The sequence below is a fragment of the Carlito syrichta genome, unplaced genomic scaffold, assembly GCF_000164805.1.
Source record: "Carlito syrichta isolate Samal-C Ts95f unplaced genomic scaffold, Tarsius_syrichta-2.0.1 Scaffold255152, whole genome shotgun sequence".
NCBI lineage: Eukaryota > Metazoa > Chordata > Mammalia > Primates > Tarsiidae > Carlito > Carlito syrichta.
In genome coordinates, this window is record NW_007199248.1 from 98,140 (window position 1) to 170,228 (window position 72,089).

The following is a 72,089-nucleotide window of genomic DNA, read 5'->3' on the forward strand; positions in this document are numbered from 1 at the left end:
ATCATGAAAAACAGTTATTGGGAAAATGTCATGTACTCACAGCTCACTCTACATGCTGCTTCTAATCTTATTTGTACAAGTACAGGCAAAAATCTACTAACAACAGAGATAGTCTCTTTCCCTTTGTTACAATTTAGTATTGATCGCTGTGCAGAGAGGTTGACATGAATCCCAGAATGAGTTTAATTACAAGTATACACAAAAAAGTAATTGGCAGAATAAGTATGGGGTTAGTTAGCATATTTCTTTTTACAGAACTGCAATATTCTACTTGAACAGCAGTAGTAATCAACAAAGAATAAATTTAATGTGTGTATATATATATATATACATATATATATATATATTAGTGTCTCCAGTTCAGTTGAAAATTCATTTCTCCTTTCTTTTAGCCATTTCCTACAGAAGCATTTCCATGTTATCTTTATTATCTTGGCATACATGTTGCCATTGACTCAATAAATGCCAAACTAGAAAATTAAAGAAAGAGAGAAAAAGAGTGGGTAGTGTGGTGTCCCCATTTAATAACATAAGGAATTGATTCTAGCATGATATGAAGTATACTATAACTATATTTGTCAACATTTTTGCACTTTTTGGCACCCTTCAATTAGCCCTAAAAGTTTAGCTTTGTGATGTCTTCTCTACTGGTGGTTTTTGTATTGTAGATAGAATAAGTCTCAAAAATAAAAATCTGATACTTCATCACATAATATGCTTCTTTCTTCATCAGTCGATTATGTTTCCACTGTCTCACTTTGTTCTGAGGACACAAATTGGTTTCTCAGGTCATGCTGTTATTAATATGATTTTTTAAAAATAATTGAATTTAACACCAAGGTCAGTTGAGAAAACAGGCAAAATGAAAATGATAATTCTTGGTGTGAAAACCTCAGAGTGAAATAGAACATAATGGTGTTCTTTGCTTACTTCAAAATGTCTACAATATATTGAACTTATTAATGGTATAATATAACAGAAGTGGGACTTGCCGAGGCATTTCTGTTCATGAGGTGTGAATGGTTCATTAGAAAGTGTGCTAGGAAGCCAAGAAATACTTCATTGGTTTTATATAGTTTGGGTTTCTTTTAAATGCAGTATTTTCTTCCCAATTCAGAATTATTTGTTTCTAATAAATCAATGTGATATTTATTTGCTATAAAATTAAAATAAGCTTCTATCTATCGATTATCAAGTTTCCCTCCATCTACCATCTGGGTCTCCTATAACTTTATGTGAAAAGCCTTTTTGTCTATGAGTTTTTTGTTTTTGTTTGTTTGTTTGTTTTGTTTTTGAGTTGGAGTCTCACTCTGCTGCACAGACTGGAGTGCAGTGGCTGCTCTCGGCCACTGCAGCCTCGACCTGCTGGGCTCGGGCGATCCTTCCGCCTCAGCCTTCCAAGTAGCTGGAACTACAGGCACGCGCTACCACACCTGGCTAATTTTTTCATTTATTGTAGAGATGAGGTCTCACCAAGTTACCCAGGTGGGTCTCAAACCCTCGGGCTCAGGCAATCCACTCACCTCAGCCTCCCAAGGCGCGGGATTACAGGCTGAGCCACCAAGCCCGGCTTGTCTATGAGTTTAATCAGTTTAAAATCAACTAATTTGGAGTAAATAAAAGTGATTATAATCTCTACTTTGTAATACTAATGTAATTTGAATAATCCTATAAAGATGAAGACTAATCTTTTAATTAGTTGTTAATTATCAGTTTTAATCATTGTGCTGGAAGCATAGTAGGTACTTACTAAATACTAGGGATTAGCAACTGGTAAAAATGTTAAACAGAGAGATTGCTTGATATTTCTCACCCATGCTAATATAATTATATAAAATAGAAAGTCAATAACATTTTCTAGATATTTTTGCTTACATATATACTCATTTTATGTGTTTCTTTTGAAAATTTTCTGTAGAGAAGTTTAACAAATACAATGATATAATATTTTTGGTAAAAAAATAAAAGTAATTATTCGTTTTAAAATCCCCAAATTCACCATTTTGGTTAATGCATATGGGTATGATTGTCACACTGATTCAAAGAACTATAATAGTAGAAGTGTTGCATTTTAAGAGTCAGGTGCAATGACATTAAAGGAATTGAATCACATCTACCTGTGTGACTCAAATCACTGAGATGAGATTCTTCCTTAGCATTAATGCTATCGTGCAGCACAATTAAAGTGCGGAGACACTGTCTATTAAAAATAGAAAGAATTTTTAACAAGGAGTTTTCCTTGAAGCCAACTAGCATTCACAGAACAGAGGAAAATGTAAAGAAGTTTGTTTCTTTACATCTTGAAAACGTAAATTACAGAGTGGTGATTTTACTGCACATCTGCATTAGACTTTCTGTGAACACAGAGTGTATGCTTAGTTTAAAAGAGTATATTCAATAGTGTAATTCAATTTCACATAGAAAAACTGAAATAAATTTTCTAAAATTTAAATCTTCAGGAGTAGACATGGCAAAATATTCTTAGCTAGTAGAGTTACAAAGGTTTAAAAGTGTAGTTCAAGAGAATATAAATATAAAACAACTTTCTGATTTATCAACGAAATTTTGAAGCATAAATAAATAGCAAATAATTTAGTATTATAAATCACAACACTAGTATATTTACAGCTCAACAGGACTTTCATTAATCAAAGACAACCTGCAATATTAGCTATTTGGAATCTTTTTAATAACAAACTGAAGCAATTCTTTTGAAGCCAAAAAGTAAAATAACACTTGTGACTTTTTCTATTAAACAAGTAGAAAATATTGTTTTTATGTAAATGAAACAGATATATGATGTCTATAAATCTTACATGAAATGCTTTTATTAATAACCGAAAAGCCACAAAGAGAAAAATAAAGATATTCTCTTAAAACATTTGAAGATAAAGATTTCACATGATCTTTATGGGAATGGAAAATTTAGATGGTATTGTAAACCTACTAAACTAGGGCTTAAACTGCAAACAATCTCAAATATCTAAAGAAAGGCAAGGCATTTTTAGAAATTGAGACTTTTTTTACATTGCAATTTTATTTACATGAGTATAATTTTTTTAATAGGTCAGTATTTGCATTCTTTCTAAAGTGCAAAGACCAAAAATTTATGAGTAATTATTTTCCTGAATGTCCACAGACATTTTATGAGAGAAAAATGTCCTCATGACTTATAGAAACAACATCACAATTTTTGAGAAAGATTAATTTTACTGCCCTAAAAATTATCATGTTTGACTAACAGTACTTATATAGCCATGAATTATGAGAATAATATGAACTTTATGTAAAAATTCTCAGTGTAAGTTTCATAAATACACTTTTGCATTTTGACTGAGCTATTTTTTAGTATTAGTTACAGTTTTATCTTTAAGAAATAGTGACTTTGTATCTAAAAAATAATATACCATGATCAAGTGATTTATCCCAGGAACACAAGACTGGTTCAACAAACATAAATCAATAAACATGATATCACATAAAGAGAATTAAAAACAAAACCATTTGATCATCTCCATAGATACAAAAAAAGCATTTGATAGAATTCAGCATCACTTCATGAAAAAATTCTCAACAAACTTTGAGTAGAAGAAAGATACCTCAACATAATAAAGACCATATACAAAACACCCATAGCCAACATCATACTTAATTGGCAAAAGTCAAAAGCATTCCCTCTAAGAACTGAAACAAGACAATGATGCCCACTTTCACCACTCTTATTTAACAGAATACTGGAAGTTTTTGCCAGAGTCATTGAGCAAGAGAAAAAAATAAAAGGCATCCAAATTATAAAATGAGAAGCCAAATTATCCCTATTAACTGATGATGTGATCTTGTATATAGAAAACTCTAAAGCCTTCACCCCAAACTCTTCAATTTAATAAATGAATTCAGTAAACTTTCAGGAAACAAATTAATGTACAGAAATCAGTAGTGTTATTATATTCTAGTAATGATCTAGCCAAGGACTAAATTGAGAAAGCAATCCCATTTGCAACTGCAATAAATAAATAAATAGCTAGATAAAACTAGGCCTATATTTAACAAAGAAGGTGAAAGATTTCTATAAGAAGAGCTATAAACCACTCCTGAAAGTAATCATAGAGGACACAAACAAATAAAAGAACATTCCATGCTCATGGATTGGAAGAATCAATATCTTTAAAATAACCATACTGTCCAAAGCTATCTACAGATTCAAAGCAATTCTTATCAAATTACCAATGTCATTTTTTACATTAGAAAAAACAGTTCTAAAATTCATTTGGACCCAAAAAAGAACCCTAAGAGCCAAAACAATCTAATCAAAATGAACAAAACTGTAGGCATTACATTATCTTATTTAAAATTACACTACAAGGTAGTAACCAAAAAGTTATAATCAAAACAGCTTGGTACTTGTACAAAAATAGACTCATAGATCAATGAAATAGTATTAAGAAAATAAAAAGCCAGAGACAAGGCCATATATTTACCACTAACTGTTCTTTGCCAGACTTAACAAAAATGTACATTAGGGAAATGACATCCTGTTGATTAAATGGTACTGGGACAATTGGCTAGTCATGTGCAGAAGAATGTATATTCTGGACTTATACTTCTCACCATATAAAAAAAAATGAACTGAAGGTGAATTAAAGACCTAAATGTAAAACTTGAAACTATAGAAATTCTAGAAGAAAACCTAGGAAAAACTCATCTAAATATTGACCTGGGCAAATAATTTATGATTTTATCAATAATTTATGACTAAAGCAAATGCACCAAAACCAAAAATAGACAAGTGGGACTTAATTAAACTAAAAAGCTTCTGCACAGTAAAATAAATAATCCACAGAGTAGAGAAAATCTACTGAACGGGGAAAAATATTTGCAAACTATGCATCCAATAAAGGAATATTATCTAGAATCTACAAGGAACTCAAGTAAATCAACAAGAAAAAAAAACTTCATGAAAAAAATGGACAAACAACATAAACAGGTGTTTTTCAAAAGAAAAATACACACATATTTTTTCTAGTTGCAGGAGTGAGTGAAATGGTTAACGCTTTTAACATACATATGAATCTTTTAGCATACTATATATTTTATCTGAATAACATGTGCTGAGTTCTTAATGCAGTTAGAAAAGGAATGAACTCAGCTGACATCTTCCTTTCTTATCAGCCTTAGTAAAAGAGGGAGACACTCTGTGGGAAGAAAAATGAATGAACTGTCTTGTCTTGGATTTGCTTCATGGAATAAAGTACAATGATCTATTTATTTTCTCTTAGTATGCACAGTGTTATTGGGGATACTCAAAAATTTGTGAATGTTATATGGTCACTTTCTTTTTAATGAATTTCTACCTCTCTCCTTCCATTCCAATATTTCCTTTTAAGAGAGAGGAGTAAAAGTTTTTCATCTTGTGTTCACTTGACACGCCTCAAATTTGGGAGTCTAATATGGTTCATTAAAACTAGTATGAACATATTGGGAAAATAGTAAGTTAAATATGTAAAGGTAAGTTTTCCCTATGAGATTAATTTTCACTGTTTATCTGAATCTTTAGACACAGTTATATCAATGGAACTGTTGCTTTTGACTTCATTTCTTATCTTAGACAATCTGACTTTTCTGTGTAATCTATGGAAGTTTCATTTTGCAGAATCTCTAACGTAATGAAGAGATTGATTCCTTTATTCAATCAAAGACATTTTGGGGAAATTAAGCAAAAGTATGTGTTGATCAGAGGACAAGAAAAATATTAATATTAGTATTTGAAGGCAATATCATTATTAGCAAAACATTTATTTGGCACAATCTCACTTCAGATGAAGAAAACCCTAGCTAAATGTGTCTTTTTTGAGGGTCTTCTAGTATTGGGAAACAAGATGGAATTTCTGATGACTTTCACAGACAGCTTACTTCTTTTGAATGGAGCAGATATTATAAAGCTTTTTAATAGAAATTAAAAACTTCAATTTTAAAAAAGCTTATTGTTTAATATGTATAAAATAGTAACTACACAATTTGAAAATGATACTATTGGAATTGTTTAATATTTGATAATAAGGAACATGTTAATAATTTTTAGAGTCTTTGAAGGCTGAGTTCAGATAAACTATATTTGATCATCTTGTTTTTAAAGTCTATTCTCCTAAGTGAATGGGAAAATACATATATATGTGTGTGTGTGTGTGTGTGTATGTGTTCACACACACACACACACACACACACACACACGCACACACACACACATATATAAAACAACCCCAACATGGGAGAAGTATATATTATATATATATAAAATGCATTTATTGATGCTGCCATATATGACATATATGATGCACTTATATGCATATATGTTGTGTATATATAAGATACATTAATTTGTCATTTATATATTAAACGAATGGAAGGTTTCTGTCTGGGAATAATTTGAGTCAAGAGTCAAAGTAACTCAATACATAAAGTGAAAAACGTATCTTGAAACACGACAGAAAAATAACTACAGGAAGATAGTGGTAATTTAGCTAACATTTTTGTCTTTAAAAGGATTTTCATCTATTTCTTAATCCAGTGAGGAAATGGTGCCCATTTGGGCCTACCTGATAGACAAAATTATTGGTGAATGCATTTGGGATTATTGATTATGCAAAGGCTTAGTGAGAGTTGTTAAAAGGAGACTAAATCAGGGAGATTGAGTTGTATTCTCTCCCAGGTGCTTCTGCCTTTTCTCCCCTAACCATCCTCTCTTCTTGTAGAATCTTCAAGGTAGCTGGTATGCCCCTGATTCAAGAATGTTGCTGAAAAGACATTTATAATAACGTGTGATAATGAGGCAAGGGAAGCATCACATAAGGCTTATTTATCAATTCGGTAATGCACACTTACACTGACATGGGAAAAAAGACTGGAATGTGTGGTTAGTGCCAAACGACAGAATGATGAGACTGTGTGGTGAAGAGTTTAGCTTAATTCTTATGGTATCAGTGAGAATAACAATAACAGAACTTTCAAGGCTCCTTTCTTATACTTCTCCCATATTGAGGTTGTTTTCATCCCTATCCTTGAGAGATTGTGCAATTATTTTGGGCTTTAATTCTCTTTTTCCTTTGTTCCTTCCCCTTCTGTGTTTTTCATGTGTTTCAAGCCCACTGTACACATCGCTGGCCTTAGCTCTGGGGTATCTAATTTAGCAAAATTTGTGCCAGATCTTTTTATTGGTATTTATTAACTTGATAAATTTTCAACACTGACAGCATATATAAAATGCAAGTCATGGGTCAGAGAAGGCGATTTCCTTCTCAGAAATCAGATGATGTGAGACAGCTAGCTCATGCACCTGCAAAAAATGTTTAGGAAGTCTTAAGAGTGAGAAGACATTCAAATAATTAGTGTGGAAAAGCAAGTCTGTTTCGTTTACAAAGGCATATAAGTAGAAAGATTTGTGGAGCTGAAATAAGGCAAGATAATAAACCATGCTTTAAACATGTCAAGTATTATATAAACTCTTATCATGGCTTCTAATACTAAGAAATGCAGATGTCATTAAAAGTTTGTCAAATAGCCATTGCAAGATTTAGAGAAGCCCAACTGGGGACCAGACTCTCATCTTACATAAGCCTGTAGGGATTTTGTCAAATACTTTTAAAGGAACAAGTATTTTATCATGAACGTGAATTTGCCTGCTGGCTAATTCAGACACAATGGACATTTTTTATGCTTGATTTTGGTGTGTGTGAAGTTCTGCAAAGTAGTTGGATAAAATTCCACATTGTCTGGTAAGTAATGGGTCTGGGTTGGATCAAATCTTGTCAGGTTCAGATTAGAGTTGACCCTATCTTTAGGGTCACATTTTCCAATCCTTACACCACTTTACAAGCTTCAGTGTGCATGAAATTATAAAACATGGAGCATGAGAAAATATCTCCCAGGTTGTTTTTGTGGCAAGAGAGCTTAGAGGAATAAAGTGATTTTCAGCCCTTTGAGTTTTATTACTTTCTGAAGAAAGAAAATTTGGTTAGGGTCAGTTTTCAAGTTTAACAGTTCATCAGCCCATAATTGCACTCATTATTACTGTAGCCAGCTTTATATTGGAGTTTGATTAATAACGATATGCACTTCAGTAATGCTTTCCATTAAGTGGCACTAATTACACTGTAACTGCTGTTCAACAACCAAGCAAGTGTAACTACAATGTCATTTTTATGGAGCCAGATTTGCTCATAAGGGTACTTTGATAATGCTAATGTGGAATGAAGTAACTAAAAGTGTGGTGACAAAGTTGCTATTGCTTTAAATCCTATAGACATAAAACCATAACATTCTGAGGTTCTATTGGTAGGAGAAACTTTTGATAGGGACCCAGTGAAAGTCTGGGGATTGTCATTAGCATTATTTATTTGCTTAGAATTATTTTGAGTACTAGGAAGCTGGGTTGTTAAAATAAAGCATGGAATTTTGACCAGGTGCAGTGGCACAGGCCTGTAGTCCCAGCACTCTGGGAGGCAGAGGCAGGAGGGTAGCTTGAGGTCAGGAGTTCAAGAAGAGCCCAGAAAACAGAGTAAGACCCTGTTTCTACAATACATAAAATAATTAGTTAGGCATGGTGACATGTACCCATAGCCCAAGTTACTTGGAAGACTGAGACAGCAGGATCACTTGGGCCCAGGAGGTCAAGGCTGCAGTAGGCTATGATTGTACCGCTGCACTCCAGTCTGGGCCACAGAGCAAGACCCCTTCTCTAAAACAAACAAACAAACAAACAACAAACAAACATATTTAATCAATAGACTAACCTCACTCACTCAAATCTTCATGCTACTCATTTATTACTCTGATCCTGCACAAAGCACTATTCTCTCTGAAATTACTGCATATGTATAATGTTGCCTGCTCTTATATTTGTGACATTAGCATTAAATGTGATACTGTATATATAAAGTTGCCTAATTTAGTGACTAGTCCATAGTAACAGGTCTTTTTATCATGACTGTGAATCTGCCTGCTGGTACATTCAGACACGATATATATTTTAAAATGTTTGATTTTGGTGTGTGTGAAACTCTGCAAAGTAGTTGGATAAAATTTCACTCTTTCAATCCTTTATGAGGACATATTGTTTTCCGTTTTTCCATCATTCAGTAGTAAGGAATGAAACTTTGTTCTCTCAATAAAGTTTTTACTTGAATTAAGATTAAATAAAAATTCTTTAAAAATATTTACATATGTAGGGAGGAAACGTGTTAAGCTCTAATAGGAAAGAATAAAACTTAATCACCATTATATTGCGAAGTTGAAGAAAGTGCAAGAAGGAAGGGGAGGGACTAAGTTTGACTCACAGGGTGGGATGTTACAGAGAGGGAGTATCATCCACATGTTCATATGCAGGAGGCCTGGGGGCAAACTTAGCCAGATATCAAGGAAGAACAAATACTAGACATAATGAAACAACTTGGAGTAGAAAAATTGCACAAGACAGTGAACATTGATTACTTAAGAGTAGTTGGATTTTTTGGTATCACTTCTGGTTCTTCTGTTAGTCATTGGATTTTTCCCCTAAAATATATTGCTGAAGAAAAAAGCATTAGAACTAGTGTAGAATAAACTCCTGCACTACCCAGTGTAGGAATGAGGATTTTTTTTTAAAGAGGAACCACAGGGAATGGGCAGTGATCCAGTGCCTATAACAGCATGGTTTGTAGATAATGTATTTAATAGTGAGTGATGATAGACCTGTTGGATTAGAATTCTTAAAGGAAATCAGAAGTATTTGGTGGAGGGAAGGTCAGATGATCAAAGTAAGATCACAATATCTTCATGTTATTATTGCGTCTCCCCATTATTTCCTTCACTTAAACACCTCTATTAAATTTTTTCATCTGGTCAGAAATCACCTTATAAAAATTTGCTCAAACATATTTTGTGGGGCTTGGTGGGAAGGGTGGTATGCAGGAAGCCTGGGAGAAACCACTTAGATGTAATTGTTCCTCTGAAGTTCTGGGTTATGGGATATTATACAAATGAAAGAAAAGAAAAAAAGGAAATCTCAAATGATGTTCCTCTTTTAAATGATATGCCTTTTCATCTCAGTTTCTAATGATGTGAGTTATTTCTGGTGCCCAACTGCATCAAGTAATAATTTAGCAACAGGCTTTGTGGCACACCCAATTGAAAGAGTAAGATCTCTGGATTTAATGTCAAGGGGTGAGGACCTTGGGTGTAATGAAAAATCATAAAGGTGGTGAGCTTATTGACAGGGATGGGCTTTTTCTGAAATCCAGAATCACTGATTAATAGCTGGTGAGTACCAGTAATTAAACATTTGGCTCATATTTTCTTGGTTACAATAAACTGTCAACTTTGGCTTAAACTTGTTGCAGCGGTTTTTATATTTTCCTTCAAAGAAGAATTTTGTTGGCTCTAATTTATCTAAAAATATAGAACTGTGAGGAAATTATAGGTTCCCATGACATAGATCTATGATGGAAAATAGTTACACTGACAATGTGTGGAACTACCATACAAACCAGGAGGGAACACCCCAGAAAAAGAGAACCCAAGGCAATCTGGAGCCAATGTGAACTTGAATCTTTAACCTATCATGTGGAATATTAAATCAGCTTCTGTTTGTAGTTATCTGTAAGTATATTTCAATGATGATCTTGTATAGTATTGTAACTTTTCAAGAATCAATGACTTCAGTGTTCCGACTTATATAAGTATGTAGTCATCCAAATTTATGCAGTAATTATGAATTAAACCCTGTGAGTTGAACCAATGGAAGACAGGAGGCCTGTGGAGTAACCTATAGGATACAGGGGCTGACTGATATTTATTTTCCCTCGTCTAAGGGTAGAGCATACTGAGAAATAGTTGTTTATATAGCCTCTTGGAAATGGATCCCAATAAAATAAATCAACCAGTTACATTTGATACAATACAATGGTAGTAAAATAACATCCTTTTACTAGTAAGTCCTCTCTGCATTGCTTCTCATTTTTCTTTCTTCTCCCTGGGATTAAACTCTTCAATAAAAGTTCAAGGCTTCAAGCTCTGCTCTCTAGTGACCTTAGATAAGTCTCATGGGTCCATTGCGATAATAATTTATCTGCTGGTGGTATTTGCTGATGATAACTCATGCATATATTGGCATCACAGTTACTAAGGATTTAGTCTGCAGTAAAATAGGATAAGATCCAGATTGAAGGTGAGGAGCTGGGTTTTATAATGGCAGTTGCTCTTTAATGGTACAGAGTAAAGATAATTATAAGAATTGGGAAATGATGTGGGTATTCTTAAGAGTGTTGGAACCTTTGATAGAGAGGAATTATAGGCTAAAGAAAAACAAATGTTTTGATCCAACGCCTTTTATAGCAACTTGTAAGGAAACTCTTTTGTTCTGTGTCCAAAGAGAAGACTACATTGAACAGAGAACCTGAACAGGTCTCTTATGTCAATATCAGTTCTCTAATACAAAAATACAGAGGTTCTAAGGCTTTTGGTGAGATCATTTGATGGGGGAAAGTCTGAGATTCTTAAATCCCTAGATTCCCATAAACCCTTTGGGAAAAGACAGAATATATTCATAAGGGTCTGGTATACAGGTCAAAAGTATGGATTAAACTTCCCTGTTGCTTCCTTGCAGAAGCAAACTGCTTTCCTCTGGACACCAAGCAATAACCTCACCTGAAATAGATGCCTTGCAAGATGATGCTTGTTCTCAGTAGTATCCTCCCCCCACTCCTACCCCTCATTATCTTCGAGCCAATAAGTAGAGTCAAATCTCTCAGTATAGCAACAATGGAAAGTGCAGCCCTTTCTCAAGAAGAAAATAGCCTATTTGCTTAGGAAAGTTGAGGATCTGGCTCATATGTACCAGTAGGGTAGGGGGGAGCACATAAAGGAATGGAGATGAGCATGTTCACCAGTAGACTACAGAATGTAAAGCTAGATAATGGAGAATTTATTGACACTAGAACATTGGCCTATCGTTTGGGATTCAGCATTCTGATAAGAACTCCCAGATCTAGTGGCAATAACCTGTTGGTTTATCTCCCTAAATCAAGGGTATAATCATGCCCTCCAATGTAGTATAATTTGTTTTAAAAATCCAAAGTGGCCCCCTAAGCACTGTATCTGTTTCTTAGTGGTAGCGGTAGTGGTAGAGGAAGGGACAAAGTGAAACACCTTGTCTTTTGCTGTAGAGGGATTTCCCAACATGCCACCAGACACTGGATCCTAAAATTTTCTTTGATGTGGTAGGCCCCTGGACCTCTTTGAGGCTTATCTCTGCTTCACTGACACAGAAGTATTTTATTTGGGTATCCGGAGTTTTTCTACTTCCTTCTTGTCAGATCTAACTTGTATAATATAATATGATCAATATAATAGACCAACTGATGTTCAATATCAAGATAATCTTATCCCTATGACTGTATTTCAATAAAAAAATGAGAGATAAAATACCTCTGGGGCAATACATTGAATGTGAACTGCTATGCCTGCCATGTGAATGCAAATTGATTTTTAAAATTTTCTCTTGTTTGGGGCAAAGAAGAAAGCATTTGCCTCAAGATCAATAACCATATACCAAAAGATAGAGGTTGCAGGTTTGCTCTAGCAAGGACATATTTAGCAAGGCAGCTGTGATTGAGATGACCATGTGGTGAAGTTTATATTAGTGTACTGTCACTTGCCACATTCCATCTGTTTTCTCAGCTCCAGAGAGGTGAATGAGATGACGGGAAATGCTATTCCTGACTCTGATAGGGCAGGGGTCCCCAACCCCTGGGTCATAATCTGGTACTGGTCTGTGGCTTGTTAGGAACTAGTCCACACAGCAGCAGGTGAGTAGCAGGTAAGGGAGTGAATTTTTATCTGTATTTACAGCTGCTCCACATTGCTTGCATTACTGCCTGAGATCCACCTCATATCAGATCGGCAGTGGCATTAGATCTCATAGGAGCGTGAATACTATTGTGAAGTGCACATGTAAGGGATTTAGGTTGCACACTCCTTAATGAGAATCTAATTCCTGATGATCTGAGGCATTAGATTCTACTTCCTTCTTGTCAGATCTAACTTGCATGATATAATATAATCAATATAATAGACCAGCTGACATTCAATGTCGAGATAATCTTATCCCTATGACCAAATATTTCAATAAAATACCTCTGGGACAATATATTGAATGTGAACTGCCATGCCTGCCATGTGAATGTAGTGCTGGGTAGTGGCTACGAATACAGATTAACATGAGCATTGAGGTTTGACTGCACAGAGACCATATTAAACCAATTGCTTGTAGACTCATATCAAAACCCTATCAGTGAGTGGCAAGTGAGTTGATGTACTCCAATTGTACAGCTGCATCTGGTAGCAGGCTTTAAGTCAGAATCTGACACACATTTTGGTCTGCATGTGGCCTGCCCATTATTTTATTTACCACTTTCATCTGTCTTTTTTTAAAAAAAATGATGAGTTGTATAATTATTTCATTATTTATTAAAGTGTAAGAATAACAGAGATAAAGTATACAATAAATGTTATTTGCTTGAATTATCCCAAAAGCATCTCCCTCCACTAGCCCCCAACAGGTCCATGGAAAAATTATCTTCCATTAAATGGGTTCATGATGACAAAAAGGTTGGGGACAGCTGCAATAGATGTTAGATAGCGGCACTAATCTCTGTAATACTTTTCCTCTTGAGATGCTCTATTGCTTCCAATTTACTAATTTGATCAAGGCAAAGTGAATGCAGTGGACAGTTTCAGAAACTCCTGCTTGGCCCTTCCAATGTAACTCTTGCTGCACTGATCAGAGAAGCAATGTGAGAATTTTGCCAGCTACAGATATATTTACCCTGATTATATACTCAAGGGACCAGGTAAATAACCACAGCATGGAACTACTATAAATAACCACAAAGTGGAACCTCTATAAATAGTCACTGAGTGGAACCTTTCTATCTATGTAGGGTCAGACTACATTTATGACCCTACCTCCATAAACTTTAACCAGAGGAAATTGATGGCATTTTGTCCTCTAATATTGGTGTCATCTCAAATCATGTATCTCCTTCTCAAAATTCTGGTTATTCTAATCAACCCTGTACATACCTTGGGTAGGGGATTGGGATGGGAACTGGTACATCTGTGGGATGTGTGGCCTTAGAAAGAAGTAACTGCTGTGAATTTATGATAACAGGTGGAAAGACACGAGAGTTAGGTACAGAAGAATTGTAATTATTAATTTTATGTGTCTATATGACTGGGCCACAGAGTGCCCAGACATTTAGCCAAACATTACTCTCCATTATGTGTCTATAATGGTGTTTCTGGATTTGAATCAGTATACTGAAAGCAGATTGCAATCTCTAATGTGGGTGCACCCCATCCCATATGGGAAAGGCCTGAATACAACAAAAAGGCTGACCCTTCTATAAGTGAGAGAAAACTTCCTTCTGCCTGACTGCCTTCAGATGGATATTAGTTTCTCCCTGCTTCTGGACTCAAACTGAAATAGGCTATTCCTGGGTCTCAAGCCTGTAGACTTTCAGACTGGAACTATGTATGTCCCGGTTCTCAGGCCTTCTGAAACAGACTGGAACTACACTGTCAGCTCTCCTTGGTGTCCAGATTTCTGACTGCAGATCTTGGACTTATCAGCCTCTATAATCACATGAGTTAATTTCTTATACTAAATAGCATACGCACATCTTACTAGTTCTGTTTCTCTAGAGAATCCTGACCAACAGAATATGTTGGGTAGAGAGAAAAATAGGGGAATTTTCATTTTACAGTGTTTATATCATTAGTGAAGTATGAAGTGAAGTTCATCAGTTGAGAATGAAGATGAGGTAGATATTAGTGTAATGGGGCAAGCTTGTTGCTTGAATTTAACAGAATGGTTGAGGTGTTCTAACTGCTCCTTGAGAGCCAGAGTTTACTGCATCTGAGCTGTCAGGGTTGTCCTGAAAACCCAGGGAAGATGACTGACTGATTATACTTAATCGACTCCTACATGGATTTTATAATTTAAAACATAATTTAATATTTGTTATTTCATTCAATCTTTCCAACAATATTTTAAAAGCCAATTCAATAATTATTTCCATTTTTTTCAAAAGAGAAAAAGAATGATTAGACAACTTCAGTTCAAGTCAACAATATTGGTCGTGTGCTTTGATTGAGGTTCTCTCCTAACTGTTGACTTGGCTCTAACCCACGAAAATGGCACATTGTGACCTAGGCACTGGACCAAGTTCTGACCCTGAACTCTGTGTTCTTGCTGTTATGTCACTTTCTGCTATGTTGGAAAAGTACGTCATCACTGTTGCAGTTGCTCAAGCCATCTATTGCATATTGCCATTCTTGGTTTCTCTCTTTCCCTTGCTCCCACGTTTAGTCCATCATCAAGTCTGGCTGACTCCAATAAAAATATATACTCAGACCATTTACTTCTCTCTCTATTTTCATATATTTTTAGTCCAAGCCACCTCAACCTATGACCTGAGTTTCTACAGTAATCTGCTACCTAATCATTCCTACTTCTATTCCCACTCAATCAATTCATTCTTCACTCTGCAGTTAAAAATACAAATTATTTCATAACATTCCTCTGCAGAAAATTCACCATGCTGTCCCATCACATGGAAAGTGCATTTCAAATGCCTTGCCCTGACTTTCATGATTGGCTAGCTCATGCCCTTTTCTGATATCCACTTGCCCAGGACCCATCGGCAACACTGCTCCTTCTGTCTTGCTCCATACTAACTCTTGCCTTAGGTTCCGCTACTTCTTTCTGGCTGTTGCATGACTTCTTCTAGTCATGCAAATATCAACTTAAATGTCTTCACCTTAATATGGGTTTTCCTGACCACTCAATATAAAATAGCCATCCAGGCACCTACTATCAATCTTTACTGAATCTTTACGGAGAAAGTATCAAAATACTAATTAAGGCTTGACTGGAGAAGAATGTGGCCAGAGTTGAGACAGATAAATGCTAGGGCAGGACTGTTCAGTGGAGCACAGATTTTAAAAAAAGTCTATAGCAGGTAGTTTGTTAGAAAAAAAATGCATACTGTCTCCAGAGACCTTTGGATAACATCTAGGTTGAAAAAGGAAAGACTGAAAAAAATGTGAGCCTTAGGGAGAACAGAAGAGAAATATATGTGGATTTTATGAGTGTTGCTAACAGGATAAACATTTTCAACATGAATTTCAGTGTTCAAGACAATCTTTGTGATCAAAAATGACTTGTGATTTTGCACTTATTTAATAACTTTATTACTTGAAAAACTTTGCTATCTGAATACTACATTGACCAGAAAGATAATTTGATATAAACTGAATACTACTAATAAGCTATTTTTAAGCTGATTTTTAGTTTTCTCCAAATATTGGTTGAACCATTTTATACTACTCAGACCAATATTAGTCTCTTGGACTAACTTAATTACAATGTAGTATAACTGTAACAATAGTCAATTATTCATGAATCAATGGAAACATCTGGAAACTTGACCTCTTTTTTATATTAAATGGACTTGAAACATTTGCTGTATTTCACTATTAGTGCCAATTCAGTTATTACATGCTCTGCCAATGTTTTATGTTACTGGACTGATTTCCTTCTGACTCATAAGGTCAGTTGGCTGTGAAGGGATTGAGTTTTCTAGGTACTGCCTCCTGCATCTATCTCTTGACTGATACAGAGCCCTGCTACTTGATGCTTACACATAGTAGAAAGCATGTTACTCTAGCAATGCATAGCATCATTGCTATGACTGGATAACATAACATCATAACATCGAAGAGAAGAAACTACCTTATTTTCCTGGGTCACTCTTAAATCCATATTCTTTAGTACTTCTAATCATTTCCTTTTTTGATGCATGCATGCATAAGCATAAATGTACACACATGTTTAATTAAATTTTTCTCATTTGTATCTAAAAAATAAAATTACCTTACTCACAGGTAGACTTTATTTCAGTAGGCTAAAAAACAATGCTTCTGTTTTATGAAAAATAAAAATATATTTCCAGTGTATTTTACATAGAAAGTAAAGATGGAAACTATGTATGTTCAAGGACTGATGACACATGGACTGAAATACATGCAAACATATATATATTTGCATAGGTGAATATGTAAGTCTATCTCTGACAAAACAGAGAACATATAACTAGATAGATGTATCCTACTTAGGTAGATAATCTCAAATTGCAGACAAGTTATTTGTATTTGGCTTAGTTGCTTTTCTGCCAATAGACTTTCATCCTAATTCATTTTGCTTAGGCTTATTTTCATTCATGGAATATTTATTGTGCATTTTCAATGTATCACACACGATACTAGACAGTGGAGATCAAAATGATGGATAAGAGATAGTCTCTGGCTCTAATGGGTTTATGTTTTCTCACATGGTCTGAACAGAGGGTAGCATAACACCGGAGTGAAATGTTTAAATATTTTAAATAAATAAAAACTTACATGAGAGATAAGAGTAACAGTTCTGAAATGAAAAACAAACAAACAACCAAAGCAAAATGCTGGTTTAATAATTAATCTAATTATTTCCCAGGGCCCTTGTATAGATTTTTTCAACATGGCACAAATCAATACTGAAAAAACTGAGGTTAAAATAACAGAGTAAATGATGTGAGCCCCTAGAAGGGGCCATGTAAGGAACTTATTTGATAAATGAATCTTTCTAATTTCAGTTGCACATTAATGCCTGGGAAGGCATAAACTCCTTAAATGTGGGCATGGGAGACTGCAAGCCTTGGGGAGAACAGAGCACATTTTGTCCCTTGATATAGAAGGAACATGCATATCCAGCACCTGTCTCTTTCCTCAGCCATTTTGATGCTTCTGGAGTTCTGTTTGCCATGCTTTGTGCCACTTCACCCTATCCCTCTAGCAACTAATGATTGGACCAGAAATTGGCTATAAATCATCTTAGAAGATTATGAGATATCCTGGCCCTTGAGTTCTAACAAGCAAGCATTCTCTATAATGTGTGTAAATGACTGACCCAGTGCTTCATTTCCCTTGAGAGTGTTTGAATGGGAGGTATAAAGATGGAGACAACAGCCAGCAGTAGTGAGTTTTTTGGAAGTGGAGAATCATATTCAAAAAAGGCAGTATGCTGAAGACAACAGCCAGTGGAATATGTGTGAATAGAAGATGGAAGGCAGTAAAATCTGGGAGGTGACAGAGCTCCCATCTCAAGTAAGTAAGAAGCATAACGTAGAGAAAAGGTTAGACTAAGGTTGCTGGGTGGAGGGAGGAACAGTAGAAGCAAATAAAGAGAATAGCTGAGTCACCTTAACTGTGCAACTCAGGAGTAGTGAGCAATGAAAGTCTGCTTCTCGAGGGGCTAAATCTCAAGTGTCCATCGGCTAAGCAGGTGGTGACAACTTTAATTAAGGAGAAACATACTCAGTGTTTCTACAGAAAGAGAGTAAACACCTCGTATACTTTTTCTCCCACAGCAGGCCCAAACACTTAAGAGAAACAGATCTTTGAACAGAAGTTAAATTACATGTGAAAATGGGCTCAACTTTTCTTTGTGATTAATTACCATAACAAAACTTCTATTCATAGAGGTATTCTTTGGCAAAAACTTTGGCAAATTGTCAGAATTTCTTAAGTGAGCATTATTTTAGATCCAGAGGAATAAAGTACCAAAGAAGTCAAATGTTCATGTGATAATCATAACTCTGAATGTGGGATCATCTCACTCAATTTCTTTTCCATATAGGGGAAGAAAGGTCCCAAAGATTCCTAGGCTTTTTCCTTGGGAAGTACATATATCTCAGCAAAAATGGTTATAAAGCAAATCGATTTTCCTTTTTGGTAAGATCAATACTCTATGAAAAAATAAGAAAAAAACCCAAACCTTCTTGATCATGGGAAAAAACATCAGGCAGGAAGAAATACTCCTGGGGTATACTGTGCCATATGGTGGTACAACCTTAGGGAAACAGGATGTTGGGAGGTAGAGGCCAGTCTCCTTCAGGGGATCCCACTGAACGCTATCCAAACGCTTTCCTCCTTTTCATCCTGTGTGGTGTCCAATAGAGTTGGACTATATCACATTTCTTGTCTTCTGTCTATAAACAAATGTCTCAATTCCACACCCATACATAGCACTTATTATATTCATGAGAGAACGTGAGGCTCTCACATACTCAGGACCAGATTTTCATGCAGGAGTTCTTATTTCATCCTTAATAGCATCTTTCTTTGTGAGTCCTGGCTACAGGACTGCTACTGGGGTTTCTTCTTTATGTTCCTTGGCGTCTCTCCTTAAGTGCCAAATAACTTCAAGGCATAGGCTTTCTGTAATACGTATGTAAGACCAAGAAAAATGGTGAAATGAAGAATATTCAAAATCTTTTTAGGGTAAAGAGGAAGGCAACTAATGACAGGTTGCTTTCATTCTTTAAGTAATATAGGAGGCAAAGTTACCCACACAGAGGAAAGATTGAGATAGAAATGGGTAATAAAGTTTGGAATGCTTCTGTGAAAATATGGCAGGGAGTCAACTAGAGATGAATAAGAAAATTGCAATAAGGTTCAAAAGCTGATGGATAGTGTGCCTTATTACAGTGATTTGCAGGTTTTTTTTTTTCCCTCAAGTTATGACCAAGTGTCCTTTGGCAGAAGTCCATGTATAACGATGGGAGAATTTACATCTTTATTTTCAGTAACCTTGAAATGAAATTTACATTTCCTTCAGTTGTGAATATAGGCCACAAGCCACATTAGTATTAGTAATTCTTATGACATTTTATCCAATTGAAACATTAGATTTTTTCATATCATATTAGAGTTATAGAATCTCAAAATATCAACCACTATACTCCAATGGTATTGCTTTCTATGTAATGTGTTACTACAGGATCACATACAGAGGGTTCCAAAAAAGTATACACATTTTAAGAAATGTGTATTGAAATTGTAATACTCAACATATACTGATAACATTAGATGAATACAAGTCACGTTTGACTCTACAATTACAAGAGGTGCTTAAAGTGATTACCATCAGTGTCCAGACACTTGATTATGGTGAACTAAAAGTAATACATAGATGGCATCTCTTAAAATGTATATACATTTTTTGGCACCCCAGTATATTAACATATTATAATTTCAAAACTTTTTTTGATAATTTCATTTCAATATAATTTGTTTCCTTTGAATTCTGAATAATTTTCTTTCTTTTGAATTTAATATTTTAAAAACAGTACTATGGTGTCCATGGGCTTCATCAAATTACAAAGAGGATTCATGACGTAAAAAGTTAACAATGCATGTTCTTTTGTGTCTCAATATTTTTCACACATTATATAAAACTTAATACTGTGAAAAATAAGCGACAGTGGAATGAAATATTGCTATTGAAATGGTCAGAAAATATGAGTAATTCTTCCTTATGTTCATCAGATAAAATGAGATGCTTTTTATGCCAAATTTTTAATATTACGACGTAAGTAGTATTTTTATTTTACAAATGACCAGGACTTTTTGTTACAGTCAGTTAAACATGTCTCAGTCTGCTCTACACCTCAGTCAGAATGCACACTGACTGATGTTGCATTCATATTTTAACATTGTATGTCCTAGGGCATGATTTAAGACAGATGAAGGCTGTTCTATGTGGGTACATTATTTATTTAATATCCATGGCTTCCATCTACAAACCCTGTGATTGCTTGAGTCAGGAATTTTTGTAGGAGAGTATTGATTGTGTACCTTTGATTTTTTTAACTGATTGATAAATCAGTGCCTAAATGAGGTGACTAAAGAAAGCTAGCTGTTTAGAATCAAAGCAAGGATTACAATACTGTAATGGATAGCTGTTTCTTTTTTGCTTTGTCCATGTTCATACCCTTCCCTCCATCCTTTGTCTAGGAAAACAATCAACTTTCTATTTCATCAAAACATTCCACCCCTACTCTTAATATCTGTGATTCAGATAGTACTGGTCTCTTTTCCTACTTCAGGGTAAGCATGTAACTTAGGCCAATCAAACCATTCTGTTCTCTTTTCCATAGTGATTATCATAGGCAGAGACATAAATAATGAAGGCAAATATGACTCAATTTGTGGGAGTTCATTGAGATGAGTGGGAAACAGTTGGGGAGCTGCTGAGAGGCTGCACTGAACCTAAAGCTACTGGGCAGCTGTCTTTTCACCATGATTGCAGAGCCTTTCAGAAAATAGAAGCTATAGAGGAAAGTGGTCCCCAGACGTAGTAAGAGCCATAGTCATTCTGGAAATCTAATTAGATCCTTGGATCCAGCTGTGCCTGAAGTCAGCATATCTATTTTTGTTTCTTTGCACCTATGTATGTGAATCTATGTGTTTCAAGGATCAGTTACTTGTAACAAAAAGAGTCTGGACTAATATACTTTTGCTAAACTCTAAATTTTAGTCTGGAAAGTTATTAATTGTGAAGTACTTATTAGTGACGCATGAAATAGTCAAAATAAGAAGAGCAACAAAGGAACATTATTTCATACTTTAAAAAATCTTGTTTTTAGATTAAACCATGACTATGAATGAAAGGAGAAAAAAGTTGAATTTTTCAGGTGATCAATAAACTACATAAATGTGAGTTAATTATTTGAGGGGTTTCTTCATCCAGGATGCCATAATTTCTTAACTGACAAGCTTTGATCATTTGCACACTTTGAGGTCAGATAATCTAATCAATCTTCCTCCTGGTTTTGTATTCATATAGAAATGATGGCCTATTCTGGGACAGCCAGTGTTGCCTGGCCTATTGTACTAAAGAATAAGTGAGTAAGAGTCTTGATTACCTTACAAATAAATCTGGTTAACAGTTATATTAATTAAAATGCCTGGTTCTGCGGCTATTCTGAACTATTTATACGTGATTTAATTCATATCAGCAGCTAATTTGTATTTAATGCAAACTAATGGGTTTTATGTAAATGGAGCATGTGGCAGTCTATTTAAAAAACAAATTATCTCTAGTTTCATTTCAGTTATTTTAATTAAATTTAGAGTGTGTGTGTGTGTGTGTGTGTGGTGGAGGGATGAAGGGGGAAAGGGATGTGTTATATATGAAGTGATGATTAAATCCAATTTAAGTCTACAGAATAAGAAACAAGTAATTCTCTCAACAGACACATTGGTCCTTTCATAAAGTTTGGAGAAGTCAAAAGGGTTAGTATAACAAAAGCCTGTGGGATTTTAGAGGGTGCTAAATCATGCTTTTACATGATAAACTACACACACTTATAAGTGCATGTGTAAATAGGATTCTTTAAAGATTTTTTTCAGTTTGGCTGGAAATTATTTTATAATTTCAATGCCCATGACATGTATAAAATTTTCCTTTTCTTGATTTGGAAAATTTGAAAGCATTTAGTCTTAGTCTAGAACTATTTCTCAGTTTAAATACTTTAGGTAACTTTAAATGGTATATGACCCATTGTTTTTTTCAATGTTTCTATCCCCATCTAGATTCTAAGTTCTTTATGGATAACAATTAATTTATTCATTTCCACATAATCAATGTGATTTTGTTACATGCATACATTTAAAGTAAACCATGACTAAGTATGGAAGGAGGAAAAAAGTTGGATATTTCAGATACTGTAAAAATCATTTGAGGAGTTTTATGATATTCAATGAATGTTTTGTGAATTTCATATCTTAAAAAAATAATTCAAATCACTGAATGATGTCTTCCAAAATTTTTAATCTGAACAAAAACAAAAACATAATTTTTCTTCTTCTCTTGCTATTGGTTACAGGATAAAACAAAACCCAACAATTTGTTCATCTGGTTTTCTAGCCCTGATTTCCAATATTTTCTTAAAAATTTACAAAGTATTACCTCTTAGATGTTATATTAGTGTCATGAGAGCATAATGTATGAACACCTATTGACATTCTATTGAGTTTCTATGATACAGAACAACTCACAAATTCCTCACAGAATATGGCATAGTATTAGCCTCAAAGAAGATTATGCACTGGCATTAAACTCTGTCATTGAGAAAACATAATAAATCACAATCTACTTTAAAACCTTCCTCAATTTTACATTTATAATATTGTTGTCATTCTTAAGATACCCTGTATTTTCCCCCTTGAACATTTTAGGGTTACCTAAATCTATAATATTAAATATTAAAATAAGTTTTCGAAATAGTGACATTGGTATTTATCTACAATTATGGAATATTGTCACAAGCTTGCACAGGAAAAGACAATCAATTTTTAAACTCCATGTTTCCTTGTCATCAGGGACAGAAAAAGCAAATCCAAACAGTTGTTTGCGGATGTTAATGCTCGTCCCATTGATCAGTTGACAGCCTCTGCAGTTTCCCTGGCTGTCCAGAGAGCTTTGACTTTTCCATGTAGCAGATATAGTGATTTAGTTTTAATTCTACTGCTGCCAATCTGGAGCCACACACAAGTCAACTCCTTCAGAGAAACTTTAACAGATAAAATGGACCATACTTGAAAAAAAAATTACTTAGTCCACATAACTAAAAATCTTTTTTTTTACAATGAAGTTATGCTCTAACAAGTTACTTAATTAATTTCATCATGTCATCATAACTTACTTCAGGAACAACATAACTCTTCAGATGGCATAATAGATGCTTTGTTTAGTACTATGAAGTAATAGATACACTCAAATAGGAAGGTTTCATTCATTTTTCAAAAATGGGCAGACCATGGAATGCTGGATTGGTGTATAGGAGCTACTTCATTGTAAGTCAGTCCATTAGCTATGCAAATTGGAATTTATAGAAAAGATACAGCAAAGGATGTGGTTAAAGGTAGAGGAGAGAGCAAGAGAAATGCACTTCAGAGAGCTCACCTTTCTTTTTCTAAAGCAACAAATGAGTTAGTAAAATAGTGTTTTTTATGTAGTCTCCAAATCTCTCTTCTCTCATCGCCTTCCCTTACAGGTCCTCCCCCTTCAGCTTAGCTACCTTAGCTGTCTACATCGATTCAATTGGCAGGTGATTCATCAGACCAGTATTTCATCTTCCCTACAAAGCCCAAACGTGCCCCATTTCTGGGTGCTACAGGGGGAGCAGACGGATATTCCTTTGATGCTACAAGGACACCAGACTGATAAAATTTGCTCCTGCATTGAACTTGACATGGAGGAGGAGTGCTTTGACTTTTAGAAGTTGGCTCTGTAACTCTCAGAATAACTGATGACCCTCATTGATATTCACACTTCAAATGCAGATAAATCTTCTCAGTTTTTTTTTCTTTGATTCTATGTTCAAAATCTTCACCTTCTATACACACATACTCTGTTATCTCAAACTGACAAGATCTAACTACATGCTGAGTCACTCCGTCTAGCTATTTATTCATCTATCTATCCATATGCAGTGGAATGGAAAAATATTGCCATTTAAACCAAAGTCATCTGCATTTTTTCCTTACACTAGAGATGGATGATTTATAACTGACAGAAGATTTTTTGTTTAGAGATGTTGCATGGTCTCCACTTCCTTTACTGTGGTAAGACAGATACAAAGGAAGTGCATAAGAAAATGAGAAGAATCTGGAGTTTTCAAAGGCACTTTGGGAACTAAGGAAAGGGTCACAGGGAGGTCAATTCATAGGTACTTGTGAAGCAGCATAGGGCCCTGATTTAAAAAGGACTCCATGCTTAATTCATTGTTCTGCTGTTGCCATCTTGAAATCTTTAGTAATTTTTGAACAAGGGACCTGCTTTTATATTACACTGAACCCTGTAAATTATGTAGCCTTTCCTGGATAATTTCTCTTAAATTGAGCCAAAATCGAGTTAAATATTGTGAAGTATTGCCAGTCAAATTTCTTAGGCCTATTTTAGGGTGTGAACCAACATACCAAATGTTGTGCAAAGCCACTTAATAGCAATAATGACTCTTGTATCTTGTAGCTCTTGTGTTTTCAGACATTAGGGCTGCTTTATTTCATAAAACTTGAAGTGAATTTATAACATTAGCATTTAGTTAGACTTACGGTCTTTTTTTCCCTCTTTTATGAGTGTGTCCCATGGTTTTTTTTAGGAAACTAATTTTCATAATGAGTTGTTGGGTCATGGACTAACAACACAGACTACCTTAAATTTCAGTCTTATTTTATTTTATTTATTTTTTAAAAGCTCCCTTGGGTCAGTGAAGAAGGTTTGGGTAGGCAATACTGGAGTAACCTTTTGGAAGATAGCTCTCCTATCTATCTCTATAATTTTAAAGTTGGGAAGGTCAGTCTATAATATAAGGTTCAACAAACCAGATATTCCTTCATTAGACTCCATTAAAACTAGGCAATAACATTTATTGAATCTTGGTTAATGAGAACTGAGGGGAGAGTACTACTTGAGACTATGAGGAAAAGTTTTCATTGATGATATTGAAAGGAGACACTCAACCACATTGCCTGCCTTTGAACAATTATTGTATGACTGTATGATGCATGGAGCTACCGCAGCCATTTTGTAGCAGTAAGGGAAAAGCTATGACAATGAAAGAGAAGAATGATGGAGAGTACATGGAGCATCGATGAAACCATTTTGCTGCTGAATTAACCAACACTAAAACCACTTTCCTCCAGAATTCTCGTTTTTTAAGCCAATGGTTCTCAAAGTGCTGTTCCTGGACAAGCAACATGAACATTATCTAGAAATTTGTTAGCAAATAGAATTTTTAGGTCCCACCTTAGATTACTGAATCAGAAATTCTGGGAGCTGTCCAAGAATTCTGTGTTTTAACAAGGTCTCTTGGGGTTCTGATGTATGCTAAAGTTTAAGAGTTACTGCTTTAAGCTACATTTTGTCAGCTATTCTGTTCATTGTAACTCAAAGAATCTCAATTTGATTATAAGAGCACAGAGCACATTCAAATTATGAATTAAAATATTGTACTTTCATTTAATGTTATATGTTGACAACACACAGATTTCCTTTAGCAATTTAGAAATAACTGGTATTAGTATTAAGTGAAGAAAAATAGTTTGAGTTACTACTTTGCTCATAATCGCCATCTGTGAAAATCGTCATCAGATACAGAACTGATTTGAACTTGTATTATTTGTCACCCTTTCAAACATGTTCATTATATTTTACTGACACCTGAAGTATTTTTTAAAAAATATTTTATTTTAAAAGTGTAGGGTACATTCAGGATTAGATATACAAGTAGATATGGTACAGGTAATGTTTGGGCCTCCCTATGGTCCCTACTTTGCCTGGTTTGAGATCAGGTACCCCTATTGATGTTGTGTCCCCACCCCACCCCAGCAGTATCCTGCAACTGCCATTCCCTTTTTTATAGTATTAAGGTAAATGTTCAGGATTTGCTTATGAGTGAGAACATATGGTACTTCTTTGTTTCTGTGATAGATCACTGAGTATTATAGGTTCTAAATGCATCCAAGTTGCTGCACAGTCCATATGTTTGTCCTTCTTTATGGATGCATTATATTCTGTCATGTATGTGCACCACATTTTTTTTTAACCATTCCAGTTTCAATGGACAGCATGTTTGGTTCCATGTTTTTGCTATTGTGAGTAGTGCTGCAATAAACATGTATATGCAGGTATCTTTTTTGTAGAATTATTTAAGTTCCTCTGGGTATATTCCCAGTAGGTAACTGCTGGATCATATGGAAGGTCAATTTCTAGTTCTTTTAGAAACCACCACGCTGTTTTCCATAGAGATTGAACTAGTTTGTATTCCCACTAGCAGTGTAGAAGCTTTTCCCTTTTCTCCACATCCTTGCCTACATCTGTTTATTTTTTATTATTTTTTTAAAATTAATGATGGTGATTCTTCCTGGAGTTAGGTGGTATTTCAATGTGGTTTTGATTTGCATTTCTCTGATGTGTGTCCTGTGTCTGTTAGCTGCCCATATATTTTCTTTTGGGAGGTGACTATTCATGTCTTTAGCCCACTCATTAATGGGTCTGTTTGTTTTTTTCTTTCAGCACGTTTGATTTCCTTGTAGACCCTGGATGTTAGGTCTTTGCCAGATAAGCTGTTGGCAAATATTTTTTCTCATTCTGTGGACTGTCTCCCTGCTCTCTTGATGGTGTATTTTTGCTTTGCAAGCTTTTCAGTTAAATGAGGTCCCACTTGTCTGTCTTATCTCCTATGGTATGGGCATTTGAGGTTTTAATCAGGAATTGGTTACCAGTTCCAATTTCCATAAAGGTATCTCCTGTGTTTTCTAAGGTTCATATAGTTTAAGGTTTTACATCTAGGTCTTTGATCAAATTTAGAGTTGATTTTGTGCATAATGATAGGTGGGGTCCTATTTCAATCTTCTGCATGTGGTCAGCCAGTTTTCCCAGCACCATTTACTGAAAAAGTTCTCCTCTCCCCAATAGTTGTTGGTGGAGACTTTGTTGAAGATGAGTTTGTTGAGAAATTGAAGTTTTCCTTACAGAATCTTTATCCTGTTCCATCAGTCCATATGCCTGTTCTTATACCAATACCAGGCTGTTTTGATTATTATAGCCTTATAGTGAAGTTTAAAGCCTAGAAATGTGATACCTCCTGCTTTGTTTCTTTTGCTAAGGATTGTTTTGACTTTTGTGGTTGTTTATGTTTCCATATGAATTTTTGCATTGTCATTTCCAGGTCTGAGAAGAATGATGATGGTAATTTAATGGGTATTGTGTTGAATCTGTAGATTGCCTTTGGTAGGATGGGCATCTTAACATGTTGATTCTTTCTATCCATGAGCATGGAATGTTTTTCCATTTGTTTTTATCTTCTTGGATTTCTTTGAGCTGTGTTTTGTAGTTTTCATTGTAAAGGTCTTTCACTTCTCTGGTTAGGAAGATGCCAAGGTATTTCATTTTTGTGTGTCTGGCTATTGTGAATGGGATTGTGCTTTTTATTTGGTTCTCCGCCTGTTTGTTGTTGGTGTATAAGAATGCGACTGTCTTTTGCACATTTATTTTGTACACCAAGACTTTGTCAAAATCCTTTTTCAGTGAAAGGAAGTTTTTGACAGATTCTCTTGAAGCATAGGATCATATTGTCTGCAAAGTGGAATAACTTAACTTCTTCTTTTCCTATTTGTATACCCCTGATTTCCTTCTTTTGTCTAATTGCTCTAGTTAGGACTTCAACACAATGTTAAGCAGGAAGTGTGAGTGTGGGCAGGCTTCTCTTGTTCTGGTTTTCGGAGGAAATGCTTCCAGTTTCTGTCCATTTAGCAATATACTGGCTGTGGGTTTATTGTAGATGATGGTGCTTACTATTTTGAGGTAAGTTTCTTCTATGCCTAGGTGTTTGAGGGTTTTCATCAAGAAGGGATGCTGGATTTTATCAGAAGTTTTTTCTGCATCTAATGTGATAATCATGTGGTTCTTGTTTTTATATCTGTTGATGTATTTAATTACATTTATTGTCTTGCAGATGTTGAACCTGCCCTGCATCCTGGGGATAAAGCCTACTTGGTCATGGTGGATGATTTTTGAGATTTGTTGTTGGATCCAATTTGCTAGAATCTTGTTGAGAATTTTGGCATTTATGTTTTTTAGGGATATTGGCTTGCAGTTCTCTTTTTTTGTTGACTCCTATTTGGTTTGAGTATCAGTGTGATGTTAGCTTCATAAAATGATTTGGGAAGAATTCCATCTTTCTCAATTGCCTGGAATATATTCAGTAGGATTGGTATCAGCTCCTCCTTGTATGTTTTGTAGAATTCCGCTGAAAAGTTGTCTGGTCTAGTACTTTTTTTGTTGTTAGTAGTTTTCTTATGACAGAGTCAATTTCCTGGGTTGTTATTGGTCTATTTAGTGTCTCAATGTCTTCTTGTTTTAACCTTGAGAGATTGTGTGATGTCAGAAAGTTCTTTATTCTATTTAGGTTATTAAGTTTGTTTCCATACAGGTGTGTGTAGTAATTAATCTCTTTTAATCTTTTGTATTTCTTTGGGGTCAGTTGTTATTTGATCTTTTGCATTTCTGATTGTGTTTATTTGGGCTTTTCCTCTCTTTTTCTTGGTCTTTCTGGCTAGGAGTCCATCTATCTTGTTTTTTCTTTCAAAGAATCACTTTTTTGGTGATTTTTTTCTATGATATTTTTGTCTTCTATGTCCCATATTTGGGCTTTTACTTTGGTGATCTGGATTCTTCTGCTAAAGTTAGGGTTTTGGTGGTGTTGTCTTTCCAGCTACCTTAGGTGATTTGTTGGGCTGTTAACTTGTGATCTTTCCAATTTCTTGAGGTATATTCATAGACTATAAATTCCCCTTTTAAAACTATTTTCATGGAATTCCAAAGGTTTTGGTAAGATGTTTCTTCATTTTCATTTATTTCCAGGAATCTTTTAATTCCTGATTTGATTTCTGTGTTGACCTAGTAGTTGTTCAGTATCATTAGCGTTCATGTCTTTGTGGGTTTTGGGGAAATTTTGTTGGTACTGATATTCATTTTAATCCTCTGTGGTGTGAGCAAATGCATGGTAGTATTTCAATCTTGTGAAATGTGTTTATGCTTGATTTTTGGCTGAGGATGTGATCGATCTTGGAGTACATTCCTTGTGGTAATAAGTAGAATGTATATTCTGTGATTGTTGGTAGAGTGTTCTGTAGGAATCTATTAAGTCCATTTGGTCAAGAGTCAAGTTAAGTTCCAGATCTCTTTGTTGATTTTTTGCCTCAGTGATCTACGTAGGATTGTCAGTGCAGGTATTTAAGTCCTCAGCTATAATAGTGTTAGAGTCAATATCTTTTTTCAGTTTACTTAGTAGTTGCTTTATAAATGCTGGTGCTCCTGTGTTGTGTGCACGTATGTTTAGGATGGATATTTCTTGTGGATGGATTTAACCCTTTATCATTATTTAGTGTCCTTCTGTATCTTTTTAAATTTTTGATAAATTAACGGTTGTTTTGTCTGATATTTAGATTGTGACTCCTGCCTTCTTTCGTGATCCATTCACCTGGAAATTCATTTTCCATCCTCTAACTTTGAATCTCTATGTGTACCTTTTGGTGAAATGAGTTTCCTGGATACAGCAAATTATTGGGTCATGGTTTTTTATCCAGTTTTTCATTCTGTCTTTTCAACTGTTCATTTAGTCCAGTCACATTCAGCCTGACTATTGAAATGTGATTATCTCCAACATGAGGTTCTTATAGTTTTTCTTTGTTTGTTCGTTTGTTTTCTTTTAACTTTTGGGTTGATGTATGTGTGTGTTTTCAAGTTTCAAGTAGTGACGTATTGAAGAAGTATTTTTTTTATCTGAATGAGAAAAATTGGGGTAAATAGAAATAGTTATAGCAATCTTATGAAATTTACTGTAAGCAATCTTTTTGTAAATCAATCAAACCATCATAGGACATGGATGCAACCTTCTTGAACTAAACTCTCACTGTAGTCTATCACTTCCCAGAATCGCTTCTGTTCTTACTCAGGATCTTTAGACTCTCTGCTGTCAGCTTCCTTTAACCATACCTTGACCTGCTTCTTCTGTGCAAGACTCTATTGCTTCCTCTCTGCTTATAGAAATCTAAGTGAGAACATGTACCTAGGTATTTCAAGGTGATACATTGAGGCACAGAAAGAGATATTAAAACCTTATATTATACTTTTGAATAAAAAATAGTGATTCAGCCTGTAATCCCGCGTCTTTGGGAGGCTGAAGTGAGTGGATTGCCTGAGCCCACGGGTTTGAGACCTGCCTGGGCAGTGAGACCTCATCTCTACAATAAATCAAAAAATCAGCCAGGTGTGGTAGCGTGCGCCTGTAATTCTGGCTACTCGAAAGGCTAGGCGGAAGGATCACCGGAGCCCAGCAGGTCAAGGCTGCGGTGGCCAGGAGCGGCCACTGCACTCCAGTCTGGGCAACAGAGTGAGACTCCAACTCAAAAAAAAAAAAGGAAACAAATCTTAACAATAATGTCACATACTGATGCGGCCCATTAATTGGTAGGTTGGTGATGTATATATCATGTGCAATTTCAAAGATATCTTGAAAAAATAATTAAAGCAACACATTGGTTGGAGAAAGACAGTTAAGCCTCCCTTTCTTCCCTGTCAGCATATTATTATATATGATTATTTGTGTCAGATTAGGTAGAAGTATCAGTTACGTTATTTAGTTTCATCGACCTAACTTTCACCAATTATATGAGAGAGTTAAGAGATTCCTAGAAAGAAGTTGCAGGATGAAGGAATCATCAATAATATAAATTCAGGTGGAAAAAGTTGTGTTGGTGCTTTCCATTTTGTTCATGGGTATTCTGTCAGCCTTGCTACAAAGTAAAAACAAGCATGTTCCCGTATGACATGAGAAGTTGTGAAATATTTTTAAAAATGATCATAAGATTATTTGGAATACAGGTTTTATATTTCCTTTTTTGAGTGTGACGATTCTCACCCTAAGTGAATATTTGACTATAAATTTTAGTAAGTAAAGTAATTGTCCATAACTTTATGGTCTATAGCTATAACTGAGATAACCTGTAACTGTTATCTATCAACATACATACTACACACACACCACTATTTTTAATGACTTCAAAAATTTAATTTTGCTCTTGCTTATACTCTAATTTAATTTTTGAATTTTGTCTGTCTGTCTGTCTCTCTCTCTCTCTCTGTTTCTCTTTCTATCTCTGTATTATTGAACATATTTGGTCAAAAAAGTTTGTAGGCTCCTGACTCATAGACAAAGATCAACTTTTCTTGCTCTTTATTCTAGGGCCTCTGGTATCTAAGCCCAGCCTGCTTCCCAATCACAATTTTCCTCTGCTTTTCCTTCACTCTTCTTGTGTTTCTGCTGCACTGAATGGGCTGGTTACCTTCCTCCAGGCCCAGCTCTCCATCTTCCTCAAACCAATCTCAGTCAGGAATCATTTCACCTTCTCTGAACCCTCATAATGACAGTTGATACTTTAAAGCCTTTTAAGTTCTTTGAGGGCAGAATTCATTATCCAATCCATTTTACATCCCCCATAGTGCATAGGAAATGCATTCCAAGAAAATGTGTTAGAAGGAAGGAAGAAAGGAAAGAAGAAATAGCAATGACATGAGAAAAAAAAGTTCTTCACGTTTCCTATCTCAGGGTTCAGGCTGGTGGGGAAACACTGAACTATTCAAATTAATTCTTTGAATCATCTCATTTTGAAAGTATACTTCCTTTTACACTATATTTCATGACTAAAGCAAGTTTAAAATACCACCAGACTGCTGTCTTTCTGTCATGTAATGACATGTGAAATATTACTTTATTCATAAGGCCATTCCCAGATGACAGAAACTACTGAACTACAACAAACAGGGACACCTGAGAGGCAGGGATTTGTGGAGCTTGGGTCTTTTTTCTATCAGATCTAGATGACAGTCTGTTCCATTGCTTACTTGGACACATGCAACCATTCTCCAAATTCTTTCTTCTCTGATGTAAAATAAAATAACTATATGAATTCAAATAGATGTCACATACATGAAACTTAACATAGTATCTGGGCATAATGAATGTATTATATGCTACCTGATATTATTAATCATTCTTCTCATTCTTTCTTTCCTAGGGCTTAATTTAAATAATATGCATACTTAATATATTTATTTTTATTTATATGTTTGAGCTCTAAATCCTAAGTTTAATTTATTAGCATTGGTACAATTATCTTGTTTCACCCATGGCTCAGTAATTTTATACATTGACTATTTTCTCAGACTTTCTAACATGAACTATTCCCCATAATCAAAATTATTGATTCCATAGCTTAAACCTCTAACATTTATTAAACTGACCATTTACTACTATGCGAAGTGGGAAAAAAAATGCATACACTTGCAAGTAATGGAAGTTATTGTGTAAAAATAGAACAGTTAAAAAAGGGAATAGTATCAGATAAATAATACAAGAACTTCCTCAGATGTGAAAGATGCCTGCCTGAGATTAAGTTTCCACTGAAGGTCCAGTAAAATGAAGAAAACCAAAAAACAAACTTACACCAAGGCACATAATTGTGTAATTTCAGCAAATTAGAAGTAAAGAGAGTCTAAAATATCCAACAATTGTGTGTGAGAGGGAGAAAGTGATTTGTTACAAATGATGGAAAATCAGAATGTCATTCATTTCTCAATGCTAATTAATACCCTGAAATTCCTTAAACTCTTCAATATCCTAAGAATGGATGGTTTTTCATCCTGTAATACTATAGTCACACACTTGTGAGAAGAGAATAAGCATGATTTCAAATCTGCAAGTGATAAATGATTTAATTTTCATGCAGTCTGCCTTAGGTAGGTGCTAGAGAACATACCTAAGACAAATAAGTGATAAATATAAATGTATGCACAAATAAATATGCTATCCAGGGAAAAGAATTTCCAATACAGAGGATAAGAAAGTAAAATTCCAGGGTGACAGCTATGTTTCAAGCCCAGGAAGAAATAATCCTTCATATAAAAGCAGATGGTTAGAAAGTTGTGTGGAAGAACTACTAGACATCTTTGGAAGTATTTGGGTATTTTTAAAATTATTACTAGACATTTGACAACTTTGATGGAACATTGGACAAATACCAATAATAGACACATAGGACACAAAGACACTTAAAAAGGGCAGAAATGTATTCTGAAGAAAAACATTGTTTTGAGAAAGAAATATAAACTATTTGGTATACTAGTATATAAATAAGCTTTACATGGTCATAATTATTTAAAAATTGACTAATAATTAGCCAAACATAACATACCAATATTGATATGCTTTGAGAGGGGAATTTGGGAGTGGTGATGGTAGAATAAACTTCAAATACTAAAATAGGAAGTTAATAGATTCTGCTAAAGAAGGATAGAGATGTAAAAATTTGAAGCATTTTACTTAGAAAAATGGTTAATACCAAAAGAAAAGAGCAAATAGAGCTGACAGTTCTTGGGGTGATAGTCTGGAGTTAGTGACCTCCTTCCCCTCTCCCCTCCTCTCTTTCTCCTCTACTCTCAGCTACAAGTCACTTGCCTTCCTGAGACCATTAGGCAACTCCGTATGTATGAATGAGGTCTCTGTGCATGAAGTCTCTGGCTTAGGTGAGGTCTTGTAGTGTCCTGGTTTGGGGCTCTCTTCTGTTGCAGCAAACTGTGAAGTGGACATTAAAATTAGAGACTAGTAATTTAATGGGTATTGTGTTAAATCTGTAGATTGCCTTGGGTAGGATGGACATCTTAATGATGTTGATTCTTCCTATCCATGAGCATGGTATATTTTTTCATTTGTTTTTAATCTTCTTGGATTTCTTTGAGCAGTGTTTTGTAGTTTTCATTGTAAAGGTCTTTCACTACTCTAGTTAGGAAGATGCCAAGGTATTTCATTTTTTTTGTAGCTATTGTGAATGAGATTGTACTATTTTCTGACTGTTTATTGTTGGTGTATAGAAATGTGACTATCTTTTGCACATTTATTCTATACTCTGAGACTTTGCCAAAGTTCTATATCAGTGCAAGGAGGTTTGTGACAGATTCTCTTGGGTTTTCAAGGTATAGGATCATGTCATCTGCAAAGAGGGATAACTTAACTTCCTCTTTCATATTTGGATACTGCTGATTTTCTTCTCTTGTCTGATAGCTCTAGCTAGGACTTCCAACACAATGGTGAACAGGGGGGATGAGAGTAGGCAGCCTTGTCTTGTTCTGGTTTTCAGGGGAAATGGTTCCAATTTCTGTCTGTTTAGCAGTATGTTGGCTGTGAGTTTCTCATAGATGGCTCTCACTATTTTCAGGAGGCAACCTTATGGAAATTAGAACTGGCAACAAATTCCTGATAAAAACCCTAAGTGCCCCTGCCATAAGATATAAGGCAGACAAGTGGGACCTCATAAAACTATAAATCTTCTTCTGCAAAGTAAAAGGACTCATTAAGAAAGCAGGGAGACAACCCACAAAATGGGGAAAGAATATTTGCTAACAGTGTATCTGACAAAGGCCTGACATCTAGGATCTACAAGAAACTCAAATGTACCGAAAAGAAAAAAACAAACAAAACAAAACAAAACAAACAGCCCTATTACAAAGTGGGAAAATATATGAATAGACACTTCTGAAAAAAAGACATACAAGTAGCCAACAGATACATGAAAAAATGCTCAGCCTCACTAGTAATCAAAGGAATGCAAATTAAAACTACACTGAGATACCACCTAACTCCAGTCAGGATGGCCATCATTAATAACTCAAAAAACAACAGATGCTGAAGAGGATGCAGGGAAAAGGGATCACTTCTATGCTAAACTAGTGTAGAAGTAAGAGTATAAACTAGTACAGCCTCTGTGGAAATAGTTTGGCAATTCCTAAAAGATCTAAAGATTGACCTTCCATATGATCCCACAATCCCCCTTCTGAGAATATACCTAGAAGAACTCAAATCACTCTATAAAAAAGTTACCTGCACATGCATGTTTATTGCAACATTATTCACAAGAGCAAAAACATGGAACCAACTGTGCTGCCCATTGAAAGAGGACAGAATTTTAAAAATGTGGTACATATACATGATGGAATATTATGCAGCCATAAAGAAGGACAAAATTATGAACTTCTCAGCAACTTGTATGGACTTTGAGTCTATAATGCTGAATGATCTATCACAGAAACAAAGAACTGAGTACTACATGTTCTCACTCATAAGTGGACCTTGAGCAGTTATCATAATACTATTAGAAAAGGATAGGCAATAGAGGGAAACTTTCAGGGAGGTGGAGGAGCACACCTCATCAACAAAAGTACCTGCATAATGACCATTTGTATACCTAACACTGAATTGTACCCCACATCTTTGAAAAAAAAAATTAAAAACAATTGAAGACTAGAGGTGCGACCCTGAGAGTAACAGATCATAGGAAAAGCTTTGCTTAAGTATATTGTGAATGCAAGGGTCAGTATGACTTTGAGCTCTGTGACTATACCAGGTATTGCAGATTTCCATAGAACTAGAGGAGAATTGAGTCAGTGGGCTGAACCACGCCTACACAAGAAGATATGAGGATGAGGGAATGCTAGAGAACAGATAATTTCTTATAGATTCCTGTGGCTTTGGAATAGAGGAGGGTCTATGAAAGGCACTTTACCTTTTATCATTTATAGACTCATAGGAGTCCCATCATTTAGAATATTCTGATGATGAGATCTGAACCTAACTGAGCTGACACAGGAAATTAGCCACCCATCTGGGGGCCTAGCCCAAAGAGAACAATTAGGTTGAAACACTTAGATACAAACCTAATGAAATATAATGCCTGAGAAGACATTTGGATACCTGAATTAATATATTTATTTGAGAAAATCCAAATGCACCACGAGTTGTGATTTTAAAATGTCAATATAAGTCAAAGCAGTAATGATCATCAAATTAGTGTCCTGTAAAAGATCACCAGAGGAAATCATTACAGAAACAAATGCCACTGCCTCTGCTTAGAGCTAATTGGCTACACTAGATTCAGGGGTCCACTGAACTACAGAATATTGGGAAGTGTAGATCCCACCACATGCCTGGAGAGAAGTAAGATGTTTCCACAAGTGAACAAGTGAAAGTTGCCATCAACATCTGAGATCATAGGAAAGATTTTAACTAAAAAGCATGAACAGAAATCTAAAGTGTTCTAAAGATATCAGTACAGAAATAGAAATAAATGCCTGGGAGTATGTAATACATGTACTAAGTAAGATATTATAAAACAAAAGAGACATTCTGTGAGAGAAGTTCTAACTACAAACTACCCTTGCAAAACCTCCCAGCTGGAGGTTGGGGAAGAAAGAAAAAGTTTCGAAGGTCTCACTCATCATGGAGAAGAAAATAAGAGGCATGGGAACCTATTTTGAAGGATTACTCTATGGGAGAAAGAAGTAAAACAAAAGAAGACAGGAACATCCTGGTGCTAGAGGTCATGGGTTTTGGTAAGGAAATAGTTGGTGTCTGGTTTACAAATAATAATAGAATTGTATGTGTGCATTCAAGAAAATGATGAAAAGGATGATAGCAACAGACATAAAAAATTCTAAACCTTCAGTGTAATCAGGAGAAACCTAGAATAGAAAGCAATAAAATAATCAGCAAAAAGTAGACGGAGTAGAAAAGAGAGTAATATCTAAAGTAGAATAAATTTAAATGAATTAAATGGAAGACATCATTAATTATACTAAATGTAAATAGGCTGAAATCATCCAAAAAAGAGACATAAACTGTAATAGAAAGCAAAGCCAAATATATACTGTTTCCAAGAAATACATTTAAAATAGTAGTAAAATAGTAATAAAGTGAAAAACAAAGAGATAACACCCCTCTAAAAAAATTCAGGCATTTGAAACCAAAAGAAAATCAAAATGGTAGCTGTTGTACAAAAAGATAGAATTTACAATTAAAAGCACTAGAGAGGATTAAGAGGGAGCAATATATACATTGAAAGAACAAATGAGGAAGAAGATATTATAAATACACATACATATGAAACAGTATAGCAGCTAAAGATAAAACAGAAAGCATTGGAATGTAAAGGTTAAAAATACGTAAAACTCAAAAGGTGCAAATATACTTGAGGATTATATTAGTTTCATCTCAGCATCACACAGAAGGAATAGGTAAGGTTTGAAAGTGGCTGCGTATCCTAAAGATTGGAATTTGTGAGGAAGGAGCAGGAAATTCCAGTTATGTGGAGGCAAGTCTTTAAATACTTTTCCTTTTTTAATGTAAAATTTAAATCCGATAAATCTAAATATTAATTTGAAAACGTGTCTATGAAATAATTGTTTCTTAGAATAGGAAGTGAAAGACAGGAAGCCATTGATTGTAATAATGTTATGTGCTTTCTGGAGAGTTAGAATCCTTGCCATGCTGTTACCCTCTGAGTGAAGTAATTTTGTTTGCTTTTTCCTCATTCATGCTAATTGTAAATAAATATATAGTCTTTATAAATGAAGATAATTAAAATTATGAACATTTTGTGAAAGTTTGTGCTAAGTTTATTTCAAATTAGAGATAAAGATTAAAATCTAATATAATTAGAGATAAACCATGAAGCAATTATTTCTAAAAAAAAAAAATCTCATTTCCAGAGGAAAAAATGTTTTTTTTCTTGGTAAAGGAATACAAAATTTCTTTTATAGTACATCTCTTATGTTTGGCTTAAATTTTAATTTCTGTGGGTAGGTTCTTAAAATCTCTGTGTACATTAATGAAATTCTGAACATCTTTTACCTCATTGCATGCTATTTTGTTAATGTTTCTCTTTAAGTAACTAACATTTCCCAGAAGTAAACCAAGTTGCTGCAAAATGGATGAATTGAAAGAAGATCTTAGAACATTTTTTGGTCTGCTTGCCAGGCCCATTTTAATTACAAACTTTAGCTACATTCTTTTTATGAGATATGTGGATGAATTCATGAGAATCTAATTTGATTCTTATTTCTCTTTAGGTCTTGTTTTTTCAAACTTCTTCTGTTTTACATAATTATTTTTTTAAAATGTGATTTTATCAAGTTCAAACTGATTTAATGAGGATTTTAATTGAAATTATGTTAAATGGGAGGAAATCACCATATTCATAACACTCATTTTTTTCATCCAGCACTTTCTATATCTTTTTATATAGTCAAACCTGGTTTTATATCTTTAGTAAAATTTGACACATACTTCTATACATTATTCATATATTTTTGTTTATTTTCTGTTTTTCAGTTATTTTCTTAATTGAATTTTGTTACTTCTAATTTGATATATTTTGGATTTGTTAAATTAGCTTTTTTTGTAATTAGTTTAACAAAATTGTTTTAAAAATCTAATTGTATTTTAGTATATTTTCTTTGGTTTTCTAGATAGACCATGAATCATAAGCATAATGGTAATTTTAGTTATAAAATTTGCATCTTTTGTTTCTTGTCTTATTGCATTGGCTAGAATGAGGTCAAATAGTAATTAGCACAGCAGGCATCTTTATTATGATGCTTTAAAAAATGTATGATTGGAAATGCCTCTAATACTTGTCTATTAATGTGTAGTTGCTTGTTCATTTAAGATAGATATTCTACAGCATTTTTTTTAATCAATATTTTTTATTTTGATATTGTGGGGTACAGTTAAGGGTTAGGTATACAAATATGCTTCATTTAGGCCCCCTTGTTGATAACAGGTGTTTCCTCATCCCCAGACAGATGTTTACTATCATTAGTCCCATCCCCCCACCATGATTTCCCACCACTGTCAGTCACTTTCTTACGGTAGTGCGTTGGATGATCAAGGTCCACTATATGAGTGAGAATATGTGATACTTAGATCTTTGTTTCTGTGAGAGGTCACTCAGTTTTATAGACTCTAGCTCCATTCAGGTTGCTGTGAAATTCATGATTTTGTTCTTTTTTATGACTGAGTAGTATTCCATCATGCATATGTACCACATTTTTTTAATCCAGTCCTCTTTTGATGGACAGTGTGGTTGGTTCCAGGTTCTTGCTATTGTGAATGATGCTGTGATAAGCATTCATGTGCAGGTATCTTTTTTATAGAGTGATTTGAGTTCTTCAGGGAATATTCCCAGTAGGGGGATTGCAGGGCCATATGGGAGGTTGATGTTTAGAGCTTTTAGGAGTCGCCACACTGCTATCCACAGAGGTTGCACTAGTTTACATTCCCACCAACAGTGTAGGAGTGTTCCCTTTTCGCCACACCCTCTCCAACAGCTATTATTTTTTGAGTTATTGATAAATGCCATTCTGACTGGAGTTAGGTGGCATCTCAGTGTGGTTTTGATTTGCATCTCCCTAATGATTAGTGAGGTGGAGTATTTCTTCATGTGTTTGTTGGCTGCTTGGATGTCTTCCTTTGTGAAGTGTCTGTTCATATCTTTTGCCCACTTGATAATGGGGTTGTTTGTTTTATTCTTTTCAGCACCTTTGAGTTCCTTGTAGATCCAAGATGTTAAGCCTTTGTCAGACCTGGAGTTAGCAAATACTTTTTCCCAGTCAGTAGGCTGTCTCCCTGCTCTCTTGATGGTTTCTTTGGTTTTGCAGAAGCTTGTCAGTTTAATGAGGTCCCACTTGCCTATCTTATCCTTTATGGCCTGTGGGTTTCGAGTTTTGTTCAGGAATTGGATGCCAGTTCTGATTTCCATGAGAGTATGTCCTTCATTTTCTAAGGTTCTTATGGTTTGAGGTTTTACATTTAGGTCTCTGATCCATTTGGAGTTAATTTTTGTGTATGGGGATAGATAGGGGTCCTGTTTCAATCTTCTGCATGTGGTCAGCCAGTTTTTCCAGTACCATTTACTGAATAGGTTCTCCTCTTCCCAGTGATAGGTGGTGGAGGGTTTGTCGAAGATGAGTTGGTTGAGAAATTGAGGTTTTGCTTCTGGAATCTCAATTCTATTCCATTGATCTATATGCCTGTTCCTATACCAATACCAAGCTGTTTTGATGATGGTAGCTTTATAGTAAAGTTTGAAGTCTGGTAATGTGATACTACCTGCTTTGTTTTTTTTTGCTGAGGATTGTTCTGACTATTCTTGGTCGTTTGTGTTTCCATATGAATTCCTGTGTTGTTTTTTCTAGGTCTGAGAAGAATGTTGCTAGTAATTTGACAGGTATTGCATTGAATCTGTAGATTGCCTTAGGTAAGATGGACATCTTCACAATGTTGATTCTTTCAATCCATGAGCATGGGATATTTTTTCACTTGTTTGTGTCATCTTTGATTTCTTTGAGCAGAGTTTTACAGTTTTCATTGTAAAGGTCTTTCACATCTCTGGTTAGGAAGATGCTAAGTATTTCATTTTTTTGTGTGGCTATTGTGAATAGAATTGTGCTTCTCATTTGGGTTTCTGTTTGTTTATTATTGGTGTAAGGAAATGTGATTGTCTTTTGCACATTTATTTTATATCCTGAGACTTTGCCGAAGGCCTTTATCAGCGTAAGGAGGTTTTTGACAGATTCTCTTGGGTTTTCAAGGTACACAATCATATCATCTGCAAAGAGAGATAACTTGACTTCCTCTTTTCCTATTTGGACACCCCTGATTGCCTTCTCTTCTCTAATTGCTGTAGCCAGGACTTCCAACACTATATTGAACAGGAGGGGTGAGAGTGGGCATCCTTGTCTTGTTCCAGTTTTCAGGGGAAATGGTTCCAATTTTTGTCTGTTTAGGAGTATGCTGACTGTGGGTTTCTCGTAGATGGCTTTTACTATTTTGAAGTATCTTCCCTGTATGCCTAGATGTTCGAGGGTTTTTAATCAAGAAGGGGTGCTGGATTTTATCAAAAGCTTTTTCTGCATCTAATGATATAATCATGTGGTTTTTGTTTTGACATCTTTTGATGTATTTAATTACATTTATTGTTTTATGAATGTTGAAACAGGCTTACGTCCCAGGGATGACGCCTACTTGGTCATAATGGATGATTTTTGAGATGTGTTGTTGAATTTGGTTTGCTAGGATCTTGTTGAGAATTTTAGCATCTATGTTCATCAAAGATATTGGCCTGTAGTTCTCTTTATTTGTCGGATTTTTACCTGGCTTGGGTATCAATGTGATGGTAGCCTCATAAAATGATTTGAGGAGGGTTCCATCTTTCTCAATTGCCTGAAATAGCTTCAGTAGGATTCAAATCAGTTCCTCTTTAAATGTCTTGTAGAATTCTGTTGGAAAGCCATCTGGTCCAGGGCTTTTTATTGTAGGTTGTTTTCTTATTACATAGTCAATTTCCTTGATTGTTATTGGTCTATTTAGGGTCTCAATTTCTTCTTGTTTCAACCTAGGTAAGTTGTGTGATGACAGCAAGTCCTCCATTTCCTTGAGGTTTTCAAGTTTGTTTCCATACAAGTATACATAGTAGTCTCTGATGATCTTTTGTATTTCTTCAGGGTCAGATGTGACTTCATCTTTTGTGCTTCTGATTGTGCTTATTTGGGTTTTTTTCTTTCTTTTTCTTTGTCAATCTAGCTAGGGGGCCATCGATCTTGTTTATCCTTTCAAAGAACCAGGTTTTTGTTTCATTGATTTTTGTATTGTCTTTTTGTCTTCTATGTCCTGGATTTGGGCTTTTATTTTGGTGATCTCGATTCTTCTGCTTAAATTTGGGTTTTGGTGGTCTTGCTTCTTCAGCTTCCTTAGGTGGCTTGTTAGGCTATTAATTTGTGTTCCTTCCATTTCTGCATGTGTGTCTGTAGGGATATAAATTCCCCTCTTACTACAGTTTTTAAGGTGTCCCAGAGATTTTGGTAAGATGTTTCTTCATTTTCATTTGTTTCCAGGTATCTTTTGATCTCTGTTTTGATTTCATCATTGACCCACGAGTTGTTTGGCATCATGCTGTTTAGTGACCATGTCTTTGTGGGTTTTGGGGGGACCTTGTTGGTGTTAATGTTTATTTTTATTCCACTGTGGTCTGAGAAGGTGCATGGTAGTATTTCGGTCCTTTTAAATTTGCTTATGCTTGATTTATGGCCAATTATGTGGTCGATCTTGGAATACGTTCTATGCGGTGATGAGTAGAATGTGTATTCTCTGGTCTTTGGATGGAGCGTTCTGTAGGGATCAATTAAGTCCATTTGGTCAAGAGTCACATTGAGGTTCCAGAATCATTGCAGATTTTTTGTCCTGATGATCTGTCTAGGGTTGTGAGTGGGGTATTAAAGTCCCCAGTTATGATGGTGTTAGAGTCAATATCCTTCTTTAGTTTTCCTAGGAGTTGTTTTATAAAAGTTGGTGCACTTATGTTAGGCGCATATATGTTTAGGATAGATATTTCTTGTTGATGGAGTGAACCTTTTATCATTATGTAGTGGCCCTCTGTATCCTTTTAAATTTTTGATAGTTTAAATGATATTTTGTCTGAAATTAGGATTGCGACTCCTCCTTCCTTTTGTGTTCCATTTGCCTGAAAATTTGTTTCCCATCCTCTTACTTTGAGTCTGTGCATGTCCTTTCTAGTGAGATGGGTCTCTTGAAGGCAGTATATTGTTGCCTGGTGATATTTTATCCATTCTGCCATTCTATGTCTTTTCAGTGGTGCATTTAGTCCATTCACTTTCAGGCTAATTATTGAAATGTGAGAGTTCGTCCCTATCATAGGGTTCTCATAGAGTTGTTCTCCCATTTGGCTTATTGTCTTTCTTTTGTTTTGGGGGTTGGTTCATGTGTATTTTATTCTTTTTCCTGTACTCTTGTGAAGAACGTTGTTCTTTTTCCCCCTTTTCTTCTGTGTTTAGTACTTTCATGAGTGTTTCAAGTAGAGGTGGTTTGGTGGCAGCGTAAGTTCTTAGGGATTGGATATCTGGGAAAGATTTTAATTCTCCCTCGCTGATGAAGCTTAATCTGACTGGGTAGGTTATTCTTGGTTGAAATTGTTTATCTTTTAGGACTTTTAAGATAGGGCTCCAAGCTCTCCTAGCCTGCAGGGTTTCTGTAGATAAATCTGCTGTTATTCTAATTGATTTTCCCTGGTAGGTGATCTGGCCTTTTTCTATTGCTTCCTTTAGGATTTTTTCTTTTATGCCTACTTTGTTTAGGTGAATCATTATGTGTCTAGGTGTTGGTTTTCTCATTTGTTTTCTTGCAGGGGTTCTCTGAATCTCTTGTGTTTGAGTTTTTGCATCATTGATTAGATAAGGGAAGTTTTCTTGAATGACCTCATGGAAAGTTTGTTCCAGTGTGGTCTCTCTCTCTTTCTGCCTCTGGAAGGCAAATTTTTATTAGGTTAGGCCTCTTGAGGTTATCGTTTATCTCTTGAAGGTTTTTTCTTTCTTTTTGAGCTTGTTTTCTGTGTTTTTGAGTTTGGGTTAGTTCTATATTTTGTTTCTCAAGCTCTGAGATTCTTTCTTCTGCTTGGGTAATTCTGCTTTCCACACTTATCAGTTCGTTATTTATTTCATTCACAGTATTCTTTATTACTGTTATCTCAGATATCAGCTCCTTTCTAGTTTCTTCTTGTGTCTCCTCAATTCTTTTTAATCTCTCCATTAATGTCTTGATGTCTAGGTTTGTATTTTGATACCAGTCATTCTGGGGGCTCTTCATTGTTTGCATTCCAAAATCAGTTTACTCAGTGTCTGCCTTCCCAGGAGTCTGGGAGAGACCCATATTCTTCTTTTGGTTTTTCTTCATTTGTGTAGATTTTTCTCTCGTCCTGTGTTGGCTAAAGTCCCTTGGGCTCTGATCTCCTACCTCTCCCCTTTGTTTTTGTTGCCGGCAGCTAGCCTGTTGCCTTGGAGGTCTGTAACTCCTAGTTGTCTCTGTCTGTTCAACATAGGGGAGGGGCTTTGTCTCCTGTTTAATGATGTCACCATGGGAACTGAGGTGGAGGCTCTGATAGGTGGCCAGGGTGATGCAAGTCTGCCTTGAAAATGGCAGAGGTGGTAGTTTTACTTTCACTTTTAGAGATGCTCGTGAGGTTCTCTAGGCGGGACCAGCTGCACAGCTGGGCACTGGATATGGGGTGCCACCAGCAGGCTGGGGTGGAGGAGAGGGTCAGGTGTTCCCTCCTCTGGAGCTGGGAGCCTCCAATAAGCACCTTACACAAGCTTGGGGTTCTGCTTCCTTACACAGGCTTGAGATGGCATGCTGAGTGCCTCAGCCAGGGTGGGTCCGAGGCTCCAGATCTCCAAAGCTCCAAAGAGGAGGTGGTGTCCCTGGGTCCCTTGCAGGGCACTTCAGCCAGAAATGGGACTGGTATCTCTGAGGGGTGGGCGCCCAGAGCCTCCCTGGGTGACCCGCAGCTTGGTGCTGGGTGCTGGTCATGATGATGTAGCCAGGGAGGGAGCGGAGATCCAGGATTTGGGATTCCCCAGCCGGTGGGAATCACATATATAGTGGAACAGCGGCAGCTGGGTGCAATATCTGACCCTGCGTGGGTCCAAAGGTCCCCTGGCTTTGTACCAGTGTGGCTGGCGATGGTCAGGGTTCTGCAGGGAGAAAAGTAAGAGTGTTTTTGGGAACTCACGTTTGGAGAGTCTCACGGATCCACCTATGCTGTTGCCATCTTCAGGAGGTCTCCTCTCTACAGCATTTTAAAAGGAATGCTTATCTATTGGCATTTTGCTAAGAATCTTTTCAGAATTGTTGCCTAAGTTTCATTAGATAACTTCTGGACATCTTTTAAGTTGCTCAGAATTGATGATTAAGTTTCATCAGATAACTTTTTGACATCTTTTAAGATGCTCATATAGTTTTTCATTTACAGCCTATTAATGATGTGATTTATTTATTTATTTTTGAGTTGGAGTCTCACTCTGTTGCCCAGACTGGAGTGCAGTGGCATGCTCCCAGCCACCGCAGCCTAGACTTGCTGGGCTCCGGCAATCCTTCCACCTCAGCCTTCCAAGTAGCTGGAACTACAGGCATGTGCTACCATGCCCGGCTAATTTTTTTTGATTTATAGTAGAGAGGATGTCTTGCCAAGTTGCCCAGGTGGGTCTCGAACCCTAAGGCTCAGGCAATCCACTCACCTTAGCCTCCCAAAGTGTGGCATTACAGGCTGAGTCACTGAGCCCGGTTAATGATATGGTTTATACAAAAACATGTTGCCATTTTGCGGAGAAACTCTATTTGTCCGTGGTGGATTAATTTTTAATAAATTACTGAATTCAATTTGTGGTATACTATTTGGAAGTTTTACATATGATCTATGTTTTATTCAATAAATTTTCTTGGTACTATCTTTGTCTATTTTTTATATTACTAGTATATATTACTAGTATATATATAGTAAAATATGTATTACTATATATAACATTTAATCCAGCTGTATATTCCAGAAGAGAAGATAAGAAGTGGCAATTAGCCAACATTTAATATTTGTGTGAATTTACTGGTGAATTTGTATGTACACAATATTATTTTATAAATATTTTTCTCTTAGGATTTTTTGGTACTATTGTTGGTCTGATTTTATTTTCTAATTCTAGAAATAATTATGGAAATTCTATTTTTCAGAAAATTCATTCAATTAAGATATAAATGTATTAGCATAATCTAATGTACACTAAAATTTTATAGCTTTAAAGTTCTTCAGTTGATTTTCTGTTTCTTTTAATATGTTATCTTAAAATTTTAGAAATTGTTGCAGTTATAACTAGTATATGAATATATTACCTTCATTATATTGCTAATAAGGTGCTTAAATGAATCAATTGTGATTTTACATTTATTTAAGGCAGATATTCTACAGCATTTTTAAAGGAGTGTTTATTTAGTGCTATTTTGCTATGATTATTTCTTATTGTTTATTTATATTTGTGTTATTCTTTCTGAATCTACTGTATTATGGTATAAAAACTATGGTCACATGATTTGTATTCTTTGAATTCACTGAGGCTTTTGTTTGTGATTAATAAATCATAAATATTAATTGTTTCATACACAGAAAATGTGTGCATTCTCTGTTTTTAAGGTTGTATATATATGTTATCAACTAAACTTTATTGTATATATTATTTTCATTTGTGTTTTGTATTTTTTTTCTGTATTGTTTCTTCTTTATTTGTCTGGTTTAAAAACCATTACAAGTGCTTTGTTCTCATTTTTTTATATGATAAATAGATTTTTTTAAAAAGCATTGTTTTTCAAACCATCTATTTCTAAGGGAACATAGTTTATCCTATTATGTCTACTAAGAGTGTAGTAGTAAACAAAATTCAGAAAATAATTGTTGAAAAAGTTGGAAAGTGATAATAAGTTGAAACTAAAACCATCAGCATTAAAATATGAACAAGATAAATTCAATTGGTTTTCATGTGCAGAAAAGACACATGAAATTATTTTGGAATAAGTATAAAAACAAAAATATATTCAAAATGGAAAATTTAAAATTAGTAACATTTATTCTGCTCTAAAATGATTAGTTCTTATGTGAAAACAGTAAAAATGTTATATATATTTTGGAAATCATTAAAATCAAAAGTTCAAATTAAAAGCACAGATTAAAATATAAAAGCCAACATGACTCATTTTTTAGATATATTTAAGCAATTTAAATTTTCTACTCTAAAGTTATGTTTAACATATGATGACAATTTGTTTTTTCTGATAAATAATTGAGTTATTACCAATTTTTAAAACTTTCAGAGGATATTTCAGGTGAGAATATTCTAAGGAGAGAGAATAATGTTGAAAATAGAGATATACCTAATGTCTAGAATCTTTATAATCTATTTTGGATTTGGCAAATTCATTTTTCTGTTCATTACCTTAATAAACTTGCTTTAAAATCTAACTGTATTTTAGTATATTTAATGATATGATGGCTTTAGTTTTATCTTGGACCCAAAAGATCTTTTTCTTACTGATCTCAATAAGTGATGTTAAAATTTTTTGTTGAAGATTTGTTTAGTTGTGCCACAAAGTAAAAACCTGCTTATATAGTTACAATTTGATGCTGACCAAATGTTCTTTTGGAAAGTAATTCCCACATCTGCCAACTAAATTCCATCATACATCAAATTAGATGTTAGAACTGTTTTTTACCATCTGTGTTCTGTAAACTCTTGAATGATAATTTGCCTTGATTATACAGAATATATTTTTAAATGGGGAATCTATTTGTCTTAATCTGTGATAGTTTTGTAATATGTTATTTTAATTATGAGAACTTTTAAAAAATCAAGTATGGGTCTCATCTTTTCCTAAGCACACAGAAAATTATACTTTCCAACACCCAGTAGTAAGGTGGGATCATGTAATTAGTTCTGATCAATCAAATGTGTGTTTAAGTGATATGTACCACTGCCAGGTTGATAAAGTCAGAAGTCTCTTAGTGATTAGCTAGTGTTTTTCTTTCCTTGCCTGTGAGAGATATGAACACTATGTGCTGAGATTTCAGAATCACAGGATTAAAGCATCCTGGATCCCTGAGTCACTACATGGAAGAAAGATGCCCCAAGAAGTAGCTTGGACCTATATGGACTTAACATAGATGAGAAATACATTTTTCTTGTATTAGACAATTGAGGCTTTTGGGTTAATCATTATTGCAGCATAGTCCCTTCTGACGAACACATCAAGAAGTCTGCCAATCTGAGGCTTTTATTTACCAGTAAGGAACTTATGAACGTATGATTATACTTACAATTATTCAGATACTATTTTGATTGAGTCTACTTTTTAAAAAAATTACTTTACAATATACATAATATAATAATTTAACAATTTTATCTTCACATACATTGTTATATTTACTTAAAATGTTTTATATCTAATATTTCTATTCACTCTACTGTTAACAAATACATGAGTGCATATTGGCAATTAGATTTGACCCGGAAATGTTGAACTCATCCATTTTATTTGTAACACTTGTCTTAGGACATGATTGATTATGTTAAATGTGCTCCACCCGTTGAATTTTGTTGTTATATTTTGTACTTGTCACATAGAATGCTTAACATGAAATATTTATGTCTCCTGAGAAGCCTTAAATGTGCTCCTCAGCATTTGAAGTAGACAATGGTAGTAGTAAATATTTATTAATTGTAAAGCATGACACCAAATTTATGAGATGGACTGCATGCATATGGAGTTTCCATACTGAATGCCAATGTACACATTGATGTGTAATGGATAATAAGGCTGACATCTCTGAAAATGTCTGTGAGCTCTTTTGAGGAAAGAATCTATAAACATATTGAAAGGCATTATTTAGTCTTTTTCTCTCTCACTCTTTTTTTTTTTTCCAAAACTTGAAGGTATAGATAAGTAAAAACTTTCTATTGTGCTCTCTTCCCTTGGGCCTATGATGTGGTTCACCCATACATTTAACAGCTATTTATTGAACACCTACACTGCTCTAGATACTGAGGCAGAACATTTAAAAGACAAACAATGTTTCTGCTCTCACAAAGCTTATATCTACTTGGGGGTCAAGATCAATACATGTGACGATTTCATAGCGTAATTGCTATGAAGTTGGTTTGATATGGGGAGTAGAGGAGGTGATAATTGATTTAAGGTCTGAATGTTGTGATCCAGTTCCTCTAAAAATCAGATATTTCCTTACTTTGCAGTCCATGGAGACCTAAATAACAGTGTAATAACTATCAGCTGATATTTTCTGGCTTAAATGTTCTATGCAGAGGCACTACTATATAATTTATCGGTCCTTTTGGGATTACAAGACTAAAAATATGCTCCAGTAGCTATTCTTGGTAATGAATCCCAGCTTTAGATGCAAGAATCATCAAATCTGTTAATCAGACCCATTTACTTTTTGTGTATTCCCTCCATCTTCTAGTAAGTATATTAGTAGAAGTGTCAAGCTTTACACCTATATCTTACTCGTTTTCTATTAAAGTTATATTTCTTACTTATTTGCCTAATTACCTAGAGTATGGCTATGCCTTCCAAATAATAACCCACAATCACTAGCTCCATTACAGTTTATTTCTTATACTGCAATAAAACTAAACCCTTTAAAAATGTCGATCTTATTACTGTACCTAACCCTTGTAGACACACATTTGAAATTCTCTAGTAGCTTCTCTTTGCTCTTAGAATGAAGCCATTTGATCCCAATAGGTCCTAGACCCCCTTCATATCACTGTCATCCTTGTTCCCTCCACCTTATAACACAGGAATTAGTTAAATTTCTGTTATGTGTCACATTCCATCCTGCCAGTTGTCATTATATATGCTATTACATCCAGAATGTTCTTAACTCATCTCATATCCTAATGAATTTTTTTTACAGTTTTTCAAATTCTGAGTAATTTTATTTATTTTAATTTTTAGATTCTGAATTATTTTAAAAACAAAAAGTATATTTAACATAGCATAACAAATATTATCTTTTATCCATTATTATATTAAATATTTTGTTAAATTGTTTCCAAATTTTAAAAAACATTTAATGCATTACAGAAACTTCAAAAGTTTCTTAGCTGTTATTTCATTGTCTTTCCTCCTAATCAAAAATCAAACAATGTTTTTAATCAGGCACATTCCCATCAATGATTTTGTACTAAAAGATACCCATCTACACTATTATAGTCTTTATCTTAATTTAGATAGGTGTTTTAATGGGGAGTTATGGAGCAAAGAATAGCACATTATTTGAATCTATCAGGTTCCTGAACTTTAAATAGCAGGTAGTGAGAGTTCAGTCTGAGAGAGATTTTTACAAAAACACCCCTGAACCTATCAGATTCCTAAGTTTGAATAGCAGAAGTTTGAATGTGAGAGATCCCTCTGTATGAGTGTGTGTGTATATAAAATTTTGAAATTCATGTAAGTGAATTCATAAGGTTTATGTAACGTTTGCTACTTTAACATTATGTCTTTTGTAGACTTACTCGTGTTGATCAAGTCTATTCACTTTAATTGCTATATATTATGATATGATTATGCCACAGTTTAATTATCATTATCTTATTTTTCTGTATTATAAGTGATACTTCAATGAACATTCTTCTATATTTTACATATGCTCATGTTTTTTCTGGGATATATACCTATGAGTACTATTGCTGGGTGCAGGCTTAACCATTGTCATTTTTATAAGATGTTGTCATATTGCTCTCTAATGGTTTAACCATTTCATTCTCTCTTCATAGTGAGAGCTCCCATTTTTCTATTTGCGTCCCAAAACTTTGGTCATGTCAACATATGCTATATGTTTTTATTTGCATCACTAGTGAGGTTGGATATTTTGCATTTTTTATTGGTCAATTTTCCTTTTTTTTTTTTTGTGAACTGACTATTCCAACTATTTTACCCAATGTTACATGGAGTTATTTTGTCTATATCTTCCTAATTTATAGAACTGTTTAGATATTAAAATATTAACCTTCACTCAGTATGTTACTTTAGAAACTTTCTGACTTTCTCTATGTGTTTTCTAGCACTGGGCACTTCTCTTTCATACACTTGCCACAGATACTATTTGTCTTTGTTTTTATAATTATTTAATGTTATCTCTTCCCCTAGGCTTTATGCTCTAGGTTAGGGATCTTGTCTGTTTTCACCTTATCTTCATCTCTCCTATACCTGAAAGCAGTACTTTGTACATAGCAATAACTAAACTGGTACTTTTTGAGTTAGGTACTATATGAATGAATGCATATGTTAGTTGTATAATTTTTTGAAGCAAGTTACTAATCATGCTTAGATCCTCAGAGTATAAGAAAGATTAAAGGAAGCTTCTCTTCAGATATAACTGCTCAGTTGATATTGGAGACAAATTAAGGCTAGCATCCTTTGAAGGACTGAGAATGATCACCATGAGACTTCAAGTTATGTTTTTACTGGCTTCTGTCTGCTGATCATAACAACCCTCTTCAAATAGTATGTGAAACAAAGACTTGCTTAGAAAAGGAGAGAAGTAAATGTTGCCCTTCATTTTAAGTGTCCTTTAATGGTAAACTAATGTGGAGCATTTATGTAGATCTGAATGAATAACACACTGAATTGTTCTGATCAAGTCTACTAAAAGGATGGCTCAATGAATTAATTGTAAACAAAACACAGCTTTTTACAGTGTAGCATTTCTTAAATGGCTTGCAGTTTGCTGAACTATAAAGGAAATAGTTTAAATGTAAGTTTATAGTGGTATAATAACTAAAATTTTAACAACACTTCTAATTGTGATTACAAAGGCTGAAGAGCACATTAATCACTGTCAAGACGGTTGTTTAATTTTTCATCTATACGTTTTCATCTACAGGAGGAAACTTTGAGCTTAGAAATTATCTTTTTTTCCAAATTAAATCTTCTTTTAATAGCAAATAATGGAGAATAATTGTCACGGATTATATTGATGAGCACAGTTATGCCCCTAGGTCATGTACCTGTGTGAGTGTGTGTGTGTGTGTGTGTGTGTGTGTGTGTGTGTGTGTGTGTGTGTGTGTGTGTGTCTAGTGCTCATTTAACATTTAATTCCTAGCAGTTTGGAAAGGTCAAGGAAAATGACTGAGAAGGAATTAACTCTCACTTTCCACATGTACCCCCAGATTCATAGGCTACAATACTATTTGTGAATGGTGATGGCCCTTCAATGAAACGTTTCATGAGAAACACATACTTTGTGGGACTCAGTGCACAATGAAAATGTTGGTCCTTTGTTAAAAATTATGAAGATTTTCCAGAGGTTGACAACAGAGCATGAAACAAAGTGTGGGACCCTTTTGAACCCCCATAGTTGTTCATTTGTGAAATTGGGGCTTTTGCATTTATTCTTGCAGTCCTGCCACTGGTCAGTGGGATTGACTGTTTTCTCTATTTCTTGAATTGCTGCCGATGAAGTACAGATGGGGAATGTATTAGTTTCAGGAAAGGGTTCTTGGTGAGTCTTAAAACAAGAACTTGAACTTCAATTGTAGATAGCACACTCAATGATTCTTGAGAACGACAGCCATTTTTGAGTACAAACAATGATAAGTAGCTGTCATTGACTTTATTTTAGAAAAATTAGCCATAATTATAAATTAATTATAAATTTATTTCAATTATAAAATTGTAATAATTATAAAATTTCCATTTCCCCTTTATAAAAATTTTATTATTGATAGTGGCACTTCCAGAAGAGTAATGTCTTTTAAAAACATTATTGATTTCTGGATTATGATCTTGCTCAACTTTTATTAGATTATTTTTTTAACCTTTAAATTTTTTGTTTTAAAATTGTGGAGTACAATTCAGGGTTAGGTAAACAAATATTTATTATGCAGGTATCCTTGTTGATGAGGTGTGCCCCCCTTCCCCAGGCAAATTCCCACTACTGTGAATCCCACCTCCCTGCTCCCAGCCCCCTCACAGTTTCCCGCTATTGTCAATCCTTTTCTTGTAGTATTATGACAGTTGTTCAAGGTCCACTTATGAGTGAGAACATGTGATACTCAGTTCTTCATTTCTGTGAAAAATCACTCAGTATTATAGACTCTAAGTCCATCCAGGTTGCTGCAAAGTTTGTGAGTTTGTTCTTCTTTATGGCTGTATAATATTCCATTGTGTATATGTAACACATTTTAAAAATCAAGTCCCTTTTTGATGGGCAGCATGGTTGGTTCCGTGTTCTTGCTATTGTGAACAATGTTGCAATGAACATACATGTGCAGGTAACTTTTCTATGGAGTGATTTGAGTTCTTCCGGGTATATTCCCAGTAGGGGGATTGCAGGGTCATATGGAAAGCCAATTTTTAGAACTTTTAGAAATCACCACACTGTTTTTCACAGAGGCTGTACTAGTTTACACCCCCACCAACAGTGTAGAAGTGTTCCCTTTTCGCCACATCCTCGCCAGCATCTGTTATTTTTTTGTTATTGAAGATGGCCATTCTGACTGGAGTTAGATGGTATCTCAGTGTAGTTTTAATTTGCATTTCTTTGATGACAGTGAGGCTGAACATTTTTTCATGTGTCTGTTGGTTGTTCATATGTCTTCTTTTGAGAAGTATCTATTCATATCTTTTGCCCACTTTGTAATAGGGCTGTTTTTTTTTTTCAGCACGTTTGAGCTCCTTGTAGATCCTAGATGTTAGGACTTTGTCAGACATAGAGTTGGTAAATATTTTTTCCCAGTCTGTGGACTGTCTCTCTGATCTCTTGATGGTTTCTTTGGCTTTGCAGAAGCTTGTCAGTTTGATGAGGTCACACTTGTCATCTTATCTCTTATGGCATGGGCACTTGGGGCTTTGATCAGGAATTGGTTGTCAGTTCCAATTTCCATAAGGGTGTCTCCTGTATTTTCTAAGGTTCTTATAATTTGAGGTTTTACATTTAGCTCTCTGATCCAATAGAGTTGATTTTCGTGTATGGGGATAGGTAGGGGTCCTGTTTCAATCTTCTGCATGTGATCAGCCAGTGTTCTTAGCACCATTTACTGAATAGGTTCTCCTCTCCCCAATGGTTGATGGTGGAGGCTTTGCTGAAGATGAGTTGGTTGATAAATTGAGGTTTTTCTTCTGGAATCTCAATTCTATTTCATTGGTCTATATGCCTGTTGTTGTACAAATACCAGGCTATTTTGATTATTGTAGTTTTATAATAAAGTTTAAAGTCTGGGACTATGATACCTCTTGCTTTTTTACTGAGGATTGTTTTGGCTATTTGTGGTCATTTATGTTTCCATATGATTTCTTGTATTGTTGTTTCTAGGTCTGAGAAGAATGTTTCTGGTAATTTGATGGGTATTATGTTAAATCTGTAGATTGCCTTGGGTATAATGGACATCTTAACTAGCTGTCATTAGATTTATTTTGAGAAAATGAGCCATAATTATAAAATTAATTATAAATTTATTTCAATTGTAAGATTATAATAATTACAAAATTTCCATTTCCCCTTTATAAAACTTTTAGTGTGAAATAGCCAAAAATAGTGACAAGGTCAAGATTAAAGACATTAATTTGAAAAGGTATAATACAAGTACTATTGCAACTGATCTCACACTCTCTACACGTGTTTTATTGCTTCAAAAGACTTTCTTTTTATTCTAGACCATATCATCATATCACCTACCACTGAACTGCCATTTTTTCTTTAACCCTTTTAATACAGAGGCATTTTATTTTCTGCTCCTTTCTCCAAAAGAAAAAAAAAGAGAATTGGACCTTTAAATTGCTAAAGTATTTTGTAAAGTCCCGAGGCTGAAGTAGATGTTAAAAAATGGTTGTCTCTTTTGCAGGAGAGTGAATCACTTTAAAAAGCAGAAAATTTAAAGAGAGTCAAGGCACAGTAATCTCAGCACTTTGTAAGATCGAAGGGGGAGGATCGCAGGAGGCCAGGAGTTGGAGACCAGCTTAGGCAACATAGCAAGACCCAGTCTCTACAAAAAATAAGTAAAATAGCTGTGCATAGTGGCCTAGCCTATAATCCTGGTTACTCAGGAAACTGAGGTGGAAGAATCACTTGAGCCTAGGAGGTTGAGGTTGCAGTGAGTCAAAACCAAGCCACTGCACTCCAGCCTGAGCAAGAGTGAGACCTTGGAAAGAAAGAAAAAATGAAAGAAAGAAGGGAGATAGGGAGGGAAAAAAAGGAAGGAAGGAGAGTGGGAGAAAGGAAGGAAGGGAGGGAGAGAGGGAGGGAGAGATCAAGGGGTGGGAGGGAGAGAGAGCGAGAGAGCGAGCGAGAGAGCGCAGAGCTATGGTCTTTTAGGCCTGATGTGGGTCACAACTAGATATGAAAAGTTTAATCCAGTAGGAGGAATGGGCGGAAGGTTTAAAAAAAAGATGACACTTGACATCAGAAGGAGGGCTGCGTCATGAATCACAAGTGATCTGTTTGTTCATGGTGGGGTCCCCCCTTTTAGCATGTTGCATGTTGGACTGAGCTTAGACCCAAGAAAGAGAAATGACAAGAACAAGGCAAGGACAGCCCATGTTGAAGGGACCTGGCTCTAGCAGAGCTTCTCTCTCAGCAGAGCAACTGGAACAGAAATGCAATTAGAAGGATGCTTTGAGGAGGCAATGTGATGGCAAAAGTGGGGTTAAATCAAGACTGAAGTGGGAGGTAGTTTGCAAGTGACCCTTGCACTAGAAGTGCTTGCCCAACATTTACAGAGCGCTAGCAGGCATTGTAGTAGCAGATAAACAATTCAAAGGTACAGGATATGCATAGCTTTGCCTTTAGAAGCTCTGAATCTAATGGGTAAAAGAGACACACTTTGATTATACAAGGAAGATAGGCTCAGAGTATAAACAGAGTAGGTGCAGCAAAATAGAGGGGCACAGCACCGCCTGGGATCTCAAGGGAGATGTTTATGACCAGTAGCTTGAAGAAGGAGCAGCAATGGGTTAGATGGGAAATGAGTAGGTGGTCATTCTAGGTAGATGAGATAGCCTAAACCATGTCAAAGAGGTGGGAATCAGGATGGCATGGTGTGGAACTATAGGTTACTCAGTATTTGCTGGAGGTTAGCTTTCCTGGTAAAGAGTGGTGGAAAATAAAATTAGAGAGATGGACAGGTCAAGTCATAACTGGATTTGGATGTTACACTAGGCTTTGATCCATGTCACTAGAAAGGTTTTTTTTTTTTTTTTTAAAGGAGACTGACAAGACAAAGCTGCATTTTATTTTTCACTTTTTGGTAGTGATGGGGGTTGGGGGGGAGGCTTGGTAGATTGCCTAGGCTGATCTTGAGCTCCTGGCCTCAAGGGACCCTACCATTTTAGCCTCCCAAAGTGCTGGAATTATAGATCTGAGCCACCACCCCTGACCATGAAGTTGCATTTTATATTTTATCATAGGTAAAGTAAGGAGAGACATGAGTGGGGCAATCTGGAGACAGAGAGAGTAACCAGGAGGCTACAGCAGTAACCTGGAGAGAACAGATGATGACTTGGACTAGAGGAGTAATAGTGGGATTGGAGAGGAAAGGACATTTGTTAGGGATATGTAGGACATCAAGATATATTTTATTAACTAAATTGGTTTGTGGTTTAATGGTGAACTTGAGGGGAAAGGAATAAATAACTGTATCTGAGAAAAGTAGGGTTAAGTGTGTAAATTGATTTTAGTGGCATGTAGCATGTTGCTCAGGATAGCCTGCTCTGTTGCAGTAAAAACAAACAAAACTTTCAGAGGTTTCACTGTAAGTTTATTTCTTGTTCATGGTACATATCCCATGTGGGACCCAGCCTTCCACAGGTGTCACTAATTTTTACCTGAAGCAAATGAGACGTGTCCCAATAGTGGAGGAAGGAGTCTGGAGACCTGTCCATGGGCATTTCCGTCTTAGTCAAGAAGTAACACATGCTTTTTCTACTTACATTTCTTTGGTCAGAACTAGTCACTCGTTTAACTTACAATTTACATAGAAGCCTGATAAATGTTATCTCCAAATACCCAGAGGGAAAAGAGAACCAAATATTAATGACAACCAGTGAATTATAGTGAAACTTATGGTAAGGCTAACCTGTTATGGTGTGAAGTTGTGTAACATAAGACTGGCTAAGCTTGGCCATAGGAAAACTTCCAGAACAGTCACTTTATAATAACTTTCTATGTGCCAGGCCCTTTCCTACACTTGCATACATTGAAATAATTCAGTTATTTACTCATCACAATCATCCAATCTAACAGAAAATCTTAGAAACTTTTAGAATCTTAAATTTGAAGGAAAACTTTCAAATAATTATTCTAGAACAAATCCCTTTATTTTGCAAATGAAGAAATAGATGCCAAGAGAGTGAAATGATGAGTCTATGATAGCACAAAATATGAGTCGTAGAGTTTAGAATCAAACTGAGAATGAACTCAGCACATTAGACTTTTGTTCTGTGGTTTGGATCCCAAAGGTTACACAAAGGCTTGGTGGCACTTCATACAACTGGGCAAAATTACTGCTATAAACCTTTCAAGAAAGAGTGAGCATAAAGTCACGCTTAAATTATTATATTGTATAAATTCTTGTGGTTTTTTTTTAAAGAAGACATGTCTGGTTTTGCAAGTGTTATAAATACCCCAATAATAATGCATTACTTGTATGTCTTATGATTTGTGTTCTACCAGTACTGTAAACTTTATGGTTTGGTGAGATGAGAAAAGAGGGCAGATTTTCCCACTATGAACCCCATAGATGCTTATCGGTGAACTCTTTGTCTTTATGATTTGGAGTTATATGATTTGAAGTCACATTAAATTCTGGCTAGCACATATGGTGGGAAAGAAATATAGTACACCTCTGACCAATTCTCATGCCCAGTGCATTAGTCATTTAACCTAAGAATTGTCCCCTTGAGGTACTTTCTGTTTTAAAATTCAAAGCAAAAACTGCAAAATAAAAATGAGTTTTAATTATTAAATATTCATAAAAGATTAGCTGTATTATTAGACTGGCACTTTAGTTGACATATATAATCACTGATACAGGTGAAGTTAATGCAAAAGTTAGTTTACTTTCTCATTGCAGAATTTAACAAGCATTATCTTAAAGTCTATAATGGACAATGAGATTTAGTTCACCCGTGATTTATAAAATAAATAGTAATACGAGAGAAAGAGAGATGCATTATGAAATTAGACAACAAAGGACTTGTATTAGTGATAAAAAACATTTTTAGAAAAACATGAGTTTTAATTAGATTGTATTCCCCAATCATTAGTGCTTACCTCTAAGCCGTTCTAAGGAGTGTGTCGGGGATATTTAAAAGGACAGGGTAAACTATCAAATAAGTACATTTCATCTTTCTGGAAAATCTATTTTAATCAAATGTTTAATAATTGAAACGATTCATTTATATTATTATAAACTTGGAGATATTATTAGGTAGAATGCAAAGTTTGCATGATTTTATATGATAGAGTAGGAATTACAGAAGCAGGCCATTTTAATCTTTCCCAAGGCTATTCATTGGTTTCTTCTACCATTAAGGTTATGATATCGATAAACTAGGGAAACAGATGAAGAAAACTTGCAAGTTAAGCAACAAAGGTGTGTTATTTTTCAGGGTTCTTCAGAGAAACAGAATCAATGGGAGATAGCTATATTCTTTTATTTATTATAGAGATTGGCATATGTGATTATGAAGGCTGAGAAGTATCAAGATATACAGTTGAAAAGTTGGAGACCCAGAAGAACCAATACTGTACTTCTGGTCCAAGACTGAGGGTCTGAGAACCAAGGGAGATGATGGTGTTAGTTTCAGTATGGGATCAAGTCCAAAGGCAGGAGGAAACTAATGGCCAGCTCAGAAACAGGTAGAGAGAGTGAATTCTTCCTTACTCAGTCTTTTGTTCTATTCAGGACTTCAACTGATGGGATGAAACCCATTCACATTGAGAAGGGCAATCTTCTTAACCCACTCTACCTATTCAAATGCTGGTCTCATCCAGAAACCACCTCACAGTCACATCCAGAATAATATTTAACTATATATCTGGATACTCCATGGCTCAGTGAAGTTGACACATAAAATTGACTATCACAAGTTAGTGACTTTGTCTTGTCTTTGGACTTCAGAATAAACAACCCAAATTATTTGTTTGCAGGTAAAGAGAGGAAAGGGTCAAGTTTTTATTATACTTTGAACATGAACTGGGCAATAATGTGTCTAAATGATGAGAGGTTATGCTCAGTTGCAAAGTTGGCAGAGCATCTAAAAACCTTCCATTTTCTATTAGAGGACAGAGGGTTGGCTGAGCCCTAGGCCGCAATGCTCTTAAGACACCTGTCACCATGATGATTTTAGTCCTGCCTACTCCTACAGAATCTATGACCTCCATTCGTCTTGGCATAGATTTAAATTGTATACTAAAACTGTGAAATGGAGAGACAGATTTAATAATCATTCCACTTAGTAAGTACAGCTGGGGCAGGTAATTAAACAGGTTTTCTCTTGCCAGCAGGCCTAAAGCAATGTAGCACAGAGTCTCGGTCACACCACTGGACTGAGATGGAAAGCTAATATCAAACAGGTCTTCTCTATGCAGGCCCATGCCACATCGCTGTTCTTAGCAAACAGAAGTTATTAAAGGGGCCTAGTTTGGCCTCCAGAGGCCTGCCAAATCTTCGGTCTTAGGAATATTGAATTTATGGGCTGAAAAATGAAAAGGGACTAGAATAATTGAAAAATATTATCATTATTATTGAGGTGGTTGACATCTAATAAAATATGTTCATTGTGAATCTTTGATATTGTGATGATATGAATAACTCTCCAAACATTGGGGAAATAGTTTCTTAATTTTTGAGATTTCTAATTTTTTTGCAAGCCAAAAATTGTATACAGTATTTAATAGATGTGAGAGACATAGTAACCTATTGTGTGTAGATAGAGTAGACACAAAATCTCATAAAGGATATCAAAATTGACTTTAATAAAATAGTGCTTTGTTAGGAAAGGGAATTTTTTGCTTTGTTTGAGTATGGAAAGTCAAAACTTAATTTAAGAAATATATTAAATATAACTTCAATTTAGTTAACTATGCTCTTCTATGTATTGTTCCAGTTATAGATATTGCTATGTAACAAACTACCCCAAAACTTCATGTCTTAAAATAGTAGATGTGCTATTTTAACTCAAAGTTTTGGGGGTTTAAAAATTCAGGCAGTGCTAGGCTGGTTAATCATACATTCCTCACTTCATTGACCTAGGTCAGTTGGTGGTATTCAGTTGATTACTGGTTTGTTCTAAAAAGTATAAGACAGCTGGTTTTTTTGTGGGACAAGTGGAAGTTTGCACACCTGGACTTTTTTCTTTTTCCACAGAGTTTCAGGGCCTCTTTATTTGATCTCTCTAGCAGGGTAATCAGATAGGTCTTTTCCAGGTGGTACCAGATTTCAGGAAGAAGACTCAGGATTGGAGGCTGCCAGTCTCTTAATGTCTGAGCCTGGAAACCAGCACAAAATCAACTTCTGCCATATTCTCTTGTTCAAGTATTCACAGAGATTGCTCAGATTCAGAAGAAGGGAACACAGACCATATCTCTCAATGGAAGAAGTCCCTGGTATTTGTGGCAACATTTAATCTTACTAATATAGACAATTCCCAACTTATAATGGTCCAACTTGGTGATTTTTAGACTTTATGATGATACAAAAACAATATGTATCATAGAAACCACACTTTGAATAAGAATTTTGATCTTTTCTTGGGTTAGCAATAATGTGGTATGATACTCTTACCCAAGGTATTCAATACTTTATTATAAAATAGGAGTTGTGTTAGATGTTTTTGTCTAATGTTTTCCTATTATAAGTATTCTGAGCATGTTTAAGGTTGGCTGACTAAACTATGAGTTTGGTAGTTTAGATGTATTAAATACATTTTTGAATTATGACATTTTCAATTTGTGATACGTTTATTGGAATGTAACCCCATTGTTAAGTCAAGGAGCTTTTGTATTTTTCTATGTGTGTAGATGACATTGGATGGTAAAACTTGACTTATTCCTCAAGGGAAAGAAAATACACACAATTTTATTCAGGAAATGTTGAAAATAAACCTGGTGTATACCATTAAAAATGTGTCATATATTTAGTATATTTTGCTATTTGTTGTTTAAAGAAAGAAGATTCCTTAGTTTGGACTAAAAAATTGTCTAAAGAGTAAACCCATCATGTATTCATGAAATAAATATTGCATGAATTCTTACTATGTTCCACACCATAGACAAAAGAACTACAAAATGAATAAGATACAGTTCATGCCTTAGCAGGCTTATGCTCTGGGGAGGGGAGATGGACATACAAATACTTATTGGTGTGTCCTAATAGATATGTGGGAGAAAGATTGAGGAGAAAACTCAAATCTTTAATTTTAATTAAAAATTTTAAATTTAAATTAAAATTATTAAATTTCCCATATTTAGTTTCTAAATAGTTATTTTTTAATCCCCAGAACAAATCTTATAAATTTGGTGCTATTATATAACCATTGCAGAGCTGATGACATTGTCTAGAAACTAATGTGACTTATCCTAGTTTGCTTTACTATTTGATGGTGGAGCCAAATTTGACCCCAGTGACTCCAATAATACACTCATATTATGATGACAGCCACATATAGACCTTTCTTTTATGCATATGCCAAAAGACAAAATTCAGTCAGGGGTCAGAGACATCTGACAGCTTTTATATTCTGGCTTATAAATTTTCGGTCTAGAAGAACTTACACAGTCAAAATATCTAAGAACTGGTCCCTATGGACAGCCTCAGGGTTAGCATTATGGTCATTCATTTATACATGCCTTCATTCCTTCAGTAGTATTTACGGCATGACACTGTGCTACAGCTGGGGAGACAGTGATGTGTGCTGGAGGTGCTCATACTGGCTGGAGAGAGCAGATTTTTAGATATTCTTGAACTTATCAAACTGGTGGTCAAACTGTTGGTTGCTCAAAATTGGCTGTGGTAATTCCATAAAAATTATTCCACAAAAATTCCAAAGGTTACAATTCAGGATTCTCTGTTGTTAATGGAGATGCTCTCGAGGAAACAAAACTTGTACAGTGTGCTAAGGACAAGAATAGAGTTATTTCCAGATAAAGGAACAGTAGGCATACTTTGATTGACAAGAAATCAGGGGGTGTATAAGGAGAAGGATGAATAGACTATAGACTCCTGCACAGAATGTGAACAGAAGAATAACAGGAGATGGGACTGCAAAAATAGATTCCTCAGACCTTGGGAGTCTTGAGTAATATTTTTGTATAGGTGACATTCGTATAAGTTCTTTGTCTTTTCAAAATACAAACTAATCTATGTATCCTCCTTAACAATACATATTGTTGTTACAGGTTTACAGGAAGTAAAATGAATTGAGCCTCAATGCTTAAATGCTGTGACCAACTTCCGGCAAGATGGCAACGGGACAACCCAGTCTGTGAAAACCTCTGCAAAGGAGATCTGCAGTGGGTCTCTGACTCTCACCCCGGGGGCTACGGACCCCAACATCGCAGCCTACTCCTCATACGGAGCTTGGCTGTTGCCACTGCTGGGGCATCGCAGCGGACTGGACAGTCACTGCAGCGCAAATGGTGCCACCGCTGCCGCTGCCCCTCCCCCCGCTGCCGCCGCGGCCATAACACATCGCACCACCCAGGCCAGAGGCGATCCACTTCAGTCCTTCAAGCCCCTTCAGGGAAGATCTGCTGGGATTGCTGCCACCTCTCCTGCAACCGAGAAGTCCTGCCCACCGTAAGTCTCCTGCCGTCTGCCCTGAGGCAGGCAGCCAACTTGCCATCTTCAGCCTCTACCGTCCCTGTCTGGCCCCACCCCCTCTGGGGCGAGCAGCTGAGAAGGCACCACCTGCTGGCGATTCAAGGTAACAACACAAAACGGGAGAAACAAACTTGATAAAGACATAGGCCAGAGTGGTGAACAGAGGGTGATCTGAACTGTCATTCACAGCAGACCAGGGGCAACTGACCCTAACTGCAAACTAATTTACCAGCTTGAAAAGAAAACTAGAAATCAGACCTGAAAGGACATTGGACTTAAACAAAATGTCTCAGAGTGTGCTCCATTGATTCTGTTAGTTTAAGGACATAATTCTATTCCTACTGTATTGTTCCTTTTTTTTCTTTTTTCCTCTTCCTTTTCTTCTCTCTGTAAACCATATCTTTGTATAGAGGAACAGCACACCAATAAGGTGGTTGGATAGCTGGTATGTTAGCATCACTATATGTTTTATTTTTTTTTGTATGAGATTTGGTTCATCTGTAGCTGTGGTCTATTGTTTTTTATCTGTTTCACTATAGGCCTCTCTTTCTATTTGTTATCACACTTGTTTGTTTCCCCCCTTACTCCTCTATCTCTCCACCACCCTCTTCAACCCACTGTCTGCTCCATTCTCTCCCCACTGCGAACCACATTTTATTTCAGGGAGTAAACCTACAGCCCCACTGCATGGACAGATCCCAAGGCAGTGGGAAGTGGATTGCAGATTATTCACACACCTGTCAGCGAATACCAGGACCTGCAGATAGATTTTGAATCACAGCTCCTCCCTTAAGTAAATCTCAAAACTGCAAAAAGGACCACCCACAACCTACAGTGCAACTCCAGAATTGAACAAAGTAAGAGGGCATACATAAAGAATAGGAGATTGAACAAACAGAAGTAAAACCAATTTCCTTACCCCTGAATAACAGAATTAAGAAGATGGTGATGTGGAGGGAAGGAAAAAGTAGAGAGGGGGGAAAAACTGCCCAAATGAAGAAAAACCAAAAGAAGAATATAGGTCTCACACAGACCCCTGGGAGATTAGACACTGAGAAAACAGATTCTGGAACACAAACAATGAAGAGCCCACAGAATGACTGGTTACATGCAACAAACCCAGACATCAAGACATTAATGGAGAGAATTAAAAAATTGAGGAAAGACAAGAGGAAAATAGGAAGGAGCTGATGTCAGAAATGACAGCGGTAAAGAATACTGTGATGGAAATGAACAACAGACTAATAAGCATGGAAAGCAGAATCAGCCAAGCAGAAGAAAGAATCTCAGAGCTCGAAGACCAAAACACAGAACTAACCCAAACTGTCAAAAGCAAACAAAAGAAGCTCAAAAAGACAGAACAAAACCTGTAAGAGATGAATGATCACTTCAAGAGACCAAACCTAAGAGTAATTGGGCTTCCTGAGGCAGAGAGAGAAACAAAAGCTACACTGGAACAAACATTTCATGAAATCATTCAAGAAAACTTCCCTCATCTCATCAAGAATGAAAAAATTCAAACACAAGAGATTCAGAGAACCCTGCAAGACAACAAATGAGAAGACCAACTCCCAGACACATAATAATTCACCTAAACAAAGTAGCTATAAAAGAAAAAATCCTAAAGGCAACAAGAGTAAAAGGCCAGACTACCTACCAGGGAAAACCAATTAGAATAGCAGCAGATTTATCCACAGAAACCCTTCAGGCTAGGACAGCCTGGAGCCCTATCTTCAAAGTTCTAAAAGAGAAACAATTTCAACCAAGAATAACCTACCCTGCCAAACTAAGCTTCATTAGTGAGGAGAATTGAAATCTTTTCCAGATATACAATCCCTAAGAACCTATGCTGCCACCCGACCACCTCTACAAGAAACACTTAAGAAAGTACTGAACACAGAAGAAAAAGAAAAAAGAACAACAACATTCTTCACAAGAATACAGGCAAAAGATTAAAAACACACATGAACCAATTCCAAAACCCAAAGAAAGACAACAAACAAACAGGAACAACTCCGTAAGAACCTTATGACAGGGATCAACTCTTGCATTTCAATTATTAACCTAAATGTGAATGGACTAAATGCATCCCTGAAAAGACATAGAATGGCAAAATGGATAAAATATCATCAGGCAACAATCTATTGCCTTCAAGAGACTCACCTCACTAGAAAGGACACCCACAGACTCAAAGTAAGAAGATGGGAAACAAACTTTCAGGTGAACGGAATACAAAAGAAAGGAGGAGTAGCGATATTAATTTCAGACAAAATATCCTTCAAGCTATTAAAAATCAAAAAAGATACAGAAGGTCATTACATAATGATAAAAGGCTCAATCCATCAACAAGAAATATGTTTCCTAAACATATATGCAACCAACATAGATGCTCCAACTTTCATAAAGCAACTTCTAGGAAAACTAAAGAAAGGTATTGACTCTAACACCATCATAACTGGGGACTTTAATACCCCACTCACAACCCTAGACAGATCATCAAGACAAAAAATCAACAAGGAGATCCAGAACCTCAATGAGACTTTGGACTAAATGGACTTAATTGACACCTACAGAACACTCCATCCAAAGACCACAGAATACACATTCTACTCATCACCACATGGAATATATTCTAAGATCGACCACATAATTGGCCATAAATCAAGCATAAGCAAATTTAAAAGGACCGAAATACTACCATGCACCTTCTCGGACCACAGTGGAATAAAAACAAGCATCGACAGCAACAAAGTCCCCCCAAAACCCACAAAGACATGGACACTAAACAGCATGATGCTAAACAACTCCTGGGTCAATGATGAAATCAAAACAGAGTCAAAAGATACCTGGAAACAAATGAAAATGAAGAAACATCTTACCAAAATCTCTGGAATGCCCTGAAAGCTGTAGTAAGAGGAGAATGTATATCCCTACAAACACACATGAAGAAAATGGAAGGAACAAAAATTCACAACCTAAGAAGCCATCAAAAGAAGCTGGAAAGGCAAGACCACAAAACCCCTAATTTCAGCAGAAGAATCCAGATCACCAAAATAAAAGCCCAAATCCAGGACATAGAAGACAAAAAGATAATACAAAAAATCAATGAAACAAAAAGCTGGTTCTTCGAAAGGATAAATAAGATTGATGGTCCCCTAGCTAGACTGACCAAGAAAAAATGAGGAAAAAACCAAATAAGCACAATCAAAACACAAAAGATGAAGTCACATCTGACCCTGAAGAAATACAAAAGATCATTAGAGACTACTATGTATACTTGTATGGAAACAAACTTGAGCGCCAGAAGGAAATGGAGGACTTTCTGACATCACACAACCTACCTAGGTTGGAACAAGAAGAAATTGAGACCCTAAATAGACCAATAACAATCAAGGAAATCGACTACATAATAAGAAAACTTCCTACAAAAAAAAAGCCCTGGTCCAGATGGCTTTCCAGCAGAATTCTACAAGACATTTAAGGAGGAGCTGATACCAATTCTACTGAAGGTATTCCAGGTGATTGAAAAAGATGGACCTCTCCCCAAATCATTTTACAAAACCAACATCACATTGATACCCAAGTCAGGTAAAGACCCAACAAAGAAAGAGAACTACAGGCCAATATCTTTGATGAACATAGATGCTAAAATTCTCAACAAGATCCTAGCAAACCGGATTCAGCAATACATCTCAAAAATCATCCACCATGACCAAGTAGGTTTCATTCCTGGGATGCAAGGCTGGTTCAACATTCGTAAAACCATAAATGTAATTAAATTCATCAACAGATATCAAAACAAAAACCACATGATCATATCATTAGATGCAGAAAAAGCTTTTGATAAAATCTAGCACCGCTTCTTGATAAAAACCCTTAAACATCTAGGCATACAGGGAACATACCTCAAAATAGTAAAAGCCATCTATGAGAAACCCAGTCAGCATACTCCTAAATGAACAAAAATTGGAAACAATTCCCCTGAAAACTGGAACTAGACAAGGATGCCCACTCTCACCCCTCCTGTTCAACATAGTATTGGAAGTCCTGGCTCGAGCAATCAGAGAAGAGGAGGCAATCAGGGATATCCAAATAGGAAAAGAGGAAGTCAAGCTATCTCTCTTTGCAGATGATATAATTGTGTACCTTGAAAACCCAAGAGAATCTGTCAAAGGTCTCCTTACACTGATAAAGGCCTTTGGCAAAGTCTCAGGATACAAAATAAATGTACAAAAGACCATCGCATTTCTCTACACCAATAATAAACAAACAGAAACCCAAATAAAAAACACAATTCCATTCACAATAGCCACAAAAAAATGAAATACCTTGGCATCTTCATAACCAGAGACGTGAAAGACCTTTACCATGAAAATTACAAAACACTGCTCAAAGAAAGCAAAGATAACACAAACAAGTGGAAAAATATCCCATGCTCATGGATTGGCAGAATCAACATTGTGAAGATATCCCTCTTACCTAAGGCAATCTACAAATTCAATGCGATACCCATCAAATTACCAGCAACATTCTTCTCTGACCTGGAAAAAACAACACAGAAATTCATATAGAAGCACAAACGTCCAAGAATAGCCAGAACAATCCTCAGCAAAAAAAAAACTAAGCAGGTAGTATCACATTACCAGACTTCAAACTTTACCATAAAGCTACAATCATCAAAACAACTTGGTATTGGTACAAGAACAGGCATATAGATCAATGGAATAGAATTGAGATTCCAGAAACAAAACCTCAATTTCTCAATGAACTCATCTTCAACAAAGCCCCCACCACCTACCACTGGGGAGAGGAGAACCTATTCAATAAATGGTGCTGGGAAAACTGGCTGACCATATGACCATATACAGAAGATTGAAACAGGACCCCTATCTATCCCCATGCACAAAGGTTAACTCAAAATGGATCAGAGACCTAAATGTAAAACCTCAAACCATAAGAACCTTAGAAAAGGAAGGAAATACCGTCATGGAAATCGGAACTGGCATCCAATTCCTGAACAAAACCCCAAACCCACAGGTCATAAGAGAGAATATAGACAAGTGAGACCTTATTAAACTGACAAGCTTCTGCAAAGCCAAAGAAACCATCAAGAGAGCAGGGAGATAGCCTACAGGCTGGAAAAAAGTATTTGCCAACTCCAGGTCTGACAAAGGCTTAACATCTTGGATCTATAAGGAACTCAAATGTGCTGAAAAGAAAAAAAACAAACAACCCCATTATAAAATGGGCAAAAGATATGAACAGACACTTCACAAAAGAAGACATCCGAGCAGCCAACAAACACATGAAGAAATGTTCAGCCTCACTAATCATCAGGGAGACGCAAATCAAAACCATACTGAGATACCAACTAACTCCGGTCCGAATGGCAATTATCAACAACTCAAAAAATAACAGCTGCTGGAGAGGGTGTGTTGAAAAGGGAACACTTCTACACTGTTGTTGGGAGTGTAAACTAGTGCAAACTCTGTGGAAAGCAGTGTGGCAATTCCTAAAAGCTCTAAAAATCGATCTCCCATATGACCCCACAATCCCCCTACTGGGAATATACCCTGAAGAACTCAAATCACTCTATCAAAAGATACCTGCACACGTATGTTTATTGCAGCATTGTTCACAATAGCAAGAACCTGGAAACAACCATGCTGCCCATCAAAAGAGGACTGGATTAAAAAAATGTGATACATATACTCGATGGAATACTATGCAGCCATAAAAAAGAACAAAATTCATGAATTTTGCAGCAACCTGGATGGAACTAGAGTCTATAATACTGAGTGACCTCACAGAAACAAAGATCCGAGTATCACATGTTCTCACTCATATAATGGGCCTTGAACATCCAATGTAATACTATAAGAAAATGACTGACGGTACTGGGAAACTATGGTGGGGGAGGGGGATGGGATTAACAGTCGCAGATATCTGTCTGGGGAAGGGGAAACACCTCTTATCAACAGGGTGCCTGAATGAAACGTACTTGTACACTTAACCCTTAACTGTACTCCACAAAATCATAATAAAAAATATTGATAAAAAATAAAATAAAATAAATACTGTGACCAGGCATCCCTGCTTTTAAGTGTCCAAAACAGGACTAGAACACAGCCCTTTTCATGTCAATTTCCAGTGCTCTCTATAATATACCTATGTTCCCAAATTCCAAGTTAAGGAGTTCGGACTTGTTTTTATTTGGTGATGAAAAGTCATTCGTTGATAGAGCAGGAAGATAACAGGACAGTCTTTAGGCTTAGATGGATAACTCTAGTGTGTCTGAAAATTTATTGTCCCCATCTTTCTCCCTATGTTTCAATGATAACATTAGTATGTTAAATCTAAAATTTAAATTAATAATAAAGCCATAAGAAGGATAAGCACATTTACATGTTTGTAACTATCACTGGTGCGTGAAGCCATGATATCTAACCTTTCTCCTGGTGATCAGGTAGCATTCACTGAAGAACTACCACTGTGTGCAGACATGTGCTCCCAGTTCAATGACTGCTGATCTAGATGATACATCGTGTCCTCATTTCAACAGGATGTTAAAACCAAAAATATTGTTCATATATCAAACACATAAGTTTCAACAAATGCTTGTGCATAGCTTGGTAACATTTCAATTATAGTTCACCAATCTGGGAAGGCTTCAAATCTGAAGAAATTTCCTTGTCCTGCTCTCCCGCAAGGGTCCATTTTTGACTGAGATGGAACAGGCAAGTGGTTGTGAGGGGACTGAGAGTGGGAGCAGGTGTCAGAGGGACTTGGGTGGGACAGGCTTTTCTACATTTCCCAAGTTAAGTGTTTTTGTTTGTTTGTTTTTTAAAGGGGGAAAGGGTGGAAGAACTGTACATTCAGTAACTTGGGAAAATAGTGTTGTATTTTTGACATTGAAATGTAAATATGATTTATTAAAGTTTTCTTTATTTTACTAAGTGTTTTAAAACATTTAGACAAATCTTTCCAATCAATAGGAACACAAATTGATGCCTCATGCTAAATACAAAATATTGGGTGTCTGTGTAATATGGGATAGCTACAATTTAAACTGGAGTGAAAAAAATGCAGAAATAAACACAATTGGAATTGTTGACAGAAAACTTAAAACTAAAAAGAAGGCACAACTCTCAGTCTATAATACAGATTCAACAAGAAGCCAAGTTTAAGGGATAGTTACCAAATAGTAGGCATTAAAATTTATAATATAATATGTTTTTAAAATTTTAATTATTTTACTAGATAACATTTTTACACAACCCAAACCTTATAAAATATATTAAATGTAAATTAGAGAGTAAAAGGTCTTTATTTTCCCATCTTTCCCATCCACCCAGGTCTTACCTCTACCTCACAAAAAGTCATTATTATTAGTTTCTTTATGTATATACAAGCAAATGAAAATATAATATGTATTTTTTCCCTAAAATTGTAGGGTTCTATACATCCTACTTTAGACCTTGATTTTTTTACTTAACAAAAAATTTTTCTATATCCATACAGTAAGTGTTTTCTCATTTTTTACAGTTGTAGAATATTACATTTTATACATGTAACATAATTTAGATAGTTATCTATTAATGAACATTTTTTTTTTTAAGTTTTAAAGTAATAAGTAATATAGATTTATATCATTTAAAAAAAGATATTTTCTGGGTAAATATTCCAGAAGTGAAATTATTGGGTCAAGTGTGTGTGTGTGTGTGTGTGTGTGTGTGTGTGTGTGTGTTTATATTTTTAAATAGGTATATCAAATTGCTTATCATAAAAGTTGTGAAATTATACTCAACACAAAAATACACGGGACTGGCTTCCACACAGTTTACCAATAGGGTATAGAGATACTTTCTCAGTTTTACCAAGTTGATAAGTTTAAAGAGTGGCATTACTCTATCATTAATTTGCATTTCTTTTGTTCTCATTGAATTTATGCTTTGTTTTTCACATTTTATTTATTTATTTATTTATTTATAGAGATGTGGGATACAAGCGAGGATTAACTACATAAATAGGCTGCATGCGGGTGAAGTTTGGGTTTCTAATTACCCTATATCCCCCTCCTAGTGAACCAGTCACCTTTTGTCTTATTATGTGTCCCCTGTCTTCTTCTCGCCCTCCTTCCCCTAGCAGTGCCTAATAACTGCTGATTCCTCCTTTGTGCTGATGAGACTATTGTTCAAGTTCCACTTATGAGTGAGAACACATGGTGTTTAGTTCTTTGTTTCTGTGATATATCACTTAATATGATGGTCTCCACCTCCAACCAATTTGCTGTGAAGTCCATGATTTTATTCCTCTTTGTGGCTGTGTAATACTCCATCATGAGTATGTACCACATTTTATCAGGTCCACTTTTGGTAGGGAGTAGGGTTGGTTCCATGCACTTTTTACATTTTCAAGAGCATTAGCTTTCCTGTGAACTGCTTGATTATAGGTTTTCACCAAAGTTCTATTGGTTTATTGGTCTTTTTCTTATTGCTTATTTTTAGTAGACCTTAATATTCATATTTAGGAAATGTTGTATATTAGAGTTGAGACCTTTTTGACCTGATTCAGTAAATATTATTTCTTTATTTTTTATTTGGCTTTTGACTGCATTTGTAATTGTTCTTTTGCAGAAGTTCCTTATATTTATGTACTTGAATTCACTCATTGTTTGTTTTACAATGTCTAGATTTTGAGCTAAAGTTGAGAAGGCTTTTTTCTCTTCAATAATATAACATAATTCTCCCTATTTTCTTCTAGGATGCTTATGTATTATTTAATTTCTTAATTTGTTCAGAATGTATTTTGGCATCTGGTGTGATTTATGGACACAACTTACTTTTCTCTAGCTATCCCAGTGAAATTTATTAATTAGTTAATCTTTTCCCCATGAATTTAATATAATAACTGTCATTTAAATTTTTTATATGCATTTGTTTAGATTTCTGGGTGCTCCATTCTGGGCCATTAATATGTCTGTTTGTGAGCCAACACCTCATTGTTTTAATGTAAAGCTTTAATAATATTTATTATAATTACATCATATATGTGAATGACCCATAAGCCTAATTCTTATTGTTTTATTCTTTTTCAGAGTTTTGTTGAAAATTCATTATTTTTAATGTAATCATTATAATTAATTTGTCTAACTAATAGTTAATATTTTTATGTAGACTGTGTTGACTTTAAAAAATTATTTAGGAAAAATTAAAATTCTCTGACCAATAACATAGTAGGTTGATTGTGTTTGTGTCTTGTCCTACCATACTGTCCTACATTGTTCTTCAGAAAGATCTTTTACAACTTTGTAGTGATTATTCCTTCATATTTAACCTTACTTTTATAAATAGTGGATTTTTCCCTTATTTTATATATATATTTTAGAAAGCAGAGTTTAGCCGGGCTCGGTGGCTCAGCCTGTAAACCTTGGGAGGCTAAGGTGAGTGGATTGCCTGAGCCCACGGGTTCGAGACCCGCCTGGGCAACTTGG